The following is a 72,089-nucleotide window of genomic DNA, read 5'->3' as shown; positions in this document are numbered from 1 at the left end:
GGTGCCCAACAACTTAGCCTCACCCGGCTAAAACCAACTAACTGGAGAACGATATTGCCTCCCATATAGGGCCTCATAAGGATAAATAACAGAAGAATTTGGAGAGAGTATGATTTTGGTTCCATGCACCAACCAAAACGCCAATGGCAGAAGAGCACAAAAGTGGAAAACGTTTGGTGTCCAGGTTGGCGCCAGGTGCCAAGCGAGACGCCCAAGGACGAATTTCATTCCAATTCAGCTAAGACTTGGTAATTTTGAACCTACACGCCCCCAACATGTATAAAGGGGGTTCTAAACCTATTTCTTAGGGGGGATACATTAGTGGAGAGACAAAAGGCTACGAGAACACTTGGAAGCAACGAATCAGAAGAGTTTCTCTTCCATTCTTCCTTACTCTGTAATTTAATGCTTTCAATTATTATCATGATTGTTAGTATGGTTATGAGTAGCTAAACTTTATCATATAGGGTTTGATGGAACCTCTTGGAGGATGACTTTTAACTACATTTAATATAATTTATCCTTTGGATTTCTCTACTTGTTCAACTACGTGTTTATTGTTGTTGATTGAATGGCCATCAATTGAATGTGCCTATTTAGTGTGTATTTCTTGAGAGAGGGTACATATTTAGGTAGTTGTTGAACAACATCACTCCTAACGCATTTGAGAGATCAATATGGAGGGTTTAAAGGAAGGCTTAGAGATAACAAAACCTTGGTGCGATCGTAGTGAGCGGTAAATTAGTGTCAGCTAGTGTAGTTTGAGAGAATATGTCTAGTAAATTGTGGTAGTTGCTCGAGAGAGAGCTACAATACCCAAAGTACTCACGATCGGTAGAGAATACTTAGGATAAATTATAGAAGACGTAGAGGGAAGGAATCCGACAATTGGGGAAATCATAACTCTAGACCTCCTTAATCTTGTCTCCAACCCTTAGTATCTCTAGTTGTTTATTTACTTTTTTTAATTTGTTAGTTAATTAGTTAGACATAAGAATATTGATAGCTACGGCTTAGAAATTATTCAAAGATGTTTTCTAAGTGATAGTAAACAGTTGTAGCTAAACCTTAGTTCTCTGTAGAATTCGACTCCGGACTCTTAGACCGGATATTATATTTATAGCGGCCGCTTAGTCCTTTTTATAAGGCATAGTTGGGCGTGATCAAATTTTGGCACCATTGTCGGGGAAGGATTCCGACAATTGGGGAAATCATAACTCTAGACTTCCTTAATCTTGTCTCCAACCCTTAGTATCTCTAGTTGTTTATTTACTTTTTTTAATCTTTTAGTTAATTAGTTAGACATAAGAATATTGATATCTACAGCTGAGAAACTGTTCAAATTTGTTTTCTGAGTGATAGTAAACAGTTGTAGCTAAACCTTAGTTCTCTCTGGGATTCGACTCCAGAATCTTAGACCAGATATTATATTTGCAGCGACCGCTTAGTCCTTTTTATAAGGCATAGTTGGGCATGATCACTAACGCTCTCAGATGCACTCATATAAGGAAAACCAAGAAACCATGCAAGCAAGAACCCTACTGGATCCGTAACATCCAATCTCACAAATTGGTTAGCCAAGGCCTAAACATCCATGGCTAGCGGCCTTTCTGCTGCCAGTAGATATGCCAGACTTCCCATACTCTCCGCCTTTCTACTCAAGGCATTGGTCACCACATTTGCCTTCTCGGGGTGATACAGAATAGTGATATTGTATTCTTTAAGAAACTTTAGCCATCTCCACTATTGCAAATTAAGATCTTTCTACTCGAACAAATGTTACAGACTCCGGTGGTCGGTATAGACCTCACGTGGAACACCGTACAAATAGTGCCTCCAAATCTTCAATGCATGAACAATAGCTGCCAATTCCAAGTCGTGGACCAGATAGTTCTTCTCATGAACCTTCATCTGCCGAGACGCATATGCAATCAACCTACCATCTTGCATCAACACCGCGCCAGGCCTAATACGCGATGCGTTACAATACACAGTGTGAGACCCCGAAGATACAGTCAATGCTTGTGCTACAGGCTTCTAGCAAGGCTATACAGTCCGGTTCCATCGGCAACAGAGAGAAGAAGAAAGACGAAGTGACGGCAATTGTCCCCTATTATCAACCAAGTCCTCCTCGTTGAGCCAATCCCTACCCCGCAAACACTCACCCTCCAAACCAGCCCACTTATACCCTAGTTTACAATGCCCAACCATATTACAATACCCAATTACACTACAATTCACTCCGATCCAACATACATCCAAATCAACCACGGCCATATGCTTATGTTCAAACCACTACCCACCAAAATAGACCTGTCCGTGCTCCCAGACCACGTCCAAACTTCAAGCATGAAACCCCAGAAACTTCACCCCAATTGTTGAGCCTTTAGCCCAATTGTTCAAGAGGTTTAGAAGAGACGGATTATTATTCCTGGTTGAAGGAAGAATCTGGGACTAACCTAACAAGTATTTTGATGCAAGCAAGTGTTGCACCTATCAGTCAGATGTTGTTGGACATGACACCGAAGATTATTATGGTTTGAAGCACGAGATCGAAATGCTAATTAAAAGTAGAGCTATCCAATGCACCTCAGCCCTACCAAATATAAACCATAATCCACTACCAAACCACAGAAACCATGGAAAAACATGATTACCTCGGAGGATTATGATTTAAAGGGGACTATTGCCACTAATGGGAATGCTGAATCAGCAAAAACAATCCCTCGGGTAGCCCCGTTAATCACTGTACAACTAAAGCCGCCAATAATAGTTCAAACATATCAACCACGGCCCATCGTAGCCATCATAGGGGATTGGAGTCAAGAGTACAAAGCAGTTCCATGGACTTATTAGTCAAAAGGAAAAGGAAAAATGACAGAAATTGCGGCTGCTCATGGGATGACTCGATCCGGTAGATGCTATGCTCCTGAAGAATTGAACTGAGGAATTTTGAATAGAGAGCAAAACCAAAGAAGGAACATAACCGACGTAGAGGAAGCATAGTTTTGGAGAAAGATGTCGGTTAAGGAATACTCCATAGAAGAACAGTTGAGAAAGACCCCTCCCCACATATTGATCATTGATTTGTTGATGAGTCCTGATCGTCACAGAGACGCTCTGGTGAAGGTGTTGAGTGGAGTAATCGTGTCGGTAAATACCACTAGTGAGGCACTTGCAGCAACCATTGGGATGATGGTAGAGGCAAATAAAATTTCGTTTCGGAGGGATGAACTTCCTGTGGAGGGAGTAGATCACAATAGAGCTCTACACATCACTATCAAATATGGAGACAAGGTCATATCTCGAGTGTTGATTAACGAGGGATCCAGAGTAAATACTTGCCTATTCTCCACTCTGCGAGAATTAGGCATCCAGTAAGAGCTGTAAAAGAGAGCCACGGGAGGGTAAGAGCTTGTGACGGGTCGTAGAAAGATGTCATCGGAGAAATCTACCTAGCTTTGCAAATTGGACCCATTGAGTTCCCGGTATTGTTCCAGGTGATGGATACCTCATCTTGTTAGGCCATGGATATGCATGGCAAGGGCAATTCCATCTACTCTCCATCAGTGTATGAAATTTTAATGGGTTTGCCAATAAGAAATTATACATCAGGAATGGAGTCGGTCAGCTTATTTAGAACATGTGCTTCCTGTTATAGAGGGACTAGATGGAGTCGTTTTTCATGCGGTTTATATCATGCAAGAAATGGAAATGGGGGAGAATGAACGGGACCTTGGCATGCAATCGCTATATCGGTCAGGAATGACAATTCAAGAAATGATGAAGTATGGGTACAGTCCAGGATCTGGGCTGGGAGCCCGAAACTGCCGGCTTGGGATACAAACCTACAATTAGAGGAGTCCACAACAGTAACACTGGAGAGAAAGTCTTTATGCCAGAGTATGTTTGTCACGCCTCGAACTCGAGGAGTGCGACCGACGCTCAACCGAGTGAGCCCAGTCGAGCAAGCCTACGTTACATCAACCTCTCATCATAACTCATGCATGATTTATCAAAACATAATTAGATAATGACTTTCATATTGAATACATTTGGCTCAATGGCCCATAAAAAAATTTCTTTTCTTTTTCTCTCGTGATGTGTACATAGATTTATAAATATCTGTGAATATAAATACATGACGAAACTCAAAACTTAAGTATATGACTCATATTGTACATGGAGCTTCTATGACAATAGATACCTAAGTACATAAAACTTACTAGACTCGAATGCCCACTGGAATTGTAGCAGGCTCACCACAATCTGCTGCGCAAAAGGTCCCTACCAAAGATCCATATCATCCTGTAGAAGTATACCTACATCCATTAAAAGATGCAGCGCCCCCAGCAAAAGGGACGTGAGTACATGTGGAATAGAACTCGCATGTAAGGCAAACAGAACAACATATGAAATCATGGTAATTCAAATCAGAGTCATATGAAGTACATCAAAATCTATGAAATATCCCATAGATTCACATTTTAGGTCTCGTTATACTTATATCATTTTAAAATTCGTTTAGGATTAACTGAGCCATATGAACTATGCGTGGAATACATAATATAAAGTGATTGAAATAACATGTTCAAACAAGGCCAATGAAAATGGCACGTAATGTCTACGTTAACAATGCATCTCACTAGACCGTCCATATCCCTCCCTTATCTGACACTTATACATTTCATAGATTGCCCTTAGTGTTCACATGTCATATTAAACACTTATGTCTTTCATAGACCGTTCACATGATTCCATAGACAATACACCTATGCGTTTCATAGACCATTCATAGGATCCCATAGACAATACACCTATGCGTTTCATAGACCGTTCATAGGATCCCATAGACAATACACCTATGCGTTTCATAGACCGTTCACAGTGTTTACTTACACAATACACCTGTGCGTTTCATAGACTGTTCACAGTGTTCATTCATAATATATTATACATCTATGCATTTCATAGCCCATCCATAGGATTCACATATTATACACCTATGTGTTTCATAGCCCGTCCATAGGGTTCATACACATCATGTATTCCACGCATAGTTCATATGGCTCAATTAATCCTAAACGAATTTTAAAATGATATAAGTATAATGAAACTTGAAATGTGAATCTATGGGATATTTCATAGTTCTTGATGTACTCCATATGACTCTGATTTGAATTACCATGATTTCATATGTTGTTCTGTTTGCCTTACATGCGAGTACTATTCGGTTTATTCATATTCTGTCATTTTTCATGCAGTTTATATCATGCAAGCAATGGAAATGGGGGAGAATGAACGGGACCCTGGCATGCAATCGTTATATCGGTCAGGAATGACAATTCAAGAAATGATGAAGTATGGGTACAGTCCAGGATCCGGGCTGGGAGCCCGAAACTGCGGCTTGGGATACAAACCTACAATTAGAGGAGTCCACGACAGTAACACTGGAGAGAAAGTCTTTATGCCAGAGTATGTTTGTCATGCCTCGAACTCGAGGAGTGCGACCGACGCTCAACCGAGTGAGCCCAGTCGAGCAAGCCTACGTTACATCAACCTCTCATCATAACTCATGCATGATTTATCAAAACATAGTTAGATAATGACTTTCATATTGAATACATTTGGCTCAATGGCCCATAAAAAAATTTCTTTTCTTTTTCTCTCGTGATGTGTACATAGCTTTATAAATATGTGTGAACATAAATACATGACGAAACTCAAAACTTAAGTATATGACCCACATTATACATGGAGCTTCTATGACAATAAATACCTAAGTACATAAAACTTACTAAACTTGAATGCCCACTGGAATTGTAGCAGGCTCACCACAATCTGCTGCGCAAAAGGTCCCTACCAAAGATCCATATCATCCTATAGAAGTATACCTACATCCATTAAAAGATGCAGCTCCCCCGGCAAAAGGGACGTGAGTACATGTGGAATAGTACTCGCATGTAAGGCAAACAGAACAACATATGAAATCATGGTAATTCAAATCAGAGTCATATGAAGTACATCAAGATCTATGAAATATCCCATAGATTCACATTTCAGGTCTCGTTATACTTATATCATTTTAAAATTCGTTTAGGATTAACTGAGCCATATGAACTATGCGTGGAATACATAATATAAAGTAATTGAAATAACATGTTCAAACAAGGTCAATGAAAATGGCACGTAATGTCTGCGTTAACAATGCGTCTCACTAGACCGTCCATATCCCTCCCTTATCTTACACTTATATATTTCATAGATTGTCCTTAGTGTTCACATGTCATATTAAACACTTATGTCTTTCATAGACCGTTCACATGATTCCATAGACAATACACCTATGCGTTTCATAGACCGTTCATAGGATCCCATAGACAATACACCTATGCGTTTCATAGACCGTTCATAGGATCTCATAGACAATACACCTATGCATTTCATAGACCGTTCACAGTGTTTACTTACACAATACACCTGTGCGTTTCATAGACTGTTCACAGTGTTCATTCATAATATATTATACATCTATGCATTTCATAGCTCATCCATAGGATTCACATATTATACATCTATGTGTTTCATAGCCCGTCCATAGGGTTCATACACATCATGTATTCCACGCATAGTTCATATGGCTCAATTAATCCTAAACGAATTTTAAAATGATATAAGTATAACGAAACTTGAAATGTGAATCTATGGGATATTTCATAGTTCTTGATGTACTCCATATGACTCTGATTTGAATTACCATGATTTCATATGTTGTTCTGTTTGCCTTACATGCGAGTACTATTCGGTTTATTCATATTCTGTCATTTTTCATGCGGTTTATATCATGCAAGCAATGGAAATGGGGGAGAATGAACGGGACCCTGGCATGCAATCGCTATATCGGTCAGGAATGACAATTCAAGAAATGATGAAGTATGGGTACAGTCCATGATCCGGGCTGGGAGCTCGAAACTGCCGACTTGGGATACAAACCTACAATTAGAGGAGTCCACAACAGTAGCACTGGAGAGAAAGTCTTTGTGCCAGAGTATGTTAATCAAGCCTCGAACTCGAGGAGTGCGACCGACGCTCAACCGAGTGAGCCCAGTCGAGCAAGCCTACGTTACATCAACCTCTCATCATAACTCATGCATGATTTATCAAAACATAGTTAGATAATGACTTTCATATTGAATACATTTGGCTCAATGGCCCATAAAAAAATTTCTTTTCTTTTTCTCTCGTGATGTGTACATAGCTTTATAAATATGTGTGAACATAAATACATGACGAAACTCAAAACTTAAGTATATGACCCACATTATACATGGAGCTTCTATGACAATAGATACCTAAGTACATAAAACTTACTAAACTCGAATGCCCATTGGAATTGTAGCAGGCTCACCATAATCTGCTGCGCAAAAGGTCCCTACCAAAGATCCATATCATCCTATAGAAGTATACCTACATCCATTAAAAGATGCAGCTCCCCCGGCAAAAGGGACGTGAGTACATGTGGAATAGTACTCGCATGTAAGGCAAACAGAACAACATATGAAATCATGGTAATTCAAATCAGAGTCATATGAAGTACATCAAGAACTATGAAATATCCCATAGATTCACATTTCAGGTCTCGTTATACTTATATCATTTTAAAATTCGTTTAGGATTAACTGAGCCATATGAACTATGCGTGGAATACATAATATAAAGTAATTGAAATAACATGTTCAAACAAGGTCAATGAAAATGGCACGTAATGTCTGCGTTAACAATGCGTCTCACTAGACCGTCCATATCCCTCCCTTATCTTACACTTATACATTTCATAGATTGTCCTTAGTGTTCACATGTCATATTAAACACTTATGTCTTTCATAGACCGTTCATATGATTCCATAGACAATACACCTATGCATTTCATAGACCGTTCATAGGATCCCATAGACAATACACCTATGCGTTTCATAGACCGTTCATAGGATCCCATAGACAATACACCTATTCGTTTCATAGACCGTTCATAGGATTCACATATACCAAATAATACACATGTGCGTTTCATAGACCGTTCACAGTGTTTACTTACACAATACACATGTGCGTTTCATAGACCGTTCACAGTGTTCATTCATAATATATTATACATCTATGCATTTCATAGCCCATCCATAGGATTCATATATTATACACCTATGTGTTTCATAGCCCGTCCATAGGGTTCATACACATCATGTATTCCACGCATAGTTCATATGGCTCAATTAATCCTAAACGAATTTTAAAATGATATAAGTATAACGAAACTTGAAATGTGAATCTATGGGATATTTCATAGTTCTTGATGTACTCCATATGACTCTGATTTGAATTACCATGATTTCATATGTTGTTCTGTTTGCCTTACATGCGAGTACTATTCCACATGTACTCACGTCCCTTTTGTCGGGGGCGCTGCATCTTTTAATGGATGTAGGTATACTTCTACAGGATGATATGGATCTTTGGTAGGGACCTTTTGCTCAGCAGATTGTGGTGAGCCTGCTACAATTCCAGTAGGCATTCGAGTCTAGTAGGTTTTATGTACTTAGGTATCTATTGTCATAGAAGCTCCATGTACAATGTGGGTCATATACTTAAGTTTTGATTTTCGTCATGTATTTATGTTCACAGATATTTATAAAGCTATGTACACATCATTATGCACATAACCATATATAAACTCAAAGCGATATGATTAACATTACATTAAGGTCGTGAGTTCCCGGATCATTCGAACACTTCATGTTCATGCTCATCATGGAGAAACATAGCTCATTACATTAGCACATGCATGGTGAATCAATAAGTCATTTCAATGGCACATGAGCCCAATTTCTTTTCTTAAGGTTCATCATCATTTTAGCATAGGACATCTTCCTTTCATCTCGTTATTCACTCACTTGACATCTTGAGGTCATTAGCTAAGTTCATGATTCTTGAGGACTTAACATCGAAGTCATTTACATACATTATTTCGGAAGCATACAACTATAGTTGAAACCACTGGGACATACAAAACCTCATAATTCTCATTTAGGCAAACAACCACATTTCATGTTCATACTATCACTCCATTAGCACTTTCAATTACTTACAACATCATTATTTCATTGGCTCCTTTTTTGCCATACATATTATTCTTTATTCATGGCACGGTGGCCGTATCTCATATTCCATACTTTCATTTCATTACTTTCAAGGCTCATCATCATAAACATCAACATAGAGAATATTCTTAAAGTACCTTTCCCCAAAAGGGCAATACACAATTTCAACTCATAAATATGTAAAGGCTTAAAACACATTGGAATACTTACGAAGCGTAGCATTAGTTAGAACAACCACATTTGGACATGACTTGAGTACATAAGCTTTTGAATAATTCTATTTTCGAAGTCAATTTGGAATAATTGAATCAAGGCTCATTTCATAATATTTCACACATCATTTCATTTCATTGGCGCTATTGGCCACAATCATAACTTTCATTATTGGCACGGTGTCTGCACTTTATATCCCCAACTCACTACTTTCACTTTCAAGCATCTTTATAGATTATCGACAACAAAGAATCTCTAATCACGACTTTTAATACACCTATAAGCAATTAAGAGTCTTAGGCACATTGAGACTTCTTACTCAATTTGGCATAATAACCTTCACTTGAAACACTACTTGGAGTCATAACATTTTTATATCCAACTCATACTTTGAACAAATTTCCGAAGGATAATATCATATGATAAGAGCAAGCGGAATACATTTTGAACATATACCTTTCAACACAAAGCTTATTCAAAACAGTTAACTCGGGACTTACAAGAACATCATGGGATCCAATTCTAGGAATGAAGTTTAGCCAACATACCTCGCTTTGAGCTTTCCTTAAATTACTACAACGTTTCGGAAATTCTAGCAATCCCAATCTATTTTGAGACATAACAAAATTGAACACAAATTAGGAAGATATTCATGGTCTCAGCTCATTTGAGCATTTTATCAAATACTAGGTGTGCAAATTTAATTACAAGGTTCTTCTACAAGATTTCCTTCACTCCTCAACCCAATATTTACCCATTTGAGCTCAACAATCTTCCCACAAACCTTATTGGTACAAGCATGTATAAATAATACTCTCATACCCAAGAATCATACTCCTAATCAACCATCTTCTAAGAAAATTCGAAATTGAAGACTAGGGGTTTGAATCTTACCTCTTGAGTGAAGATCATGTGAGATTTCCTTGTTGGATTTCAAGGCTTGAACAAGATGTTGATGAACAAAACACTTCATCTACTTTATCTCTCTAGAATACTCTCACTTCTCTCTAAAAACATTCAGATAATTTCCCCAAAATAAGCCTCAAAGCCTATTTATTAAAATGGGGTCGGGTTATGAAAATAGAAAAATTAACCCTCCGAAATTAGGTTTGCGGTCACATAATGGACCACAGAATGGGTCTGCGGGTCGCACAATGCACCGCAAAATCGATGCCCAGAAATGGGCTACGCTGGCCAGGTCTGCGACCAGTTTTGCGATCGCATAACCACTTTGCGATCGCAGAATTGGCCGCAGAATCACCTTCTGCCAGCCTTTGGTACTTTGGTCATAACTTCTTGTAGGCATGTCCAAATGATAAACTGTTTGAATAATTATCAACTAGACACATAGACCTTTCTTTTTATAGGTAATACACCATATAACTCTTCATATCATGAGAGTTATGCGCGTTTGAAGTTAGGTCTTGTGCGAACTAACTTGAAACTTTATCCCATCATAAAATTTTCAACTTGACTTAGCCTTGGGTCTCTTCTTAGACCATAAACCATTCTTAATGCACCTCATACATATATTATCATGATCAATTGATATCATTCATATAATAGTTCTTGTATGCACACAAAATAATATAATTAGTACACATCAACTTTCTTAATAGCGCTTAAGTACTTCAAAGTTTTTCGGAGTGTTACAATGTTCTAAGCCTGAGTACCACAAAAAGAAGAGATCATCGACGAGATCAGAAGGTTGTTTGTGGAAATGATCAATGAATGATGTGCAAAAGTTGATATCAAGACACCGATCATTAGGGATGCCGAACCAGGAGGGACTTTATAGAACTGGACAACCAGTCCATCTCTGGTTCACCGACAGTCTTGGTAGTGTGGAATTATAGTAACTTTTGAAAACTGCATGGTCACTTGAGGCTTGAATTATGCCTATGTTTCTTTTTGTTAAATCGCCTCTTTGAACGCTAAGGTGTTCCTTTCAATGAAATAAAAATATTTTTTTCCAAAAATCATAGCAAACTTGTCTTTATTCTTATTTATACTCGAGTTTTCATTTTAGTGATCAAACTAATAAAAAATCGCGTTCCACGATTATGACATGTAACGAACCCTCGAGCAAACTGATCGGGACTACGAAGAATATGATGAGAGTATGATGCCCGAGAACCTACCGCAGGAGATTGAGTAGTTAGAAAGCCAAAAGGAGCCCAATTTCAAAGAAACAGAGGTGATCAATCTGGGAAATGAAGAAGACATAAAAGAGACTTAAATTAGCATTCATTTGGAGGCATAACAGAAGGAGGAGTTGATACAGCTCCTCCAATAATACATTGATGTATTCGCTTGGTCGTATGATGATATGCCTAGACTAAGTATTGACAGCGTCTCGCACTGATTGCCCACCGATCCCGCCAAGCCACCAGTCAAGCAGAAACTCAGGAAGTTCAAGCTTGATTTGAGTTTGAGAATCAAAGAAGAAGTTACCAAGCAAATAGAGGCGAATGTGGTAAGGGTCACAAACTACCCTACCTGGTTGGCCAACATAGTGCCAGTTTCTAAGAAGGACAGAAAAATTAGGATATATGTGGATTACCGAGATCTCAACAAAGCAAGTCCCAAGGATGACTTTCCTCTGCCTAATATCCATATCCTTATTAACAACTGCGCAAAGCATAATTTACAATCATTCGTGGATTGTTTCACTGGATTTCACTAGATTTTGATGCATGAAGAAGATGCAAAAAAGACAACATTTACCACGCCGTGGGGAGTTTACTACTATAGGGTCATTCCATTTGGCCTCAGGAATGCCGGTGCCACCTATATGAGGGCCATTACAACCCTTTTTCATGATATTATCCATAAGGAGATTGAAGTATATGTGGATAACGTCATCATCAAATTACGGAAGAGTGTGGATCATTTAAGTGACTTAAGGAAGTTATTGATCAATTGTGAAGGTACAATTTAAAGCTAAATCAGTTGAAGTGTGCATTTGGAGTTCCCGCGGGAAAATTATTAGGTTTCATCATTAGCAGGACAGGGATAGAGTTGGATCCCTCGAAGATCAAAGCTATTCAGGACTTGCCTCCTCCCAAGAGCAAGAAGGACGTAAGGAGCTTCCTCGGGAGATTGAATTACATCAGCCAATTCATAGCACAGTCGACGGTAATTTGTGAACCAATTTTAAGCTATAAAGAAAGATGCCACCACAAAATGGACAGAAGAATGTCAAAAGGCTTTCGATAGAATCAAGGAGTACTTGTCTAGTCCGCCAATGCTAGTTCCTCCTGAACCTAGGAAGTCATTGCTACTATATTTGTCCATCTTGGATAATGCATTTGGATGCGTGTTGGGGCAACATGACAAGACCAGAAAGAAGGAACATGTTATTTACTACTTGAGCAAGAAATTCACGTCGTACAAAGCTAGATACACCTTGTTGGAATGGATATGGTTGGCACTGCTGAATATTAGCTATGTGCAGAAATGTCACAAGTGCCAGATTCGCGAGGATTTCATCAGGGTTCCACCGAATGAGTTAAATGTAATGGGTTCTCCTTGGTCGTTCGCTGCTTGGGGCAGGGATGTAATTGGACCCATAAAGTTGGCCGCATCAAATGGACATCGTTTCATTATGGTAGCCATCAATTACCTTACTAAATGGGTCAAAGCTTCCACATACAAGGCTGTTACAAAGAAGGTGTTGGCAGATTTCATCCGTAGCAACATAGTCTGCTATTTGGAATCCCAGAGTTAATCATAACTTACAATGCAGCCAATCTCAATAGAGATCTCAAGAGGGAAATTTGCGAGAAGTTCAAAATCGTCCATCGTAATTCTACAACATACAGGCCATAGATGAATGGAGCAATTGAAGCAACCAACAAAAACATCAAGAGGATCTTGAGAAAGATAGTGGACAATCACAGGAAATGGAATGAGAAATTATCATTTGCCCTACTTGGTTACCGCACAACGATGAGGACATCTACCGGGACAATTCCATACATGCTGCTATATGGTACTGAAGTCATAATACCAGTATAAGCTGAGATACCATCTTTAAGAATCATCCAGGAAGCCAAGTTGGATGACGCAGAATGGGTACGTGTCAGGCAAGAACAACTCATGCTCATGGATGAAAAAAGGATGGATGTTGTTTTCCATAGTCAGTTGTATCAAAATAGGATGGTCAACGCATTTAGCAGGAAAGTGAAACCTCGGCAGTTCACACCAGGGCAATTGGTATTGAAGAAGATATTTCCCCATCAAGAAGAAGCAAAGGGGAAGTTCGCACAAAATTGAAAAAGTCCTTATGTGGTCCATTGGGTATTGGCAGGAGGAGCATTAATCTTAGCAGAAATGGATGGCAAAGTGAGCACAAAGCCTATCAATTCAGACGCAATCAAGAGATACTACATTTGAAAACAATAGAGTTAGGTTTTTGTGTAATAGAACTATACTCGACATGACTTCCCACAGTGGGATACGTAGGCAACCCACGTAGGGTCTGGTCCCCCTCTTGTAATAGAAAAATCCAAATATCATTTTAAAGTATTCGGAACTACGCCATGACATGATTTCCTTTTGTAGGAATACATAGGCAGTCCTTGTCGGATTCAGTCATATATTGTAATCAAACTATGTTTTGACCTGATTCTGTTTGGATACGTAGGCAGTCTGAGTCAGACTTAGTCATATCATGTCAAATTCTATTTCCATTCATTGTAATCGAACTATGTTTTGACCTGATTCTATTTGGATACCTAGGCTACCTGAGTTAGGCTCGGTCATTTCAATGTTTTCACTTACTCACACCCTCAAACTATGCACATACATGATTCCTTTGGATACATAGGCAAGCTGAAAAGGTTCGGTCATCACCCTAGGAAAGCCTTTGTAATGCATTGCCTAGATTAGGAAATGATAGCATTAGCAAGGAAGTCACGTCGTTAGGGGAATATCCAGAAAAGCATCATCAGCAAAGCAGAGGCATCCAGAAATAATACTCGCATCGAGGGAAGCGTCAAACATGTCATAATTCATAACGACGACGTTTACCATAAACATAAATGACTTTTCAAAAATAATTTTTTTCTGAAAAAAAAACTATTTTCCCACCTGCCAAACCTCATGGAATGATTCACTAGAGTAGAGGCGAGGCCAAGTTTACGATCAACACGAATCAACATCCTTCCCCTACTCAGAATTTTTCTTTGAGCGCGGGATCGACATGAATCAAAGGGCGCCAAATAACAGCAAAATCGATGCCAGACCTGCTACAACCTCATGATCTCTCAATCCTTCTTTAATGATTCAATTCATTTCAGTCTCATATAGCTAAAACTAATTTTGAATTCTTTGTAAACCTCCAACGTAACCAGATCACGCCATCAGCTCTGCCAACTGGAGCACCTTTTACATATTACACTATCTGCTCTACCAATTGAAGTGCCTTGTACAGATTGCACCGATCGCTCTGTCAATCAGAGCTCATTATATAGTCGTAAAGTCCGGCCCGGACGCATCATCGAATTGTATAGCTACCATGCCGCTCAGCCAAAGTTGAGATTTATGATAGATCGTTGCAAACCTTGTCGCCAACTTCGCTAGTCGAAGGATGGACCATTCAATTTAATCACACGTTTCGCCGATCGACAGCCACAAATTAGTTCTGCAGTCAAGAGTATCTCTTGGGCATGCTCATTCATTTTCTTATTTTATCTTGAATGTTTTGATGCTTACTTGTGCAGCTTAGATGCGTTTTTACATTCTTGCTTGGTTCAAATTCAAATACCCCCATCACGCGGAGGTTCAAGTTCAAAGTCGAATATTCCCATCACGAGGAAATTCAAATTCAAAGTCAAATACTCACATCCCGTGGAGGTTCAAATTCAAAGTCTAATACTCCCATCGCACAGAGATTCAAATTCAAAGTCGAATATTCCGATCGCGAGGAAATTCAAATTCAAAGTCAAATTCAAAGTCGAATACTCCCATCGCGTGGAGATTCAAATTCAAAGTCAAAGTCAAACGCTCTGACAACTTTGGAACGGTACACATCCCGGCTAACCTTCGAAGTAAAAGTTCAAACATCCCGTCCCCGGCATCCCCAAATAATGCTCCACAGTTCGGAGGCTTCAAAGTTCAAACATCCCATCCCTGATATCCCAAATAATGCTCTACAGCTCGGAGGCTTCATATTCAAACATCCCTTCGCCCAGAGATCCCAAATAAAGGCTAGCCAGCCAGCCAAAACTCACAAAATTCAAAAATCCATTCCGATACGAGTCCAACCATATCAAAACTATCCCATTTTTATATCAAATCGGCCTTCAAATCCTCATTTAATAATTTAGGAAATTTTTACAAAAATTCTCAATTTTCTCCAACTCAAATCACTAATTTAATGATAAAACAAAGATGGAATCATGAAGAATCCAAATCATGAAAACCCCCTCCAAAATTGCCCAAAACCGAGCTCTACAACTCAAAATGTGATAAAAATGGACAAACCCTCGAAACATAAACAATCTGCCAGAAATTCCACTTTTACGGTCCAAAGGTCGTTTCTACGATGGTCGCTTCTGCGGAAATACCAAACCTCAGTCAAATGCCACTTTTGCGACCATGAATACGCTTATGCGCTCACTGTTCTTCTTATGTGGATGCGCAGATGCGCCCAAGCTTCCACTTCTGAGGTCTTCCTCATCCAGCCTTGCTTTCACTCATGCGCCCCTTCTCATTCACACATGTGGTCACCGCACATGCGCCCAGTGATCTGTAGGCGCAACCATACTAGATTCCTGCCCAAACCAGCTTCACCCAACATGATGCAAATGATCTGAAACCCGTCTGAAACACACCCGAGGTCCCAAGGGACCCCGTCGGAACATACAAACAAGCTCCATAACATAACACGGACCTGCTCGAGGCCTCAAATCACATATAACTACATCAAAACTATGAATCGCATTCCAAATCGAACTTAATGAACTTATGAACTTTCAACTTCTACAACTCGCGCCGAATAATACCAAATCAACTCGTAATGACGTTAAATTTTGCATGCAAGTTCCAAATGATACATCGGAGTTATTCCAACTCCCGAAATCGCAATCCAAACCCGATATCAACAAAGTCAACTCCCGGTCAAACCTCTCAACCTTCCAAACCTTCAACTTTCCAACTTTCGCCAAAATACATCAAATCAATCTACGGACCTCCAAATCCAAATTCGGACATATGCCTAAGTCCAAAATTACCATACGAAGCTGTTGGAATCATCAAAACACCATTCCAGAGTCGTCTACACAAAAGTCAAACTCCGGTCAACTCTTTCCACTTAAGCTTCTAAAATAAGAATCATTCTTCCAAATCAATCCCGAATTATCTGAAAACCGAACCCGGCCACACACGCAAGTCATGATACATAATAAGAAGCTGCTCAAGACCTTAAGCCACCGAACAGAATGCTGATTCTCAAAATGACCGGTCGGGTCCTTACATTTTCAAAGGTAGGATTGTTATGAGCATGTTATTCATATGTTGGATATTTTGACATTAGACATAAGTAAGAAAAGTATGTTTTGACCGCATATGCTAGAGCTTAATTATTGCTATAAACCATGGTCATGGGTGTAGTGTGTTGTCAAAGTGTGGCTTGTTGGGTACTTGAAGAGGATATGTTTAGTTGGTTGACTCCAGGGCGAGCAACATTTAAGTGTGGGGTATTGATGTCAAATTATAATTCCATATATTTTTACATAATTCACCTTACTTCTTTGTTGTTTGGATGCTAATTTATGTGATATTTTAGCTTAATTGAGTTTATTTTACGTGTAGGAGCACTTGGATATAAAGTGGAGAAAAGTTGTACGAAATGGTACCTCGAAGCTACAAAATAGAGCACAAAAAGATGACATTGCAAGGCCATGAAAAGTCACAGCCTTATTGCAAGGCCATGGAAACTCACAGCCTTAGACAATGCAAGGCTTTGTCCTGAGCATTAACTTTGGCGCCCCTAATGATGCAAGGCCGCATAGTTTTGGCGCCTCTGATGGCACCTAGCACTGTTATATTAGCGCCTCTGATGATGCCCTTGCGTTGACGATGTCTATCCGAGCCACTTTGATTTTATCCTTAATTTTGGATGTGTATTCTATAGCCCTACCATATAAATACTTCTTAAAGTTAGTTTTAGAGGGTTAGACATTATTGAAAGGCAAAAGGCTACGGGAATACTTGGAAGCAACGAATCACAAGAGTTTTCTCTTTGTTCTTCCTTAACCTGTAGTTTAATGCTTTCGAATATTATTATGATTGTTAATATGATTATGAGTAGCTAAACTCTTTCATCTAGGGTTTGATGGAACCTATTGGAGGATGATTTTGCATTGCGTTTAATATAAATTTGCCATTGACTTTTCTCTACTTGTTCAGCTATGTTATTATTGTTGTAGATTGAACGACTCTCAATTGACTGTGCATATTAGTGTGTATTGCTTAGAAAAGGGTACACATTTAGGTAGTTGTTAAACAACATCAATCCTAACGTATATGAGGAATCAATACAAAGGGTTTAAAGATGGGATTAGGAGTAACGAGACCTTGGTGCCATCGTAGTGAGTGATGAACTAATGCCAGCTAGCGTAGTTCGGAAGAATATGTCTAGTAAATTGTAATAATTATTCGGAAGAGGATTACGGCATCTGAAGTACTCACGATTGGTAGAGAACACTTAGGTGAATTTATAGGAGACGTAGCAGGGAGGATTCCGACGATTGGGAAAATCATAACACTGGACCATTCCAATCTTGTCTACAATGTTTGCTCTATTAGTAATAAAATTACATCATTTTAATTACTTTGCTCTTAGTTAGTAAACACTCAGCTCATTGTTTCAATTCTTATTTCTAAAAGTTGATTACTCGAATCCTTGCGAAACTAGTGATTGTGATTAGTAGGTTAATTTCTTGTGGGATTCGACTGCAGACTTGTAAACCGAATAATATTTGCAACGATCACTAGACCTTTTAGAAAGTATAGTTGGCCATGATCAATACCTTCCTGGTACCAACTCTAAGGTCAATGTATTGCTCATATATCAGTCAACTTTTGACATTCTTTTTTAGTAATACATACAATTTGGTTTATACATATAGCCAACTCTAAGGTCTTTTTATAAGCGCTTAAAAAGTTTCTAAGCGGTACCAAGATGAATTACCATTAAGAATTGAGCTTTTTATCTATATGTACTACATTAGAAACTTATTTACCTTCACTGTTTAGGTTTTAACTTAATTACAAGTTGATATATAATTTTTTAACTATATAAAATCATCGGGCCTTTCTTTATTTTGAGGGATACATATGTACATAGATCTTTATTTTAATGCCTATATTGCTGGAATATAAAAGCAGTTTACGAATAGTTTCTTCAATATCCTTGCAGAAGCAAATGTTGATTAGTTTCTTCATGTGCAGAATCACATGTGCTTTGTCATACGGAAGAAAGCGGATGCTTACGGAGATACTCCTTCATGTGCGGAATGTGTAAAATCAAATTTGGTAGGATTGAAATTTTGTACTGTGTCATAGGGAGGCCGCAACTAAATTATATGTTAGGTAATAAAAATATTTCTTCTTAATTCTGCACATGAAGGAGTATTCGTAAACTGCAGTTTAAAATATTTCTTGTTGCAAAAATAATGAAACAAAAATAAAATCAATCAATAAATTTTGAAGGTATTTGGCTATTCACTATTGACAGCCATTAAAAAGTTTTGAAGCTTTGAATTCAAATTTGTGTTTACAAAAAATATTATTTGTTTGGATTGAGTATTATTGCAAACGATTGAGAATATTCTTTGGATTTTATATCTCAATTTTGATGGTATTTGGTGAATATTTGAGATAGTTTTGGTTAGAATTTCAAATTGAAACTCGAAAAAGAAGACATAGGCAAATTGTATATACTTTGTATGTCGAGTGTCGAAACGGCATACAAAATATATACAACTAATAAAATTGTATATATTGTATGTAAATTACAGTTTTTAACATGATTTCTATACAAAAAAATTATATTTAAGTTTTAGATAAATTGTATCCAAGTCATAGATAATTTGTAGTTTTTGTCGGATTTTTGTACAAAATATTGTATTCAAGTTATAGATAGATTTTTTCGCATTTATTTATATTTTATAAAAAACTTTAATTACTTTCTGTAAATACGAAAACTTAGACAAAATCGATAAATAAGTTTAAAATTAAAAAGCCCTTTAAGAATTTGGTAAAAATTGCATGGGGCGCCCTATTTGGTTGCCCCTTTTTAACTTATACCTGTTTTATTTTTTCGTTTGCATCCGTACCCTTTTTTTTTTTTGTTAAAAGTATTTTAAAAAAAATAATTTTACCCTTCTTTAATAAAAGACTATCGACAAACTGCAAGACAAAAACTTAAGCATGTTTAGGCTGAAATTTTAGCAAATAAACTAAAAAACTTCAGTTTGTTTAGACTAAAGTTTCGGATAAAACTCAGGACAAAACTGTAGACTGCGTTACAAAACTTCAACATGTTTTGGTATGAAGTTTTAGCAAATGAACTAAATAACTTCAGCATGCATTGGCAAAAACTCTTTAGAAAATTACATACTGCAAGACAAAAAGTTAAGCATGTTTAGTCTGAAGTTTTAGCAAATGAACTAAAAAACTTCAGCTTGATTAGTTTGAATTTTTAGCAAATGAACTAAATAACTTCAACATGTTTTGTCTGAAATTTTAGCAAATGAACTAAATAATTTCAGGATACATTAGCAAAAACTCATTAGAAAATTACATACTACAAGACAAAAACTTAAGCATATTTAGTCTGAAGTTTTAGCAAATGAACTAAAAAACTTAAGCATGTTTAGTCTGAAATTTTAGCAAATGAACTAAATAACTTAAGCATGTTTAGTCTGAAATTTTAGCAAAATGAACTAAATAACTTAAGCATGTTTAGTCTAAAGTTTTAGCAAATGAACTAAATAACTTAAGCATGTTTAGTCTGAAGTTTTAGCAAATGAACTAAATAACTTCAGCATGCATTAGCAAAAACTCATTAGAAAATTACATATTGCAAGACAAAAACTTAAGTATGTTTAGTCTGAAGTTTTAGCAAATGAATTAAAAAGGTTAAGCATGTTTAGTCTGAAATTTTTGCAAATGAACTAAATAATTTCAGTATGTTTAAACTGAAGTTTTAGCAAATGAACTAAATAACTTTAGCATGTTTAGACTGAAGTTTCGGATAAAACTCGTGACAAAATTATAGACTGCAGGATAAATAACTTCAGCATGCATTAGCATAAAGTTTTAGCTTCAATGTAAAACAACTTCATGCTATATTAGCATGAAGTTTTAACAGCCAATAAATGATAATAAATCCATATACATGAAAAATAATTTTAGAATCTGAATCGTTTATATGTTGACACAAAAGCATGTGTTGTGAGTAGCTGCTCATTCAGATACCCATTGACATTCTGCCATGTAATCAAGTATGTCCCAAAAAATTCTTCTAACATATGAGATCCCAAAAAAAAAAAGAAAAACCAACTCATAAGTAATACTATATAAATAAGTAAAATTTGACAAAGTAGAAAAAAAAGAGAGTAAAACAATGGCTGAAGCGAATGCCTGTATATTTTGATAGTCCTGTAACTTTATCTGAATTTAATGAGCGTGTTACGTTATGCTGATGAATAAGGCAAATTTGTCAGGGGTGTAATTGTCATATTATTACGAATTTTTTGTCAGCTGGCTACCAAATCAATAAATTTTAAAAATAGGGTACATATTAAAAGGTGACACAAATACAAAGTACTACTGCAAATTCGAAGAATTTGTCAAAAAATAATTAAACCATGTTAACAACAATACTACATAATTGTTGGGCCCGGGCTATCCTCACCCGTACTGGAAATAAAGCAAATAAAAAAGGAATGGTATTAACAAACTCTAAGGGGAATTAATTTACTTTTAAAAAAGATGAATGTCGGTGGAGGAACCGGCGCCGGCGACGGTGTATCCTCACCTTCGACCACCGTGTCGCAGTGGTTCTTCACCGTATCTCAGCTGTACCAGCACCTTCTGGATAAGTCAACGCAGCATGTCCGCCACCGTTGGATCGCCTTCTCGGTGATAGCTTTGATCTATGCCGTACGCGTGTACTTCGTTCAAGGATTCTACATCATCACGTACGGACTAGGAATCTACATCCTTCAGCTGCTGATCGCCTTCCTTTCCCCTCAAGTGGATCCGGAACTCGCCGATGGTCCTGGTCCTTCCCTCCCCACCCGCGGTTCCGATGAGTTTCGCCCTTTCGTTCGTCGCCTCCCTGAGTTTAAATTCTGGTGCGTAATTCCTGAATACTATTTGTTTTGGTCCGTTTGGATCTGTTTCGTAATTTGATCGAATCAGTTTCTGCATTTTTCAATTCGTTTCCTAGAAATTTAATTGGATGAATAGAGCGGAATTTCATATGATCGAGTATTACTGATTTAGGATTGACTCTTCCTTTATTGATTTATGGATCACAGAAATTGAGTTCTGACGGTTCTGTTCTTTTCACACTGGCACGGTGAACATTGGTTTCTATATCCTTCTTTAGTTAATTTGACTATTTTCGTAAAAATAAATGTGTTGAATTGCGAATAAAACTAAGAAATAACTTTCAAATGCACTAAAGCTTGGTCTTTTAATATGTTCTAGAAGCATTCGCTTGGTGAACTTGTACTTTAACTCTTGCAAAGAAGCATTTTGGATGTATACTTCGTTTGTGTGAAATATTTTGGCAAAATTGTCTGGACAAATGCTTTTTGGGAAGTTTACAAAGTTGATTATACTTGGCTCAGTCTTAGACGCTGTGTGCCTGTGTCTCAAGTATTCAATTTATTTCATGTAGATCAATGTAGTGTCTTAGTAAAAGTAATGTTGTTGCTCCTACATTATTTTGCCATCATAGCTAAGATATGCTCAGCCAGGACTTTTCCCTGGTCTATTATAAGTGTGTGAATATTCAGACCTGCGTAGTTGTTATTGATTGACTATTATAATCATTTTGTTGTCCTTACTGATCATTGCAATTGTCGTGCAATTCAAGATATCATCTTTAGATTATTTTGGTTTTTTTTAAATCTTTTGCGTGACAGCCTATGAATGTGGCAATAAAGTAGGAGAGCTTAAAATGGGGAAAGCTAATGGTCTTAACTTGAGCCTTGGACAAAAACGTTTACTGCCACCAGGTCAAACCAGAGAGATGCAGGGGGGCATCACCTACCCTATGTCTAAAGGAGAGCCCCTTATAAAGTGAAAATGCCATCTTATCAGTGCCCTCGCTGATGAGCGCCCCTTCTAGATGTGGTTATGTAGTTTTTGCCCTTGAAAACAATGACTTTTTTTGTTTTTACTTCTAATGTGCAACGAAATTGTGTAAAAATTAACCATTAATACACTTTAAATTTTCCTATGTATGGGATGATTTTAAAGGGAGTAACATGGTCAGTGAGGATTCATATAGCGACTCTAACTTGTTTGGAAGTCAGTCATAATTGTTGATGTTGTTGTTGAAAAAGCAAAAGGTTGGCTTAATTGCTTGTTCTATTTATCGAAAAAAGAAAAGAAGTTCAATGGAGTTGGTTGAGAACTTGAGGTCTCATGACAAAAAACCTGGTGATTTCTTCCCATCTATTCAAGTCTTGGTGGATATAGTTACCTGGTACTTGATGCTAGTGATTTTTTCCCATCCGTTCAAGTCTTGGTGGATATAGTTATCTGGTACCCGATGCTGGTGGTAGGTAGTAGGTATCCCCTAGAATTAGTCGAGGTGCGCAAACTTGCCCGGACACCATGATTATCAAAAGAAAAAAAAAAAGTTCAAAACTTTCTCCGTTTTCCCTTCCTACAAAGAAATAAATCTCCTCTTTTACTACCTTAATTTGCTATAGTTATCTAGAGGTATGAACAATGAAGATAATATTTGGTGCTAGGGATTTTAATTCTTAATTTTTTAGGAAGAAATGTTGTCTAAGCAATTTGTAGGATACACGTGTTTTAAGTTTGACTGTTGATATTAAAGTACTGCCTCTAATTCAATTTATGTGATATTCTTTTCTTTATAGTCTATCCGAAAAAAAATGACACCTTTCTATGTATAGAAATAATTTAACTCTTAATTGCTCATTCTACCCTGAATAGGATGATTATAGCCACAAAATATTGTGACATGTTTTAATTCACAAGTTTCGAAAGTCTTTCTTTATTTCTTAGATTCTATGACAGTCAAACGCCCTTACGTAACATGGGACAGAGGAGTAAGTTATAGGCAATCTTGTAAAATCTACTCAAATTAGTTAACATTTCTTATTGTTGTTAATACCAGTTAAACATTGATAATTCACTATGGAAAGTATTGGCTTACATAAAGAATATACTTTAGTAAAGGCACGACACTACATAACTTTTGAAACTGATTGCTAAATTTTAATTGCTAGAATACAACTTTCTTCACTTGCCATGCGTTTTTTGACTACAACTAGAACTCAAGGTTTGAGATTACGGGAAGTGCTTTCATGCAAGAACCTTTTGTGATCAGTAAAACAATTGTTTTAAAATAAGTGGGCATCAAGTTGATGTTAAAGTGTGGGGTTACAACAAATACGAAAAATAGAGAAAGAAAGCATTGAGAAAAACTAAACTTGTGCAATTTTAAAGGCACTACATTAAGGGGAAAAAAGCTTATGTACTGCGAGCGAGATACTTCCTCACTTCCCCCCTTGCGCAAGAAACAAAGATATCCAATGCATTTAAATTTTCATCGGTAAAGGGTCAGAATTATCCTTGTACTATCGAATATTGTTTTTGTTAGTTTACAGCATGTATATAGTGTAGTATTGTCCCGCATTGGTAGAGTAGTGGTATGTCCTTGTATAATATAGCTATAAATAAGGACCTCCTGTATTGTATTGTTCATCTAATATCAATAACATATTTTCTCCCGTGCCTTCTCACATGGTATCAGAGCAATTGTGAGAGACTTATCGCTGTGCATAAATTCCAGCGATTCCGGGAAAGAGAAATCAGTACTTTTTTAAGGCTGTTTTCTATCTGCTTCATTTCTGTCAGTGTTGTGCAAAATCCAACACTACCACAAGAGTCGTCACTGTCCGGCGACCAAACTCCAGTGAAAAACTCCGGCAACAGCCGCCTCACGCGCCTGCACGCGCCACCAGAAGCTCACGCGCCGGCGCGTACGACCACTTCCGGCCATTTTTTGAAAATCTTCCTTCAGAACAGTTGGGTCGCCTGGTAATTCCGATCCTACCCCTACTGTTTTCATTTCATTCTGACAACTTTGAGTTTTTTCCGGCAGCTACAGTACTATTCCAACAGCTACAGTATATTCCGGCAGCTACAGTATTTCAGTATTCTGTTTCTGTGTTTCCGTACACTGTTTCAGTGGATTACAGTTGATTCTTTCTCTTATTTGGTAATAATTTGCAACAATGTCTTTGGGATTTGATGTTTTTGGGTCTAGAAACATGAGTTCTGGAAGCTCTAGTGCTATTATTACCTCGGAACCTTTAATGGGAGGTTCAAACTACTTAGCTTGGGCTTCATCTGTCGAGTTATGGTGTACAGGTCAAGGTGTTCAAGATCATCTAATCAAACAGTCTAGCGATGGAGATGAAAAGGCAATAGCACTTTGGGCAAAAATCGATGCTCAGTTATGTAGCATCTTGTGGCGATCTATTGATTCCAAGTTGATGCCCTTGTTTCGTCCATTCCAGACATGTTATTTGGTTTGGGCAAAGGCACGCACCTTATACACTAATGACATATCTCGCTTCTATGATGTGATATCACGGATGACAAACTTAAAGAAGCAAGAATTGGATATGTCTACTTACTTGGGTCGAGTACAGGCAGTCATGGAGGAATTTGAGAAGTTGATGCCAGTTTCTGCTAGTGTGGAAAAACAACAAGAGCAGCGACAGAAGATGTTTCTCGTTCTTACCCTTGCTGGACTTCCTAATGATCTTGATTCAGTACGCGACCAGATTTTGGCTAGTCCGTCTGTCCCGACAGTTGATGAATTATTCTCTCGATTACTCCGCCTTGCTGCAGCACCAAGTCCACCAGTGATCTCATCACAGATACTTGATTCCTCTGTTCTTGCATCCCAGACAATGGATGTTCGGGCATCTCAAACTATGGAGCATAGACGAGGAGGAGGTCGTTTTGGAAGATCTAGACCCAAGTGTTCTTATTGTCACAAACTTGGACACACTCGTGAAATGTGCTATTCCTTACATGGTCGTCCACCCAAAAATGCTTACATTGCTCAGACCGAGACTCCAGGTAACCAAGGATTTTCTTTATCTAAAGAAGAATATAATGAGCTCCTTCAGTATCGAGCAAGTAAGCAGACATCTCCACAAGTAGCCTCAGTTGCTCAGACTGATACTTCTGTTACTGGTAATTCTTTTGCTTGTGTTTCCCAGTCTAGCACTCTTGGCCCATGGGTCATGGACTCAGGCAGCTTCTGATCACATCTCTGGTAATATATCACTTTTGTCAAATATTGTATATTCACAGTCTCCTCCCACTGTTACTTTAGCCAATGGATGTCAAATTAAGGCAAAAGGAGTTGGACAAGCTAATCCCTTGTCTTCTATCACCCTAGATTCCGTTCTTTATGTCCTTGGCTGTCCTTTTAGTCTTGCATCTGTTAGTCGTTTGACTCGTGCCCTCCATTGTGGTATATATTTTATTGACAATTCTTTTATTATGCAGGACCGCAGTACGGGACAGATAATTGGTACAGGACGTGAATCAGAAGGCCTTTACTACCTTAACTCACTCACTCTTTCCACAACATGTCTAGTTACAGATCCTCCAGATCTGATCCACAGACGTTTAGGACATCCAAGTTTATCCAAACTTCAGAAGATGGTGCCTAGTTTATCTAGTTTGTCTACATTAGATTGTGAGTCGTATCAACTTGGGAAACATACCCGAGCCTCCTTTTCGCGTAGTGTTGAGAGTCATGCAGAGTCTGTCTTCTCCTTAGTTCATTCTGATATATGGGGTCCTAGTAGAGTCAGTTCATCCTTGGGATTTCGTTATTTTGTCAGTTTCATTGATGATTATTCAAGATGTACTTGGCTTTTCTTAATGAAAGATCGTTCTGAGTTATTTTCTATATTCCAGAGTTTCTGTGCTGAAATCAAAAACCAATTTGGTGTTTCTATTCGCATTTTTTGCAGTGATAATGCCTTAGAATATTTATCTTCTCAATTTCAGCAGTTTATGATTTCTCAAGGAATTATTCATCAGACATCTTGTCCTTATACCCCTCAGCAAAATAGGGTTGCTAAGAGAAAGAATAGGCACCTTATTGAGACTGCTCGCACACTTCTAATTGAATCTCGTATTCCGTTGCGTTTTTGGGGCGATGCAGTTCTCACAGCTTGTTATTTGATTAATCAGATGCCTTCATCTCCCATCAAGAATCAGATTCCGCATTCAATATTGTTTCCCCAGTCACCCTTATACTCTCTTCCACCTCGTATTTTTGGGAGCACGTGTTTTGTTCATAACTTAGCTCCTGGGAAAGATAAGTTAGCTTCTCGTGCTCTCAAGTGTGTCTTCCTTGGTTATTCTCGTGTTCAGAAGGAATATCGTTGTTATTCTCCAGATCTTCGTAGGTACCTTATGTCAGCTGACGTCACATTTTTTGAGTCTAAACCTTTCTTTACCTTTGCTGACCTCCATGATATATCTGAGGTCTTACCTATACCGACCTTTGAGGAGTTTACTATAGCTCCTCCTCTACCTTCGACCACAGAGGTTTCATCTATACCAACCGTTGAGGAGTCTAGTGTTGTTCCTCCTAGTTCCCCAGCCACAAGAACACCACTCTTGACTTATCATCGTCGTTTGCGTCCTCCATTAGGCCCAACTGGTTCTCGTCCTGCACCTGACCCTGCTCCTGCTGTGGACCCTGCTCCTAGTACACCGATTGCACTTCGGAAAGGTATACGGACCACACTTAACCCTAATCCTCATTATGTCGGTTTGAGCTATCATCGTCTGTCATCTCCCCATTATGCTTTTATATCTTCTTTGTCCTCGGTTTCCATCCCTAAGTCTACAGGTGAAGCGTTGTCTCATCCAGGATGGCGATAGGTTATGAGTGACGAGATGTCTGCTTTACATACAAGTGGTACTTGGGAGCTTGTTCCTCTTCCCTCAGGTAAATCTACTGTTGGTTGTCGTTGGGTTTATGCAATCAAAGTTGGTCCCGATGGACAGATTGATCGACTTAAGGCCCGTCTTGTTGCCAAAGGATATACTCAGATATTTGGGCTCGATTACAGTGATACCTTCTCTCCCGTGGCTAAAGTGGCTTCAGTCCGCCTTTTTCTATCCATGGCTGCGGTTCGTCATTGGCCCCTCTATCAGCTGGACATTAAAAATGCCTTTCTTCACGGTGATCTTGAGGATGAGGTTTATATGGAGCAACCACCTGGTTTTGTTGCTCAGGGGGAGTCTCGTGGCCTTGTATGTCGCTTGCGTCGGTCACTTTATGGTCTAAAGCAGTCTCCTCGAGCCTGGTTTGGTAAGTTCAGCACGGTTATCCAGGAGTTTGGCATGACTCATAGTGAAGCTGATCACTCTGTGTTTTATCGGCACTCTGCTTCAAGTCTCTGTATTTATCTGATAGTCTATGTTGATGATATTGTTATTACTGCCAATGATCAGGATGGTATTACCAATCTGAAGCAGCATCTCTTCCACCACTTCCAAACTAAGGATCTAGGCAGATTGAAGTACTTTCTAGGTATTGAGGTTGCCCAGTCTAGCTCAGGTATTGTTATTTCTCAAAGAAAATATGCTTTAGATATTCTTGAAGAGACGGGGATGATAGGTTGCAGACCTGTTGACACTCCGATGGATCCGAATTCTAAACTTATGCCAGGACAGGGGGAGCCGCTTAGCGATCCTGCAAGCTATAGGCGGCTGGTTGGAAAATTAAATTATCTCACAGTGACTAGACCCGACATTTCTTATCCTGTGAGTGTTGTAAGTCAGTTTATGAATTCTCCCTGTGATAGTCATTGGGATGCAGTTGTCCGCATTATTCGATATATAAAATCGGCTCCAGGCAAAGGGTTACTCTTTGAGGATCGAGGTCATGAGCAGATCATTGGATATTCAGATGCTGATTGGGCATGATCACCTTCTGATAGACGTTCTACGTCTGGATATTGTGTTTTAGTAGGAGAAAATTTGGTGTCCTGGAAGAGCAAGAAATAGAATGTAGTTGCTCGGTCTAGTGCAGAAACAGAATATCGAGCAATGGCTATGGCAACATGTAAGCTAGTCTGGACCAAACAATTGCTCAAGGAGTTAAAATTTGGTGAAATCAGTCGGATGGAACTTGTGTGCGATAATCAAGCTGCCCTTCATATTGCATCAAATCCGGTGTTCCATGAGAGAACTAAATACATTGAGATTGATTGTCACTTCGTCAGAGAAAAGATACTTTCAGGAGAGATTGCTACAAAGTTTGTGAGGTCGAATGATCAACTTGCAGATATTTTCACCAAGTCTCTCACTGATCCTCGTATTGGTTATATATGTAACAAGCTCGGTACATATGATTTGTATGCACCGGCTTGAGGGGGAGTGTTAGTTTACAGCATGTATATAGTGTAGTATTGTCCCACATTGGTAGATGAGTGGTATGTCCTTGTATAATATAGCTATAAATAAGGACCTCCTGTATTGTATTGTTCATCTAATATCAATAACATATTTTCTCCCGTGCCTTCTCACAGTTTAAAATTGCCTTCCGTTATACTATTTGGTCAATCATGCCCCTGCCGTTATACTATTGTTCGAATCTACCCCTAATTTAGACGGCTGGCCACGTGTCACTCTCAAATTCAATTGACCCATTCCCAATTTAAAATACCCTATTCATCTCTTATCCGCCCAGTCACCCGACCCTAAACCCCCCAACTAACATAACTCCACCAAATACGAGCAGGTTTCCGATGTTCCAAGCAATCATTAAAAGAAATTTTTGGCGCTGTTCCTAGCAATTATTATTTGAACAAATGAATGAAAATGAGATTAAGTTGAGAGGACAATTGAACAACTACATCACGTGATTGTGCTTCATTATTAGCTGAAGTCTGAAGCAAACTTTTGCACAGTGGCCGAAAGGATTTCTATTAACACGAGCAGATTTCTAAATGTCACCGGAATTTTTTTTTTATTAACATGAGCAGATATCTAAAGGTCACCGGAAATCCAAAAATAACGAGCAGATTCAAGGATTTTCAGTGGAATCTGGCGAGGATCCATTTTCCGGCTAAGTTCAAAAAGTTCCGGAACCTCCTAAATTTTTAGATCTAACAAATTACAAAGAAGAAAGAGAAAATGACTAGAAAAAAATGGAGGAGAGGGGTGAGGCACTGGTATTTTGGCCATTTTTGGGTCAAGATCTATAATGGATCTTGCCGGTTTCATGGTGATTGAAAAAATAAAGAGGGAAAACAGTGAGAGAGAGCAGAGGTAGATGGTGGTGCTGGCCTTCTGATTTTTCTGGCGAGTTTCACCGGTTCCGTTTGCTGGTTTGGTGGAACGGGGTTGCTGTTTGGATGACGAAACAAGAAAAAAAAGAAGAAGAAGAAGAAGAAGAAGAAGAAGAGGGAGACAAATAAGGGGGCCGGTACAGTGGAGGTTAGTGCTGCCTGGAGGAATTTTCAGGTGAGCTGCCATTTCCGGCGGTTTTGGTGTGATGTGAGGGAAGAGAAGAGAAGAGGGAAAGAGAGTGGGGCGGGGTTATGTCTGGTGGGTTATTTTGGAGGTGGAGGACTGGAGGGGTTTAGGGTCGGGTAATGGGGCAGATAAGAGATGAATCGGGTATTTTAAATTAGGGATGGGTCAATTGAATTTGCGAGTGACACGTGGCCAACGGATAGTATAACGGAGGGCAAATTTAAACAATATTCGATAGTACAGGGACAATTTTGACCCTTTACCGAATTTTCATTCTATGAAATTCCTGAACTTCGTTCAAATGCTAATATAGGCATGATTGAAGTATAAAAATGAAATATTAATTTGGTTTCCCCTTAATGACATGCTCTTATAGGCATAAAAATATCATTGCATGTTTAAGAGCACTAGTTCTAGGAGTACTTTTGTTATGTTATAGTCTTTTTTTTACACTGTGTTCAGTTCAGTTAAATACCGCCTTATAAAATAAAACAGATGGGGTATAAACATAAGGTTAGTAACAAACATTGAGGATATTCACAAAGCCAACACTTATCCCAAAATTTCACATGCCAGCTCACTCAATCTAAACTGCGCATATCTTTTGAATTCCTTATGGATTTCAAATCTGCTCCTTGATTACAACACAACTTTTACGGTTAGTTGAAGATCTTCAAAGTTGTTTCCAAGGGGATGGCTGAGTTGAGTGGTTGAGGCACCCATTTGTTCCTATTTTGGTACGAAGATTTACCTGACACATGTGCTTGTGGAATGTAATAGGCTGTTCGGTGGGTTGCAAGGTACGCCACAAGTTAGCTCGGACAATATCATCATCAAGTTTAAGAAAAAAAACTATTCAAGGCCAAAGATAAGCCAAAGTCGGGAAAAAGTCCCAACTAGTTATTACTCATTATCTAATTAATGATTTATGCGTTTTAACTTACTTTATTCCGTTGTGCCAAAGTAGCTTCCAGAAACCTTGGGGACCAGGGCCTTATAAAAGAAACCTTGCAGACTAAGGTTTAAGTTCCAATCAAGACAACACTAGGTGATTTCTTCTTATTTGCCTAAGCTTTGGTGGCTAGAGTTACCCGGTACCTGTGCTGGTGGGAGATAACAGGTACCTGGTGGAATAGTTGAGGTGTGCATAAGTTGCCTATGAGACCAATGTTATTATAAAGAATTAGCTTCTATGTTATATAGGATAAAAAATGCATCGTCAGAAAGTTGAAGGATTGGAGAAAGGAAAACAGAAAAAGAATTGGAAAGAGTAATCTAGATCATTTAGTAAGTAAAAGAGGAGGGATGTAGAAGTGGGAGAACTCCCAACTCTTTAATATCTTCCAAAGTTCAACGGTGAGCAGGAAGTTGATGTTTCTGCTGTCATCAATGATGGTCATAAACTTGATGAGAATTACAAGTACTTCTCGTAGGGAAAGACTGGCAAGATAAACTAACTCTTCTTGCCTTCTTTTTTTTGTTTGACTAATCATAGCATTTTTATTCTGGCATTTCATTGCTATTTTTAGGCCAGTAAGGATCTGCAGTGGTTTTTTTAAGCAAATATACCACTAGGCATGCTGCCTAGTGACATATATATATATATAAAAACAATCCCAAATAGGGTCCATGCCTTACAGCTTAATCAACTACTACCACATGAAATAAACTACTATAAGCTAGAAATATGTCAATAACAACTAAGCTAGCTATTACATTAGCAGCAGATGAGTACTTCAAGAGGACAATGGTGTATGTAACTTCACAAGCCAAGGGCAAACACCCCACAATAGCACCTATAATTCTCCCACCAGGCGCCAGGGTTTGCATTCCAAAGGACAAGGCAAATGTGAAACTCCACCAACTACACCAATCCGTAGAAGCCATCCAATAAACTCTGAATGTATGTGTGCAACATGTAGCCTTCATTCTTGATGTCGTCAAGTAAAAACCTCACCCTTCTCAAGAGATATGCAACTGTCTCGACCATCAATTCCAGCTTGTTACTCCTGTATCCATACAGTGCCATTCCCTCCCCATAATGAGCAAGATAACCTGCTAATACCACTGGAAAAAAGCATAACACCATACAGTTTTCAATTGCACCACAAGCCAGCATAATCAGCAGTCCAGGACTTCCCGAAATTGGCCTTGACATGTGACCAAAAATAACAACAACGAATGTCCAGTGATCATCAGTGTCTCTTGACTGATTCCAGAAGTGAACCAGTAGAGGTAGTAGTATGCGACTTTGTAGACTTACATATGAAGTAGTGAACCTCCTGCCTGCTGTGATTGTTTCATACATTATAGAGCCACCACCAGAATGAGCATGTAGCCATGCTAATACCACTGGCAAGCAACTCGACAACATACAAAAACTAGTGAATACAAAGAAAATAGCAAAGGCAGGGAGTGTGGAAGTATAGGGTACCATCAGTCTGGAGCTTTTCTTTTTGCTAACCTAACCCTAAGAGTAGGTATTTGAGCCTTTGTCAATGTTGAGTAGTCTCCTCCCTGCACTTGGCAGTTCAGAGAAAGAGTTAAATTGAATTGTACCTGCAAAAGAAAACACAAGGTTAGTTAATAAATCTGCGACAGTGTTGCCTTCCCTTACTGCTGAAATAACACATTGAACTGCTCCTTCAACTCCTGTATCCTCCTAACTTCAGCTATAATACACCATGGTGGGTCCCATTCTTCTTCAATAATTTTCTTCAAACCCAATGAATCAGTTTCCAATATGAGAGGGTGTAGCTCATGAGCCACACAATATGCTAAGCCTTCTTTAATTGCCTTAGCCTCAGCAACAATATTTGTTGTGTCCTCCAGTTGCTTTGCTCGTGCATACACCAGATCACCTTCACTATCCCTCACACAGAAGGCTATAGAACTAGGGCTTGGATTATCTCTTGAAGCTCCATCAGTATTACACTTACACCATTCACGATGAGGCAGCTGCCAAGTTACTCTTCTAGTCACTAACACTGGCTTGTATCCCTCAAAGAACTTAATCATGTCTGGCCAAAGATATGGAATTCCAGGTAGCCAATTGTATCTAGTTTTTGCTAAGAAATATAGCGTCTTGTTGATCTCATGAATCACTCTATTGACTGATACTGATCCACCATTCCTATTTGTGTTTCTCATCTTACACAGCTCCCAAGTCCTCATTGATATGAAAATCAGGTGGCACTACATGATATAAAGCTCCTAATCCAGTCCAGTTTTCATGCCAAACATTTGTAGTACCACTCTTCATCTCCCACTAAATCTATGCTCCACATCTTGCCTAGCATTCAACATTTGCCTCCAAACATGAGAACCTTGCCTAAATTGTACCACCGTTGGTATCTCCTTCTTGCAATATTTGTTCCACATAAAATTTGACCACAATGACTTTGTAGTCCTAAATCTCCACCACAACTTTGCAAACAGTGCCCTAGATACATCAAACAAGGATCTGAAGCCTAACCCTCCTTCCTCCTTTAGGAGACAAAGCTTCTGCCATGAGGACCAATGTCTACTCCTCCCTTCTTCCTTTTTGCTCCAAAAGAACCTTGCAAATAACTTATGCAAGTGTTCCAATATGTTTTTGGGAGGATCCAGAAGTGAGAGTAAGTGCACTGACATGCTTTGAAGCACACTACTGATCAGTGTAGCCTTACCTCCATAAGATAACAACTTTTCTTTCCATGAGTGCAGTTTGGCCTTTACCTTCTTTATAAGATCATCATAGTAGTCTTTCCTTCTCATAGTATAGAATATTTGACACCCTAAGTAGATGAAAGGGAATGAACCCTTAGTAAGGCCAGTGATATCACCAACTGTTTGAACCAAAGAAGTTGCCACATTACAGTGCATATAATAGGAACTATTTGCCTTGTTGATGAGCTGGCCTGAGATCTTCTCATATCCACACAACATTGCCATGATCTTCTTCAATGAATCTGGATGAGTTGAGGCAAAGATAATTGTATCATAAGCCTATGCAAGATGGTTCAATGGATCAATCCACTTTGGCATTCCAAAACCCCTAAACGAATTGTCATCAAACAATTTGTTCAATGATCTAGACAACACTTCTGCTGACAGTATGAATAATGCAAGAGATAATGGATCTCCTTGCTTCACCCCTCTAGTAGAGTGAAAGAAGCCATTCACCAAGATTGAGTAAAAGTTATTTGACAACAAATTCCATATCATGATGATAAAATGTTCAGCAAATCCCATCTTCCTTAACACACGAAGCAGGTACTTCCAAGACACCTTATCATATGCTTTAGCCATGTCCAATTTAATAACTACATTGGCAGGCTTGCTCCTTAACCTGATGTCAGTAACAATCTCCCGAGTGAGAAGTATGTTTTCAAAAATACTTCTTCCTTTCACAAAGCCAGACTGGTTGGAGGATATCAAAGAAGGCAAGAACTTCTCAAGTCTATCACGTAGGACTCTAGACATCACCTTGTTGATGAAATTGCTCAAGCCTATGGGCCTCAAATCTGAGAAAGTCTGAACCATTGGCTTTTTTGGAAGTAACACAAGATTAGTATGTGTAATGGATTTAGGCAGTGGTGCTCCCCCAAAGAAGTGCAATACCATGTTATGAATATCAATACCAATGATGTCCCAACATACTTGATAGAAAGTACCAGCGAATCCATCAGGAACACTAGCACTCTCCCCACTAAGTTCAAACACAACAGCCTTGACTTCTTCAAGAATAGGATACCTACACATTTCCAGATTCTGCTCCATAGTCACCATAGCAGGCACATTGTCTAGTAGAGTGAAGTCAGTAAGATCAACTTATTTGGTGAATTGCCTCTGGTAAAATTCCACAGCAGCAACAACCAGTGTTATAAATAGCGCTCGCTACAGCGCTAAAAGCGTGTAGCGATGCGAGGCGAGCGTGTGTCGCTACAGAGGGCCTGTTGCGTTGCGATTCAAAATAGCGGTCGCCTCTGCTTGTGTAGCGAGAGGCGACAGTGTGGCGAGAAGCGAGCGTAGCGTCGCTATTTTAAAAAAAGAAAAGAAAAAGGCACTTAAGTCGCAATTAGGGCTTGGGTGAAATCACTTCTTACGAGCAGCGACCCTTCTTCTCCGGTTCTTCTTCAGCGACAAAATTAGGGCTTGAGTTCACATCTTCTTCTTCTTCTTCTTCCATCGTCAGCCATCAACGACCCCTTTTTCACCAGGTATGTTTCTTTCTTTTCTTTTCTTCTTCTTCTCCTTTCTTCTTCTACTTTCTTCTTCTTCTGGTCGACCACCATTGCTGGTCTTCTTTTTTCTTTTTCTTCTTCTTTCTTCAGTGATCGTTGTTTTTCTTATTCTTTCGGCTCTGTTTTTCTTCTCTTTCAGCCCAGCTCTGTTTTTCTTTCTTCCATCATCTCTTTCAGCTCTGTTTTTCTTCTTCTTCTTCTTTCTTTGCTCTGTTTTTCTTCTTCTTTCTTTCTTTGCTCAGTTTTTGGGTTTTTTGCTCTGTTTCTTCCATCATCTCTTTCAGCTCTTATTTTTCAATTTGTTGCTCTGTTTTTCAAAATCGAGCAAAGGCAGTAGCTGTATTTTTTTTTGTTGCTCTGCTTTTCAAAATCGAGCAGAGGCAGTCAGGTAGTAGCTTCATTTTTTTTTGTTGCTCTGTTTTTCAAAATCGAGTAGAGGCAGTAGCTTTATTAATTTGTTGCTCTGTTTTTTTCAATTATAGATTTATAGTCTTATTGAGTAGAATTAATTGCATATTGACTTGATAATTTTTTTCCCATAAAACAACGCGATAGTAATAAACGAAATGATATAGCTTGGAATTATGCTATACAAGGCTTATCAAGATCCGCAATTAATTTTTGAATGATATTTATTAATATATTATTGTTATTGAGTTTTTAGTTATATGTATATAATATTTTATGTTTTTGTATAAATTGTCGCTTCACAGCAAAAAGGCGAGCGCTTCGCTGCGTGCCTCTCGCCTCAGTGAAGCGGGCCCTCGTCGCTATTTGTCGCCGCACGCTATCCAAAACACTGGCAACAACCATATCATCTTAGCTTTCCACCTAGACTCCATCCCCTTTTTGTATTCTTGGCTTCCATAATAGGATTGTGGAAGAATTTTGTATTCCTATCTCCAAAGCAAACCATGTCATCCCAGCCTTATGCTTCCGGTATTGCTCTTCTATGCTTAAGTATCTCTTCAATTCAGCTTGTGCTTTTTGAAGCACTATTCTATTCTTAATTGTAGGTTCTTCTTCAAAAAGCATCTCCTTCACATTCACAAAGTCTTCCCTAATAGCAAGTTGTTTGAACATGTCTCCATATGTCTCCTTGCTCCATTTAGATAGAGCAATCTTCACCCTCTTTAGCTTTTGCTTGACCATGAGATATGGATCTCCAATAAAGTCACCAATCCAGTTCTTCCTAACCACCTCCTTAAATGTTTCATGTTTGGTCCAGAAGTTCAGGAACTTAAAAGGCTTGATGAAGTTAGTAACTTGTTCACCACAGCTCATGAATAAAGGGGCATGATCTGTCCTATTAAGATGTTCAACATCAATGGTAGGGAATAGATTCTGGAATGGTAAGTTCACAAAAACTCTATCCAGTCTCTTAAAGATACAATCAACATTCGGTCTACAATTCCACCAAGTGAATGGACTTCCTTTGTAGCCTAAATCAAACAGCCCACAAGAGTTCACACAAAAAGCAAAGTCTTCATATTCAAGAGGGTGAACTGGCCGTCCCCCAATCTTCTCATCTTCATGTATTACAACATTGAAATCACCACCAACCACCCAAGGCACCTCCATATTACTTGCAAGATAATACAGATTATCCCACAATTCCAGCCTCTCAAGTGAAGAACATTTAGCATATACAAAAGTAAACATGATGTATTGGCCAATATCCTGATGATACAGTTTGATAGTCACCTGCTGTTCAGTATCCATCACTAATTCCCACACTACAAGAACATCAAAGAAAAGCCAGATCTTCCCATTAATGTTAGACATTGCAGCCTCTATATTAAGTCTTCTTCTATATCTTTGAATATGTCTTGAGTTTTGAAAAGGTTTTATCAAAGCAACCACAAAGAATCCATGTTCCCTATAAATATTGATTACTCTTTGAAAGGCCTGTTGAGTTTTAACCGACCTTATGTTCCATATCAAGGTCTTGATCATCATTTGGTAACTGAGACTGCTCTCTTGGGCATAATTCTTGTAGGTTGAGGTAATTCTTTAACTTGACCTTGCTTCTTGCCCTTCTTACCACTTCTGCCAGCAATTCTTGGAGATAAGTCTGCATCTCTAGCAATTGCCTTGAAATTGCCTGCAGTAGATTCATCTCCCTCTTCCTCAATCCCACCTTGTTCTACCTCTACATTCCGAAGATCCACAGGTGCCACATTATGAGTGATAATGTCATGTAGTATTTGGTTAGGTGATTTCAATGGGACATTGATTTGAAGCTGCATAGGCTGCCCAGTTCCTAAGGCACAGGCCACTGGCAATGCCTCAATTGCACCTGAAGCCTTAGGAACAATGGCCTGCTCATGTGACACCTTAGTCGCCTCCTTTAACCCTTGGTTATGTTTTTCCATTGCTCCTAAAGCCTCCTGCATCACCTTGAATTACAATTCATAAACTGAACCCAGATTAGGGTTTACTGTAGCAGTAGACACTGGAATTACTGTTCCATTAGATTCCTTAGGCTTGCCATCAGTTGTTTTGGTGTTTGACCTCACTGTATCATCCAAGGCCATTGTAGGAGCCTTGTTAACATGTCCTACACCATTACCATCCATCGCATGAGCTGCAGCCGTAGAGAAACCCATGGCAGTGTTGCTAGGGTTTACTGTTCCATTGCCTTTCTCCTTCCCTGTAGCTTCTTCACCTGCACCCTCATTGATTCTAGTTTCTACTCCAATTGATTTTGCTGTGTTCTGCATTATGGTTTGATCAAGAGCTTCAACCCTAGTTTCCTGCATCCTAAGGTTTACTGTAGCTTGTGAATTTACTGTGCCAGGCTGCTTTGCATGATCATTGATGTGAGCATTCTTATCAACAACATTGTTTAATTCCATCTCCTCAACTTCTTCACCCCATGATGTGCATCTATTGCTTGTTGCATCAGTTGTTCCAATTCCCTTTGAGCTACCATCGTTTGTTGTTCCTGTGGTATCAACTGCCCTTAAAGAGCCTCCCATCGTTTGTGAAGGAGCTTCTTGACAAGAATGGTTAGTTATCACATTAAGTACCTCTTTAGGAGTTCCAAACCTTCTTGAACCCAATCCACAGTTCTTTCCTTTTGCGGGTCCACTCCAATTCTAGTAGCATTAGGATTAGGGTTAGGGTTGATTTCTTTAGCCGCTACAGTAAAACTCCCATTTCCTTTAGGATTTGGACTGGAATGTGGTACATTCTCCTGTTGCTTTTTCTCCTTCTTGTTGTGGGATTCATTTACCAGTTGTTGCTTCTCCTTTTCTTTAACAGTGTCATCTCCTTTGCCGAAGATTGGTTGCTCAATCTCTTCAACCTCAAGGGCATCAAACTTGTTCTTTGTAGTAACTGTTTCAACATTGTTCTTCCCATTAGCATTGTCAGCTCCTTGTTATTTTGCAGCTTCAATTATATGGCCCCTATTATCCCTTTGATACTTATTCTTTCTTCTTTGCATCCACTCCTGCTTGGCATGATTTGAAATTGGTTTCCCCACTGCTTTTCCCCTTGTTAGGACCTTGGTTGATGCAGCTACAGTACCAACTATCTCCTCCCCTATACTTTGATCTTCAACAGCTTCTTCATACTTCTTATGCAACTCAAGATGAATCACCCAACAATCAACTTCATTGCGACCTTGTTTCTTACAAGTTTTACAATATTTTGGAAGATAATGATACTTGATTTTAATCCATTTAGATTCCTCCGGCCCAGTTTAATCCTCTTCTTCAACTATTTTAATTTTTTGAGGGACTTTAGCAAGCAAATTCACCTCCACTTTCACCTTTGCACAATTAGGTCTAGTATCATTTTGTGTTGCTAAAACATGTAAAGGATTACCTATTGCTCTTGCTATTGAAAACACAAATTCCTTACCAAAGAAGTTAGATGACAACTCTGGTAAGCTAATCCAAGCAATTGCAATAGGAGTCTCCTCTTCAAGTTTCCACCAAGGGTTCCACTTCGTACATCTCATCTGCCACATCTCTCCTTGGGCTTTTAGGTATAAATCAGGCTTTGAAAGTAGATGAACATAATCTTCCATCAATGATAGTCTGATCAACACATGATTATCTTCAATAAGGCCAATTGAGCGTGCTTCTTTAAGTTCACACTGAATAGGAATCACCTTACATAAATCACTGGCTTCCCATACGAAATTTTCCCAAGACTACCGGTTGCAAGCCTTGTTTCACGATTGATTACTTCACTTCTGACTTCTTCCATTTAATTATAGGCTCCCCATGAAGATATTCTACTGGTTTTATGGGCACGAGGGGTAGGGTTTGCATAGGGGAATTTAATGAACTTGGTTGTAGTAATTTTGCGTTGTTTGTGGGTGGATTAGGGGTTGTAGAGGTTGTATGTTGCTGTGGGGATGGTAGGGACGACTGACCAGCCTCAAGAGGAGGCTGGCCAGTGGCCGGAGCAGCCATTAAAAGCTTCGCGAGGGCTTCGAGATTAGTGGTCTCCTAGTCGTCTCTTAATCACCAGAGCTTGATCTGCGGTGGTTTTGGGGCACAATGTTGCATGTTTAATCTCCAAGTTGAAATGCTTATCCTGCCAATTAGACTAGCAAGAAGTTCCCCATCATCTCTCTCTTTCTTTTTAGGTTTATATTGATATATATTTGACAAATTTGAGTGATGAAGCATTTCACAATTAGGAGACTTTATATATTGGGATAACCACATTTCCAAAAAAATCAACCTATTTTTTTTTAACGAGCAAGAAGTGATTATAACCCTACGAGTCCAAATATGTGATTAGTTTTCAAAACCGAGTCCAAATCTACTCTCAAATCCTCAATTTATATTTTTAAAAAAATAGTTAAACCCCCCAAAAAATTCCTTGATTTTGGTGTAAAAAATGCATGAGAAATCAAGATATAATATCAAAATCAAGTGAAAATCACTTACGCAACAGCTTTGTGTGAAAATCTTCTTCAAAAATCGCCCCTCACTAAGTCTATGGCTCAAAGTATTATAAAATGGGTCTAAGTCCCGAAATGGCATAAGTTATAAAAGTTGCGGATGTCGCATTTGCGACCAGGGGTTCACGAATGCGACTCTCGCAATTACGAAGAAGGGCTCGCATCACGGACCAAGTCTGTGCCCAATAGCCTAGCCTCGCCAAGCTCAAATCAACCAACCGGAGAACGACATCGCTTCCCATACAATGCCTCATACGGAGCCATCTAGATACTTGACCGGTAGCTGTTGTTGTAGGCAAACTTCGCAAGGGGTAGTAACTGGTCCCACTGACCTCCAAAATCAATAGTGCATGCTCTCAACATATCCTCCAAGATATGAATGGTCCGCTAGGGCTGCCCGTCAGTCTGAGGGTGAAATGCGGTACTCCACTCAACCTACGTGCCCAACTCGCGCTGAACCGCTCTCCAAAAATGCAAAGTAAACTGAGTGCCGCAATTCGAGATGATAGAAACAGGTACACCTTGCAAGTGAACAGTCTCCCGGATGTAGATCTTAGCCAACTGCTCCAATGTGTGGGAAGTCATGATTGGAATGAAATGTGTAGATTTGGTCAGTCTGTCCACAATGATCCAAACTGCGTCAAATCTCCTTAATGTCCGTGGCAAGCCTACCACGAAGTCCATAGTGATACGCTTTCACTGCCACTCCGGTATCTCAATCTTTTGAACCAAACCACCAGGTCTCTAATGCTCATACTTGACCTACTGACAATTCAAACATCGAGCGACATACCCAACGATGTCTTTCTTCATCCTCCGCCACTAGTAATGGTGCTTCTAATCGCGGTACATCTTCGTAGCACCCGAATGAATGGAATACCGCGAACTATGAGCCTACTCAAGAATCAACGCTCTCAACCCATCCACATTAGGAACACAAATCCGGCTCTGAAGCCGCAATACACCATCATCACCAATAGTTACCTCCTTAGCACCACCTCGCATCACTGTCCTTAAGGACAAGCAAGTGGGGATCATCATAATGGCGAGCCTTAATGCATTCAAACATGGATGACTGAGATACAACACAAGCAAGGACTCTGCTAGGCTCCACAATGTCTAATCTCACGGACCTATTGGCCAAAGCCTGAACATCCATATTCAAAGGCCTCTCCCCAGCTGGAATAAATGCTAAACTCCCCATGCTCTCCGCCTTTCTACTCAAGTCGTCTGCTACCACATTGGCCTTCCCCAGATGATAAAGAATGGTGATATCATAATCCTTCAACAACTCCAACCACCTCCGCTACCTCAAATTCAAATCTTTCTGTTTAAATAGATGCTGGAGACTCCGATGATCCGTATACACCTCACAAGCCATGCCATATAAATAATGCCTCCAAATCTTGAGTGCATGTACAATAGCAACTAACTCCAAATCATGCACCAGATATTTATCCTCATGGGGGCTTCAACTGACGTGAAGCATAGGCAATCACCCTACCATCCTGCATCAACACACACCTAATGCCAACCCGTGAAGTATCACAGTAGACTGTATATATGAATCCGATCTCGAAGGCAAAATCAAAACTGGGGTTGTAGTCAAGGCAGTCTTGAGCTTCTGAAAGCTCTCCGTACACTCGTCCGACCACCTGAATGGGGCACCCTTTTAAGTCAACTTAGTCAATGGGGTTGCGATAGATGAAAACCACTCCACAAAGCCGCGATAATACGCAGCCAACCCTAGGAAACTCCAGATCTTTGCAGCGGTAGAAGGTCTGAGCCAACTCTGAACTGCCTCAATCTTCTTTGGATCCATTTTATTCCCCTCGTTGGACACCACATGACCCAATAATGCTATCGAGTCCAACCAGATCTCACACTTAGAGAACTTGGCGTATAACTTCTTCTGGAGCATGATCCTCAAATGCTGCTCGTGCTCCTCCCTACTACGGGAATACACCAAAATATCATCAATGAACACAATGACAAACGAATCTAAATAAGGCTGGAACACACTGTTTATCAAGTGCATGAAAGTTGTAGGTGCATTAGTCAAGCCAAAATACGTCATCATAAACTCATAATGCCCCTAACGAGTCTGGAAAACAGTCTTAGGGATGTCCGAAGCGCTTATCTTCAACTATTGATACCCCGACCTCAAATCGATCTTCGAGAACATCATGACACCCTGAAGTTGATCAAACAAATCATCAATGCGTGACAGTAGGTACTTGTTCTTGATGGTCACCTTGTTCAACTGCCGATAGTCAACGCACAATCTTATAGAACCGCCCTTCTTCTTAGCAAACAACACTGTCGCACCCCATGATGAAACACTAGGCCTGATGAAACCTTTATCTTATATTTCTTGTAACCGTTCCTTCAATTCTGCTGGAGCCATGCGATACAGAAATAGGCAGAGTGCCCGATGCCAAATCAATGGCAAAATCAATATCCCTATCGGGTGGCATGCCCGGTAAGTCTGCAAGGAACACATTTGGAAACTCCCTCACCACGGGGATTGAGTCAACCGTGGGAATATCAGCACTAACATCTCCCACAAAGGCTAAGTACGCTAAACACCCCTTCTCAACCATCCGTTGACCCTTCAAAAAGGAAATCACTCTACTAGGAATTTGCCCCAAAGAACCTCTCTGTTCCAAACCTTGGCAACCCCAGCATAGCCAACGTCACGGTCTTAGCGTGACAATCAAGAATAACATGGTACATAGATAACCAATCCATACCCAAAATCACATCAAAATCAAACATATTAAGCAACAAAAGGTCAACTCTTGTCTCGTAGTCACCAATAGTGTCCAAACAAGAACGATAGACACGATCCACCACAATAGAATCTCTAACGGGTGTACATACATAAACACGAGTATCTAGAGAATCATGAGACATATCCAAATATGAAGCAGAGTAGGATGACACATTAGAATAAGTAGAACCCGAATCAAATAAAATTGAAGCATCTCTATGACAGACCAGAACAATACTTATGATGACTGCAACTGGGGAAAGCATAACAACGGGCCTGGCCTCCCCTTCTAGGACACCTCTACTCGTCTGTCCTCCACCTCTAGCTGGCTGTGTTGGTTGGCGGGAATTGTAGCCTGAGTACCCTGCTGAGGTCCACCCATCCAAAGTATGGGACAATCTCTCACAATGTGCCAGTATCACCACACTCGAAACAACCTCTCTACTGGTACTGAGTCTATCCCGGACTATTGGAATAATCGCTGTAGGAACCCCGCACAGAAGGTGCACTGAAAGATGGCTCTCCGGTACGAGTGTTCTGAGATCCACATCTAGCGGGAGCACTACGTGAAACCTGAAGTGCGGATTGAACTGGTCGACTGAAATGACCTCTGCTGTGGCATACCTTGCCCCCATAGTAGGATCCACCAAAACCTCCGAAACCACGAGGCTTCTTAGTCTCCTTATCTTCCCTCTCATGTCCGCGGACACGCTCTAACCTCCTAGCAATCTCCACAACCTGATGAAATGCAGTTTCAGTCTCTGTCTCCCGTGCCATCCCAAATCTGGGGCTGTAGGTGAGTCCCTCAATAAACTTACAGACTATCTCTCTATCAGTGGAAACAAAGAGAGTTGTATGGTGGGATAACTTTGTAAACCTCAAAGCATACTCGGTCACAGTCATACCCCCGGCACAAATGCTCAAACTCACTGTGCAACACATCCCTGCGGGTCTGTGGAATAAACTCCCTCAAGAGAAGACCCGAAAGCTGGGACTAGGTAAGTGGTGCTGCGCTAGCTGGCCTACTCGCCTCATAAGTCTGCCACCACCTGTATGCCGGCCCCATCAACTGAAAAACAGTAAAGTCAATTCCGTTCGACTTCACCAAACTTAGAGTACGCAGAATGCGGTGGCACTTATCCAAGAAACCTTATGCATCCTCAGAAGCCCCTCCACTGAACCGGGGAGGATGAAGTTTCTGAAACTTCTCCAACCTCTTCTGCCCCTCAGCAGACGCAACTGGCCCTACCTCGGGCTGAATTGCAACTAGTGGCTGTACTGGCATAACACCCGATGTCTGAGAAGCATGAGCCGGTTGCTCCGGTGTACGGGCGATAGCTGGTGCGACCGAGATCAACCCTGCCTGGGCCAAACTCCCAAACATGCTCATGAAGTGTGCCAAGGTCTCCTTGAGCTCCGTTGTAGCAATAGGTCCCTCAGGGTTCCTGATCTCAACTAGAGCTACCGGAGGCTGCCTAGTTGCTGCTCTAGCAGGTGCTCTAGTTGCGGCACGTGCCCCTCCTCGGTCTTTACCTCGGCCCCGGCCCCTCGCGACTCTAACGATGGGTGTTGGTGCCTACCCAGCTGATCCGACGGAGCGTGTCCTCACTATATGTGAGAGAATAGAAGAGTAAAGATTCAAACTTGGGAATAACAAATCGGCACGATAAAGAATGAACGGTGATGTTTCCTAACAGTCAGGCAGCCTCTCGAAAATAAACACAGACGTCTCCGTACCGATCCGCAAGGCTCTACTAAACTCACTTATGACCCTAGAACCTATGAACCTAGGAATCTGATACCAACTTGTCACGACCCAAATTCAGCCATAGGGGTCGTGATGACACCTAATCTCCGCGACTAGGTAACCCACCACTTATACAACATTAAATCAACAAGACATAGAGATATTAAGACATAATCTAATATAGAAGCGGTGCTTATGCTTTCTTGAGCTGAGGGTCTATTGGAAGCAACCTCTTTATCCTCACAAGGTAGGGATAAGGTCTGCGTACGCTCTACCCTTCCAGACCTCACGGTGTGGGATAATACTGGGTATGTTGTTGTAATCTAATATAGAAGCGGAAATGGAATTAACACAAGCCAAAATGGCAATACACAATACAACTTCCCTGAATTAAGTAGTACAGAGTCGTGAGCTTTAACTGAATACATAAGGATGTCTCAAATACAATACTATTCGGATATGAAATCTAACAGTATCAATGTAAGGAGGGGATTGCAAGGGACTGCGACAATCATGCAGCTCTATCTTGAATCCTGGTGACCAGTGTAGCACTCACTCTCTAAGTCCGCTGCCTCCAACACCTGGATCTGCACAAAAATATGCAGAAGTGTAGTATGAGTACACCACATCCAGTACCCAATAAGTATCTAAGACTAACCTCGGTGAAGTAGTGATGAGGTTCAAGTCATATGATACTCACTAGTCAAGAAAACCTGTGCAATATATTAATAACTGACAGTAAATATGTAACAGAAAACAATATCATCAATCTCGTTAGAACATGTGATAACAACTCAACATAGGAGAATCCATCTTTGACATCAAATCATCAAATAGAAGTGGAGGCACTTAATAGCATGTCAAATTCAACTTGGAACTCATAAAAATACATGACTGAGTTTAAAGAAAATATGTATATGAGCAAAATATCATCCCCGCTTCGTCACAAGAACATCATCAAGAGAATCACTACCTAATCATATCACATAACGTCATCAATAATGTCACCCTTATTTTGCCGCATGTGTAATAACAATAAATGCCACCCTTATTTCACCATATGCGCACATCATCACCTTTATTTCGCCACATGGGCAACCTGAGCAAACGCTACCCTTATTTCTCCCCATGTGCATCACAATAATCACAATCGCACGACAAAGACCTTGTGCCAACACCCAATCAATCCGTTCAATATGTCCACATGTGCCATAATTATCACAAATCAATATGCCAAATTTTCATCAAATATATAAGCTCTGAATTTATCAATAAGGTGCACAAGAACATGCCAATAATAAAAATGCGGATGGGTGTTCAACATATAAAGCATGACTACAGCTAAGTCAATTGCAGCGATCATGTTCATGTATTCACAAAGTGATTAGGCATGTTTCATATAAAGCACATCATTAAATTAAGCATATTAATAGCCTAAGGTCCTAATCCTGTCATAAGCCACACATAGCACCCGTGTATATGCTTGTCACCTCGCGTACACGTCGCTTCTCACATAGCACGTATAAGCAAAGAAGACCAAATCCTTAGGGGTTATTCCCTCACACAAGGTTAGGCAAGATACTTACCTCAAACAAGCCAAATTAATACTCCAAAAATACCTTTCCTTTAAAAATCACCCTCGTACGGCTCAAAGTCTAGGGCTTAAAGTATGATGAAATGGGTCCAAGTCCAGAAATGACATATGTTATAACAGCTGCGGATATTGCATTTGCGACCGAAGGGTTCGCAAATGCGACCCTCGCAATTGCGAAGAAGGGCTCGGAAAAGCGAACTTGGCCCCTAAGCAGCAGACATCACAATTACGACCAGGAACCTCGTAATTGCGGCTAACCGTCGCAAATGCGAAGCACCCTTCGCAATTGCGATACCAGCTTCGCTAATGCGAAGCTAGCAACCTGAGCCATACATCGCAAATGCGATCAATTATCCGCAAATGCGAGGCCTGCAACACCAACAATCTGAAGCTTTTCCAAAAATCAGCCCGAAAACAATCCGAACCTCACCCGAGCCCCTTGGAGGCCCCACACCAAACATTCACACAAACACATAAACCTCATATGAACTCGCTCGCAAGTTCGGAACATCAAAATAACATACAAAACCACGAATCGAATACCAAAATGTATCATGCAAGCTTTGAAACTCAAGAACTTCAATATCATAACCGAGCGTCCGATTCCTACCAAATCAATTCATAATGAGACCAACCTTTGCACACAAGTTCTAAATGTTAAAACAGACCTATTACAAGTCCCGGAACAACAGTCCGACCCCGATGGCCACAAAGTCAACCCATGGTCATATTTGTGAAATTTCTAAACCTTCAAATTGCCAACTTTCTGTAAAAAGAGTCAAATCATCCGAGGAACCTCCGAATTCAATTCCGGGCATACGCCTAAGTCCAAAATCACCATACGAACCTATTGGAATCATCAAAACACGAATCCGAGTTCGTTAACACAAAAGTCAAACCTTGATCAACTCTTATAACTAAAACTTCCAACCACGGAGCTAAGTATTCCAATTCACCCCAAAACCTTCACAAAGCAAAACCAACCATCCCTGCAAGTTACAAAACAATAATTAAGCACAAGAGAAACATCAAATGGGGAAACTGGGCTCATATACACAAAACGACCGGCCAGGTCGTTGCAAGGAAGTTTTATAATCGGCCTATTTAAACCATGACCATGAACAAGTAACATAATTATACTCTTGAAAGATAGAAGTTGTGTTGTTTCAATCTATTTGGCTGTGAATATCTTTTGAATTTTTCTGTGACTTCATTTTGAACCAACAACAGAACTTTTAAGGATATCAATGCTATATGGGATACAGTTAAAGCCAAGGTCTCATAGTAAGAACACATATATTCGACAAAGCAGTGATGTCAATGGCGCGCTTAAGCCCTGAAGCGAGGCTCCTGTGGGCGCTTCAGTGTCACATCAAGGCTTTAAGGCATACTTTTCCTTGCCAATGAGTGTAATCCTGAAAAGGCGACAGTAAACAATTGATATTTCACTTTATCGTAATTGTTTTCAATTTCTTTGTCCATATATTTGTTATTCATGCTTATAATTATTGGTCTTGGATTATATATACATATTTTTACTTTTTCTCCAGTTGCGCCTTTTTTCATTAAAACTCACGCTTTAATTGCGCGTTGCACTTAAAGCCCCAACAGACCTTAGAGCTTTTTTGCGCTTTTCACCTTTGATAACACTGCGATAAAGTTAAACTTTTCATTCTCTACCTTTTGTATACTAATACTTGTATACGGGGAGCTTTTCGTACATTAATAAATTATAACTTTATCATAAAAGTTGGGAAGGGGTTTAAACTTCCCTAAGGATTCTCGATCATGTCTTTTTTCATTTAGTTCTCGATGTTATAGTGCTACAGGTTTGTGTGTATGTTAAAAGAATCAATATCTGCTGTCGTATGGCTTTTTGACGGTCTTGGCAACTCTGGAGAACTCATCATTTGCCATCACCTTCACTTGGAATGTACTTGAAAGGGGAGCAAATAATTTGTATTAAAGCTGGATATTGGTTTTACATCGATTTTTATTGCTATAGACAGAAGTAGTGCCTGCCATATATGTCAAATATAAATAGGCTGCTTCCATGAGGTTCTTTGTATTTTTATGATTGTCCTATTATTCTTGTAATGCACAAGAGAGATCTTTGGGTATTAGCTTTTATATCACTGATATTTCTTCTAATGTAATCTTTTAAATAGTATTACTGTGTTGTTGTTTTAAATAGTATTACTGTGTTCCACTTCATCCATGCGCCTAACTTTTATATTAGTGGGTTTCCCATCCAAATTCTGTTGTTCCATGTAGTCCTAGGAATGATGACACACTAGTTCTTGCCTGGAAACTGATTTTTTTCTTTGCTTCTATGACAGGTATTCGCTAACAAAAGCCTTCTGCATCGCTTTTGTGCTGACATTCTTCAGTGCATTTGATGTACCTGTATTTTGGCCAATTTTGTTGTTCTATTGGGTTGTACTATTCATTTCGACAATGAAGAGGCAGATAATGCACATGATCAAATATAGATATGTCCCCTTCACATTTGGCAAACAGGTATCTATGAAAGTTATTTGTGGTTTAATTTTTTTTGTAACCTTTCTAGATGGCCAAGCCTGAATTTGTCAGTCCGTACGTTGCACCTTAGTATTTTGAAGACAACTGAGACTTGCTTCCTTTCTACAGCGTTACAGCGGGAAGAAAGAAACAGTCATCGATGAAGCAGATGTTTAAGGTTCAAAGTAGATCAAGGCATTTTATGATAAGAACATGGATCTGTTTTGGGTAACTGATTTGGCTAGACAGAACTATCTTCTCCATAAAAAGGTTTCTAGATTGGAACGAGCCACGCCACCGACATATAATCATCAATCAACTGTTAGATTTTAAAACTCTAGCTTTTCTCTTAGTAGCAATATGTACTTATTTTTGTCTTGATGGGTAAGTAGCTCCTGAATGTTTATATTCATTTTTGAGCTGCTCCAACCTTGCGTGGACAACTGTTATTCAAGTTCTGGTAGATGCCGAGTCTGCAGTGTACTCGGGATAAATGTTTAGTGAAATATTGGGGATATCTTATTGTTCGCTTTTACTGCTTCCTGTCACCCCCCAACGTAGGTGAGGTGGACAGGCACGCAGTACCTCATTTACATGCCGACTCATTCTGTACGGTCATTGATATACTTAAACTCGAGCTCTTGCACGCAAAAAAGTCACAAATTATATATATATATATATATATATATATATATATATATATATATATCACCATAGGCCTACGAGGCCTCGCTCTATACATCATGCTGTTAACAGCGACATAACTGACCACAGGTGTCCATGCGTCTACAAAAGCTTCTAAGAATATCTGATTGACATAACATCATCGGGATAGGGCTCCGACCTACCTGTAAGTATATATATATACATAGGACGGTTTGATTACCTCTAGACTCGGTTGTACTCCTGATGAAATGGAGCTTTGCCAATCCTCAATTGGATATTAACTCTGTCAATGATAAGAGCCTGTCAAACTGGATACCTGAACCTGTAGGCATGAATGCAGTGCCCCAATGATGGGGCATTAGTACAAAGAAATGTATCAAGTATGTAAGGCAGATAACATATGAATAACTGAATTGAAACTGAGCTGATAATATAATAACTGAAAGCAACTAGGAGTCAAAGATGATCTGAAGATATGTTTACCTGCTGATACTGACTCAACTCTTTCAATATAGTAAGTAAAATAGCTATTTGGCTCAATAAGGCTTGGTACGGGTAAATGCTTGGTCGCAGTAGGCTTGCTCATAGGCGTTCGGCCATACTAGGCTCGGTATCTAAATCACTACTTTGCCATTCTGGACTCACTCATAGGCGCTCGGCCATACTAGGATCGGTCATACTAGGCTCGGTATCTAAATCACTATTTGCCGATTTTGGGCTTGCACATAAGTGCTCGACCACAGTAGGCTCGGTATATAATTTACCATGTGATCAGAGGATGCCCAATAGGGACCTGCCCACCGATTATAGCTCGGTGATGGTGAAAATACCGTAATACTGTATATATATAAACTCTCTGCTCTCTTGACTGAAAAAAATAATACTTAATTGAATATAAAATCTCGATAAGGGAGGATACTATAACCTTAGTGCTATTTGCACATCACGCCTCATTACAATTTTAAAATTAAGAGAATGACCTTTTTAGATCACTTATCTGTAAAAGACAGGTTTCTTACGTGTAAAAGTAAATCTCCCATTTGGAAAAAAAGAGATAGGGTTATAAAACTAAAAACAAGTTTGTAAAGGACCACAACCAATTGACCCCTATAACTTATGAGACTAGGTTAATGTACATAAATTCAGGAATACAAACTTCTCTTTATGTCTTGCTATCAAATGCGTTTAGTTACGAGATCATGCCAAAATGAAGGAAATGTTTAGCCTTAATATACCTTATATCTGAATACTTACATTACAAAGATCAAACATCTCTAAGGCTACACTGAAACATAAAAGTGGCACTTACGTGTTTCATAAGAGACCGTCCGTAAGGCTCACTCATAAACATGAATAACTAGTGGCTCGTACGCGTAACACAGTAGACTGTCCGTACGGCTCACAATATCGAGGTCTGGCTATGCGTATGATGTACTTTCAAGGTTTTGCACCTCTCAAGCACAAAGAAGAGAGAAAAACAAAAGTACCCCGCTAAAGTTTTTCACAAAACTAGCGAAAGCGTTCTTCAAACTCATGTTAGAAGAATGTAAGATGAAAAGAAACCTTACCCACACATTCTTCAATCCTGCAAGATTTCAAGAAGCGTTGAATAACGGAAGAACAATGAAATAAAAAGTAAATCACGTTTTTGAAGCAAGAGCTTAGACAAACTAATCACCAATGTTTATTTTCAGCATATTGAGCCCTTTAAATAGGCCTTACAATGAGTAAAATTGATAAGGCTAAGGAAAATTAATCCTAATTAAACTAGAATAAGAATAAGGCTAAGAAAACCTACCTAACTAAAATAGGAAAAAGAATTCTATAGGAATGGACTACCAACTACCAATCCTAGTTTGACTAGAACTATAAATATAATCCTACTAAAACAAGAATTAAGAAATCCTAAACTTTAAGGAAAAGAAATCCTAATCTTGAATGGACTTGGACTTCTTCAATTTCTTGAAATTCTTGGGCCTCAATTGGACTAAGGCTAATTAGTGTAAGCATTTTAAATTCGTGGCCCAATTCTCCAAACCCATTGACACCTTCATAAGCCCAATAAGCCTCCATTATTGTAGAAAATATAAACTCCACTTGTGCTTGTCTAGCATCAAGATTTGAGCTTATATGTTCATCATTCTCCCCTAGTTGAAAAGGACTCTCCCTCGAGTCATTGGAATAGTAGGGATCAAGCTTTGCTACATTGAAGATAGGTGATATTTCAAAGTCATTGGGAAGCTCCAAGCAATAAGCATTATCACCAATCTTTTGCAGTACCTTAAAAGATCCATCAGCTCGCTTCTGTAATTTTGAAAACTTGTGGTTTGGAAATCTCTCCTTACTCAAATGAACCCAAACTAGGTCGCTTTCCTTGAACACCACATGTTTTCTACGTGTATCCGTTTTTTCTTTATATTTAGCATTTTGCTTCTCGATATGTGCATGAACTTTCTCATTTAGTTTTTTTGAGTTGCTTCACTCGATCAGCAACATCTCCACTAAAGGAATGAGTAACTAGAAGAGGGGAAAAATCAAGTGGTCCAATAGGATTCTTACCATAAACGACTTCGGATGGACTCTTTTCTGTATTGCGGTTGGTTGACTTATTGAAGGCAAACTCAGCAGTAGGAAGTAACGATTCCCACTCTTTGAGATTCTTCTTTATTAACCCACGAAGCAAAGCACCTAAACTTCGGTTGATAACTTCGGTTTGCCCATCACTTTGGGGATGATGAAAAGTGCTAGGTGTTAGCTTAGTAGCATGTTTAGCCCATAAAGTCCTCCAAAAATGACCTAGGAACCTGGAATCCCTATCTGAAACAATAGGTCTGGGAATTCCATGCAATTTTACAATATGATCAAAGAAGAGATCAGCAATATTTGTTGCATCTGAAGTCTTATTGCAAGGAATAAAGTGAGCCATCTTTGAAAATCGATGAACAACCACGAAGATGGAATCCTTACTTCTTTGAGTCCTTGGAAGGCCCAACACAGTACATGCTAATGTCTTCCCAAGGTTGAGTAGGAATTGGCAGAGGAGTGTAAAGACCCGAATTGCTTTTGTGCATTTTTGCTTTTATACAAGTTTCATATCTTTCAACCAACTTATTGACATTCTGAACCATCTTAGGCCAATGGAAGTTTTCTTGAACTAAGCGTAGAGTCTTTGTTTGCCCAAAGTGGCTAGCGAACCTCCCTCATGAGACTCACGGATTATAAATTCACGCAAACTTCCTTGTGTAATATAAAGTTGTTTACCATAATAAAGATAACTATCCTTAAGCAAAAAGATACACTGAGGACCCTCCCATCATTGACCCCAAATAGCTCCAAAGTCCGGATCTGTTGCGTATAATTTCTTTATGTGCTCAAAACCCGCAATAGTATTTTGCATGGCAGAAATAAAACAAGGCGTGCGACTTAATGCATCAGCTACTTGATTGACATTTCCATCCTTGTATTTAATAATAAAGTGAAAGGCTTGCAAAAGTTCTACCTACTTGGCATGCCTAATTTTGAGTTTATGTTGGCTATTCACATACTTCAAGGCCTCACGATCAGAATAAAGTACAAATTCTCGAGGTAAAAGATAGTGACTCCAATGAGAAAGAGCACTAACAATGGCATATAACTCCTTGTTATAAGTAGAATACTTGAACTTTGCATCATTCAGCTTCTCACTAAAATAAGCAATAGGTCTACCTTCTTGACCAAGAACAACTCTAATCCCAATTTCGGAAGCATCACATTCAACTTCAAAGATTACATCAAAGTTGGGAAAAGCAAGCACAAGTGCTTGCGTCATCTGCCTTAATTAATTCAAAACTCTTTTGGGCAATATCCGTCCATTTAAATGAGTTTTCCTTCAAATACTCGGTAATATGAGCAACAAGAGAGCTAAAATTCTTTATAAAACGCCGATATAAAGAAACCATACCATGAAAACTGTGAATCTCTGTTAAGCTTTTTGGTATAGGCCAGCTAGCAATAGCTTCAATCTTTCCTGAGTCGGCATGAATTACCTCACTAGAGACAATATTAACCGAGAATAGAGACTTGCTCGGAAAAGAACTTGCACTTCTTCAAGTTGGCATAAAGGGTTTGCTCTCTTAAAAATTCAAAAATCTCTCTCAAGTGCTTCAAATGTTGTTGATCATCCTTGCTATTAATAAGTATATCATCAAAATAAACAACGACAAATTTTCCCATGTATGGCTGAAAAATTTGTGTCATGAGTCTCATACATGTGCTAGGAGCGTTAGAGAGCCAAATAGCATGACAAGCCATTCGTACAATCCCTTGCCAATCTTGAATGTAGTCTTCCATTCATCACTCTCCTTCATTTGAATTTTGTGATAGCCACTCTTCAAATCTATTTTAGAAAATATCTTGGTCCCATGTAATTGATTAAAAAGATCATCAAGCCTAGGAATAGGAAACATGTACTTGAAGGTGATCTTGTTAATAACACGACTATCAACACACATGCACCAAGATCCATCTTTCTTAGGAACAAGCAAGGCAGGTACATCATAAGGACTTAAACTTTCCCTTATTAGTCCACGATCTAGCAGTTCCTCAATCTGTCGTTGAAGTTCCTCTTGCTGTGTTTGATTCAATCGATGTGCTACTTTATTAGGAAGTGGTGCACTTGGAATAAAATCAATTTGATGTTAAATTGACCTCATTAGTGGTAAGGAAGAAGGTGTAGTATCAGACACAATATCATGAAACTCATCTAATATTGCTTGAAGTCGTGGGTCAATGACTTCTAATGACTCTTTCTTCGTGATAGATTCCACTTCCTTAGGTACCACAACAAGCACTTCCTCTCTCTCCTTCAAGTATATTTTTACAATAGCTCTTGTGATGTATGTCTCCTTCACTTTAGGATTTGACTTCTTTAAATCTTCAGGGTTCATTGGGAGCCGTTTGATCTTCTTTCCATATTTAAAGAAAGAGTAAGTGTTCTTGAAGCCATCATGAATTGTCTTTCTGTCATATTCACATGGTCTCCCAAGCAGTAAGTGGCAAGCAACCATAGGCATTACATCACACCAAACCTTATCTTGATAATTTTTTCCAATAGAGAAAGGAATAAGGCATCGTTTATTAACATGTACATTCCTTCCTTCATCCAGCCACCTCATGTGGTATGGCTTCTGCAATGGATCTACCCCAAATTCCAATTTGGTAACCATTTCTTCAGAAACTACATTGGTACAACTTCTCGTATCAATGATGAGTGTACAAACTTTTCCCTTAGATGTACAACGTGTATGGAAAATATTGTGTCACAACCATGATTCTTCCTTGCTAAAATCTGAATGAAGAACTCGTTGGATCATAAGGTATTCTCTATCATCTCAATATTCAACTACTTATTCCAAGTTGTCATCATGTTGCTCTTCACGATAATCTTCTTCATCAGTTGCTCCTTCAAGGATAGTGAATGCCTTTTTGTTACTACAATCAGCTTGTATATGTCCAAGTCCTCAACATTTATGGCATCTCTTTTGAAAAATAGCTTCTGAATTCACGGGCTTCCCTTCAACTTTCTAGACACTTGGTTTTGTTGTATATGATTGTGGCTTTGTAGAGCTGTAACTAGCACTCCTATGGTTGAAAGTGTTCGGCTTTTTGATGGTAGTTGATGAAAACGTGGATTTGGCTTTCCTATGTTGTGTCTCTATGACCTTGGCTAGTTTGACAACATCTACAAAGGTCCAATGGGGATGCAATCGTATCATATTCGCAATAGGCTTATTTAATCCAATCAAATATCGAGGAATTAGGCGGGTTGATTTTTCTTTAATGTCACTCTTGAGCCTAAGATATTCAAATTCTCTTGTGTACTCATCCACAGATAAAGTTCCTTGTCTAAAAGAATGAAACTTCAAGTAAGAATCTTCTTCATATGTCTCTTGCAAGAACTGTTTGTGCAATTCTCGTTTCATTCTCTCGCAAGTGCGAATTCGTATTTTCCTATAAGCTCTCACTTCTGCACCTTGCGTGCATATCCTTGTGTTGATGCTGTTGTGTATGGCAAGGGCTGGTATTGAAGATGTACCTGCGTTCCAGTTATGGCTATCACTTGTCCTTGGTAGCTTTAGATTCGAATTCTGTTCATATACATTTGAAACATATGTTGTACTTATTTTATTTCAGTTTTGTAAATCTAAGTCTTAGTAGCTCATGACTTGTACTACCAGTCCTTGGGGAGTTGTATAAAAATTTAATTATTTCATTTTTGACTCTTATCATTATCACTATATCATGTTTTATTGTTATTTGGCTTATCTAGCGGGTTGGGTTAGGTGCCATCACGACGGGTTAGATTTTGGGTCGTGATATTAATACTATTATACTTATCCTTACCACATCATTTTTAGCCCAAAACATCATAAGATTGAGGAATCCTGGGGGGGGGGGGGTTTCCTTGGAGCCTACATGTTCGCGACAAGGGGGCTCACGTTCTCAATAGTCCAGCTTGGAAGCCTTCACATTCACGAGGGTTCCTTTCGTATTCGCGAAGGAGAAATGAGGGCGGAGGCGAGGCTGTGATTCGCGATCACGAGGCTTTATCCACGATCACGAAGGGTAACACCTCGGCAGAATACATTTTTGTTTCGGGATTTAGGCTCATTTCTTTCGATTTTCACTTTGGATTGGACAATTTTGGAGGTCTTTTATAGGGGATGTTCTCAAACATCACAAGGTAAGTGATTTCTATCAATTATGAGTGAAATACATGGATTATGGGTAGATTTTATCATATACATTTGTGAAAATTTGGAAATTTATGGAAGAACCTAGGCTTTAGTAAAGATGGTATTTGACCACGAAAATGATTATGGAATTGGGTATAAGTTATATATTTGAGTTTGTAAGGTCATGGGTAACATTGATATTCGAATTTTTGAAATCCGGGCACGTGGGCCCGGGGTTGACCTTTATGGACTTTCTGAGTTGGGCTGGAAAATTAGTATAATAGTTAAATTATAAATTTTGAGCATATATTGATTGATTTATGTGTCATTTGATTATTTTGGGTTGCTCAGCGTTGTTTTAAGGCGACTAGTGAGGTTTGAGAGTCGAGTAGAGGGCTTGAAAGCGAGGTAAGTCTCTTGCCTAATCTTCTAAGAGAAAAATTATCTAATTGTTGTGTTCTACTTGTTATGGGGGCTATGTACATACAAGGTGACGAGAGTTCATGCATAGCTAAAATCATGTTTATGTCCGGGTAGATTTATAACTTTACCATGCCTTATTTGTACTACTTGAACTAAACTTGTTAGTTTAATTACTTAAATTTATAATTGAGATTTGATTAGGATTTATGTTGGACCAAGCCTATTTACCTTGGGTTTTGGCAGGATACTTGATTGTCGGTAAAAATCATGCTCTCTTTATGTTCCTATCCTTGTGTTGTATTTATATGACCAGTAGTTCGGAAAGTTCCTCTATTCCTGTGGATCGGGCCGTACGCTTTGACAGTGCTATGAAATAGCGTTATGGATCGGGCCGTACAACCTTGGAAGTATATTTGAGATGCATAAAGGGATATGGCCGTACGACCTTGGCAATGTACACTATTATTATGGATCGGGCCGTACGACCTCACCAAAATTCGTGTGTAATATCGCTAGGATTCAGAATATACATGAGATTTCATTCTTGACACGAGACTTGACATTTACTTGATGTTCCTTATCTTTTTGAGATAGCACATGGTATTTGATGTTTTCATATTTTTATTATGTAGAAGACTCATGTTAGTTACAGTTACTTATTTGATTGCTACTTAGTGTGTTTCATGCCTGTCTACTGAGGCATGTACTTCAAGCGGTCATTTGGGCGCGCATACATACTATCCGGTGACTTAGTGGTGAGCTGCTCTGCATACTCAGATCTGCATCACATAGAGTCTCCTTCTTGTTATATTTATCATTTTTGTCTATTTTGTTCAGACAATAGCTATAGTGGTTTGTATATTCTATTAGATTGCTCGTACACTCGTGACACCGGGTTTTGGGAGTTTCTACTAGATGATTATGGCTCTATCTAATAAAATCATCATTTCATTTTATGTTTCATTCATACTTTATGACTTATTAAGAATGTAAGTATGTCTCATGGCTTCTACATTTAATTTCATTTACTTAATAAAATCCATGATTTCAAAGGTCTAAGAACAAATAATCAAGTTGATGGTTCACCGTTGGTTTGCCTAACAGCGGTGTTGGGCACCATCACGGCCTATGATAGGAATTGGGTCGTGACAGCTTGGTATCAGAGCACTAGGTTCAAATAGGTCTCATGAGTCATGAGCAGACCTAGTATAGTCATGCAGATCAGTGCGAGAACGTCCAAACTTATCTTTGAGAGGCTATAGGGTATTAGGAAACTTCTCTTTCTTTATCTTTTGTTGTGTAGTTTATGTTGTTCTAAGTATATTTATCTTATTCTCTCATAGATGGTGAGATCATGCACGATGGTATTACCTGGCAGTAGAAGGGCTGCTCCTCCAGTTGTCAGAGGTAGAGGTATAGGTCGATGGAGGGCCATAACTCCTGCTAGAGGAAGATGGTGTCCTAGAGTTGCTCCTATAGAACCATTAATGGATCCGGTGGCGTATCCTATTATTTAGGAGCAGGATGAGGCACTTATAGATGAGCCAGTCCCAATAAATTTTATGACCGCACCGGGATTTCAGGAGGTCATGGGCCGTACGGTGTGGTTCATGGATTCCATGACTCAGACTGGACTATTTCCAGTAGATCTTGCTACATCCCAGGCGGGAAGGGGAACACATACTCCCAACCACTCATGCGCTCGGGCACACTGATATTGTGTATCAGACCCCAGGTGCACTGCCTGCGGGTGAGGTTCAGCCGGTTGCAGTGGTTAGAGCAGAGACTAGACTGTCCGTGACCGTGAAGGAGCAGAAGCTATTGGGCATATGGACTAGGATTCATCCTCCTGTCTTTCGGGGTGAGCGGTTAGAGGACCCACATAATTTCATTGATCGTTGTACGGAGAGGTTGCATAATATGGGGGTAGTGGAGTCCAATGGGGTGGACTTCAACACATTTTAGCTAATGGGGAAGGCTCGCAGATAGTGGCAATCTTATCTCCATAACAGGCCAGCAGGTTCACCTCCCATGATTTAGGATCAGTTAACACACCTTTTCTAGGAGAGATATATTCTACCCTCACAGTGGGAAGGTTACGGGGTCAGTTTGAGCGGCTCCAGCAGGGTTATATGTCCATGACCGACTATGAGGAAAGATTCTCTGAGTTGCCTCGTCATGTAGCTATCATACTCTCCACATATGCAAAGAGAATGCGGAGGTTTATTGCGGGCTTGCACTATGGGAATTAGGTTTCTATGGCCTAAGAGGCAGAGATGGGTACTCCTTACAATCAGGTTGTGGATATAGCTTGGAGGATAGGGTGTATCCGCATCCAGGGCAGAGAGTTAACATCAATGGATAAGCGGCCTCGACATTGTGGTGGATTCAGCAATGCCCCGTCTGGGGGCATAGACCAGTTCATGAGGGGCTAGCTTATCAGGTCCATGTATTCAACACCACCATCTGTTTGGGGTGCTCCAGAGCGTACTTACTTCACCGCCATTCTAGAGAGCACCTACCGTCCACCAACTATTCAAGGTTCCTCTAGTGGGTATTCAGGTCATCAGGGTCAGACCTAGAGTCAGTAGTTTTCAGCACCGAGAGGCTTCTTCGAGTGCAGGGAGCTTGGTCATGTGAGGAGGGTTTGCCCGAGGCTACGGGAAAAGGTAGTACAACAGGGCCATCAACCCATGATTTCCACACCTACTATCGCATCGCACGTCCGGCCAGCCTGAGGTGGAGCGCAGGTGGGTAGGTTTCACCCCTAGAGGTGGAGGCCAGTCAAGTGGTGCTCCAGCTAGATTCCGTGCCTTCCCAGCTAGCCCAAATGTAGTAGCCTACGATGCCATGATCATAAGTATTATTTTTGTCTGCCGTAGGGATGCTTCCATACTATTTGATCCAGGGTCTACCTATTCCTATGTCTCTTCTATATTTGCTCCTTATCTGGATGTATATCGTGAGTCCTTGGGTGTTCCTATATATATATATATATATATATATATATATGTCTCAACGCCAGTGGGTGATTCTATTATTGTGGATCGGGTTTATTGGTCATGTGTAGTCACTTTCCGTGGTTATGAGACCAGCGCATGTCTTCTATTACTCGATATGACTAACTTTGAGGTTATCCTAGGCATGGATTGGTTGTCTCTGTACCATGCCTTTCTTGATTGCCATGCCAAGACTATTACCTTGGCAATGCTAGAGTTGCCTAGGTTGGAGTGAGGGGTTCATTTATTAGTACATCCAGTCTGGTTATCTATTTCTTAAAGGATCGACATATGGTCGAGAAGGGTTGTTTGGCCTATCTAGCCTTTGTTTGAGATAGTGTTGTGGAGACTCTCACGATAGATTCAGTGCATGTGGTGCATGAGTTCTCCAATGTATTTTCTGCCGATCTACCAGGCATGCCACCAGATCATCATGATATCAATTTCGGCATTGATTTGGCACCAGGCACCCAGCCTATCTCTATTACTCCTTATTGTATGGCTCCAGTGGAGTTGAGATATTTGAAAGAGCAACTTCAGGAGTTTCTCAAGAAGGGATTCATCAGGCCGAGTGTGTCTCCTTGGGGTGCACCAGTATTATTTTTGAAGAAGAAGGATGGGAATATGTGGATGTGCATTAATTGCCGCCAGCTAAACAAAGTCACCATCTAGAATAAGTATCCATTGCCGTGCATCGATGATTTGTTTGATCACATTCAGGGTTCTAGAGTGTTCTCGAAGATCGACTTGAGATCTAGGCATCATGAGCTGAGGATTCGTGCTCTGGATAATCCGTAGACGGCCTTCCGGAATAGATATGGGCACCTTGAGTTTCTAGTAATGTCCTTTGGCCTGACTAACGCCCTAGCAGCGTTTATAGATTTGATGAACCGGGTGTTCATGCCATACCTTGACTCATTTGTCATTGTCTTCTTTGATGACTTATTGATCTACTCGCGTACCATGGAGGAGCATGAGCAACATTTGAGGATAGTGCTTCAGACTCTGAGGGAGCAAAAGCTTTATGCTAAGTTCTCCAAGTGCGAGTTCTGGTTATATTCTGTGGATTTCTTGGGTCATGATATATCAGGTGAGGGTATTAAGGTGGATCCCAGGAAGATCGAGGCAGTTCAGATTTGGCCTCGTCCTACCACGTCGACCAAGATCAAAGGTTTCTTGGGGTTAGCAGATTATTATCATCGGTTTGTGGAGGGCTTCTCATCTATTGAAGCTCCTTTGACTAGATTGACCTAGACGCGTGCTTAGTTCAGATGGTCCGATGATCGCAAGGCGATCTTTCAGAAACTCAAGACTGCATTGACTACAACACTAGTGTTGGTTTTGCCCTTCGGTTCAAGAGTGTGTATTGTTTATTGTGATGCTTCACGCATCGGTTTGGGTTGTGTATTGATATAGGAGGGGCGAGTTATTGCATATGCTTCACGCCAGTTGAATCCCCATGAGAAGAATTACCCTGTGCATGATTTGGAGTTGACTGCGATATTTCATTCTCTTAAGATCTAGAGGAATTATCTTTATGGAGTGTCGTGCAAGGTTTATACCGATCACTGCAGTTTTCAGCATCTGTTTAAGTAGAGGGATCTTAATATGAGGCAGCGCAAGTGGCTTGAGTTACTAAAGGATTATGATATTACCATCCTTTGTCATCTGGGTAAGGTGAATGTGGGCACGGATGCTTTGAGCAGAAAGGCCGAGGTATGGGTAGTTTAGCGTTCATTTGAGCAGAGGAGAGGCCATTGTCTTTGCACATTCTGTCTTTAGCTAACTGACTTGTGAGATTGGATATTCCATAGCCTAGTCGAGTTCTTGCATGTGTCATGGCTTAGTCTTCTTTATTTGAGCGGATCAAGACTTGTTAGTACGATGATACGCACTTGCTGGTTCTTAGAGAGACGGTGATATGAGGTGATGCCAAGGAGGTTACAATCCGAGACGATGGTGTTCTTCCCCAGGGTCGCTTATGTAATCCTAATGTTGATGGCCTGAGGGAGACGATTGTAGAGGAGGCACACAGTTCGCGTTATTCCATTCACCCAGGAGGCAACATTAGTGGTGGCAGTGGATAAAGAAGGACATAGTTTAATATGTGGAGAGATGTTTAAATTGCTAGCATGTTAAGTACGAGCTAGTATGTGGAGAGATGTTTAAATTGCTAGCATGTTAAGTACGAGCACAATAGGCTAGGTGGCTTACTTTAACAGATGGTTATACCAGAGTGGAAGTGGGAGCGCATCACTATTGTCACGCCCCAATCCTAGAGAGGCGGGACCGGCACCCGATCCCTCGCTTGACCGAGAGTACCAATCTGAAACTGAGGGACTTTGAACATACAATGTGATACTTTGGCCGCAGGGCCACATTGCAGGATAATTTGTGAAACAAAATTTAAAAATGAATGGAGACTAGCTCTAACTGAACATCAGTATAAACCTGGGCCGGTAAGGCCGTCATACCTACTATAGCTGACAAACCCAAAAAAATATACATACAAGGCCTACGAGGCCAACATACTACACTGATTGACATGATATGTCTACAAGCCTCTACTGATAGTTGTGTTGTGGTCGGAACTGGGCCCCGACCTACCCATGTAATATATATACACACATAATATGTACTCAAAACCCTATACCCGACAAGTCCGAATGACGTGGAGCTTATCGATTGAGCTGAACTAGGACAACACCTATTGAGGAGGTCTACCCTTTTGTCTATCTGAACCCGCATGCATGAAATGTAGCGTCCCTAGAAAAGGGACGTTAGTACGAAATAATGTACAGAGCATGTAAGGAAATAGAATAATTGAAAACTGAAACTGAACTGATAATATAATAACTGAAAGTAACTAGGAGTCAAAGAAGATCTGAAGATATACTTACCTACTGATACTAACTCAACTCTCTCAATATTAAGTAAAATAGCTGTCTGACCTTATAAGGCTCAGTACGTGTAACTTCTCGACTGTAGTAGGCTTGCGCATAGGAGGTCGACCATACTAGGCTCGGTAACTCGGCCATTCTGTACTCTCCAATAGGCGCTCCGCCACAATAGGCTCGATATATAACTTACCATCTAATCAGAGGTTGCCCAATAGGGCCTGCCCACCGATTATATCTCGGTGGTGGTAAAAATACTGTAATACTATATATATATATATATATATATATATATATATATATATATATATATATATATATATTATATAACGAGAAGTTCGAACTTCTCGTTATGTCTCGTTATCAAATGCATGTAGTTACGGGATCATGCCAAAATGAAGGAAAGGTTTAGATTTAACATACCTTATCACAATTTGTCCAATAAACCACGTTGAAATCGTCTCGTCGCACCTTAATCTAAAACAACGATAATAATAGTATCATCAAGTTGCGAATGGTACAACTATCTCACAACGAACGGCAAGCTTATTTTATATAAAAACAGGCAGCACCTCCTCTATAATATTTACTTGCTCCCAATTCGCGACAACACCAACAACACAAGAGCACAAAAATAAAAACATATAATACAACATTTTCCAACCTTATATCCATCACGAAATACCACAAAACAGCCCAACACACCCCAATCACTCCATACACAAAACGACAACCATAGTAGTGTCAAATAACCCGAAAATGTTACGACGAATGACCAGCGCACCATCCTGCCATTATGTGGTGTTTCTCCATACCCTTTATCCTTCCAAACTCCATGAAACAATAGCAAAATAGACAACCCAATAACAACACGAAATAGCCCAAAAAACAGTCCATTACAAGTTAAATAACCCGAACTCATAGCTTCTGATCACCGTCCAGTGAGTTCTTACAGTTATAGAATGAATTTCTCTGCCTTTCCAGTAGAAAAAAAAAGGATGAAAGATGTCACACACTTACCTTATTTGGTGAAGATCTCAGCTCCTAACTTGGTTCTTCAACTCTTAGGTTTTCCTCCAACTACAACTTGAAAAGAAGAGAAAATCATTTAGGGTTTTGTGTTGAATTTTTGGGAGAGGTTTACAGGGTTTTATCTTTGATTTCTTTCTTTACAATGAGTGAAAAATATGAAGGAAATCAGCCCTTAAAAGGGCTCTTTGGCTGACACCAACTAGCCCCTTTTTGTGGACATATTTGGTCTTTTTATTTAAGCAAGTAGGTGACACACCTACTTGTCACCTATTCAGTCGGCGCAGTCTCGCAAAATCGCAAATAGCTCTCTACTCCGATGTTGTATTGACAAACGGTTTAATGTGTTGGAAATTAGACTCGTAGATATTCAATTTTGTGGATGAATCTCCCCGTAACTCTAAGTATATTGGGACAAAATTGCAGTGACATTAGACCTGAATTTCAGCAAAACTTATGAACGTAACTTGTGACGACCTTCATCGAATTTTGTTCCACCCCTCGCTTGACTTCAAAACTTAAAATACGACCATCATACGACTAAAATAACTCATAAAATAAAATTATTTTCATTTTTAAGTACCCAAGTATCCCCTCAAAGGTACGGGTTATAACATTCCCAACTTGTCAAATTTCGACGAAATTTATTTTCTTCAATTCGTTTAGCTTCTAAACCTTCCAACCCTCCTGGTACTTGTTGTTAATGTACTTAAATATTTGTAATCTCAAAGGTAACGTGATTAACTTACTTTATATACTTTCAAAGATGGTCTTATTTTTTTAATCTTACATCAGTTTCCTTACGACGTACTTTTACATACGAAAATATGGGGTGTAACATCATTCCCCCCTTTGGAAAATTTGTCCTCGAATGTTGATTGATGCGCTTATCATTACCCAACCTTCAAAATACTTCCTTAACACATGTTTTAACTCATCATTATCTTGTTAAAGGTCCTTAAACTATCAGACTTGTATTGATCTACTTAAGATACATTCTAACATGAAAGTACCGGGTGTAACATCCTTCCCTCTTAGGGATATTCATCCTCGAATGTTTAGTCTTAGAGACTTGAAAACATTTTGCCAGAGTCTACTCTGTACACTAGACTAAAACCAACCTACACGTAGCCAGAAAATATACTATACATGCCACACATGGCCAATGCCTATAAGTAGTAACACTGGTGTCACGCCCCAACCTTGGGGAGCGCGACCAATGCTCGGCCGAGACATCCCAGTAAAGCAAGCCTACTTAGTGCCTACCATTCAACCATACCCATTAATAATTGAGTATAAGTATAAAAAGTTAAACCAATAAAGAGAATAGTATGTACAACACCAGTTTTTTTTAATTTTATAAGGGCTTCATTTTTCGATTACCAGAATATTACATGTTCATATTTTGGAAGTGGAACGTCCAACAAATACAACAACATCATTGGTTTGTGATCCCAAGTCAAAATACAACCCACAATATGTCTATGGAGTCTCTATGTAAACAAGAGTACACTATGAAAGTGATGGCGACAAGGATCCGGCTATATCTCAAAACACAATGTGCAAAATCAAATGACATAAGGCCTTGAAGTAGAATAGGGCTCACCGAATTAGCTGAGAACAGATACACCTATTAAGAACTCGAGCCTCCTATTGCAGAGCCACATGCATCCATTAAAGATGCATCTTCCATGGAAAAAGAGACGTTAGTACATATGGAATAGTAGTATGTAAAGATAAATACCCTCTCATGGAATAGAATTCCAACATAAGAAGGAGAGAATCATGAAAGCAGCAAGAAAAACCAATAATATCCAAATGCCAAGTTAAAACATAAATAATTTTCAAATAAGAATTAACATATTTGATTGGGAGATCCTTAGTACCGACACACTACCATGCCAATAGAATGGAGTCCGATCTCTACCCAATCAGCTAAGTCGTCTCACCCTAGAGTATGAGGATTGACATAGAAACACAACACCACCATGTGCACGACATGGCGTCCGATCTCTGCCCAATCGGCTAAGCTGTATCACCACAATGTCGTGTGGATCGACATGGTCCTTGATATATATATGAACTCATCCCAATCAAGGGGAATAATCTCATTATAACAACAACACGGGAACCTGTCCCTCAATCAGCCCCTACACCGGCACGGGTAGTTTCATGCTTGGGCATTTATAACCCAGCCTTCCTCGATGACCTAACGATACTCCCAAAACATTTTCTATATAAAATAAATATACTCATATCATAACCTTTCATAAGATTTTTCATTTCACTTGCACTTTTAGCCACACATCACAAACCTTCATTCTTGGCACGATGGCCGCATTTCACGTTCCATACCTTCATTCCTTTGCATTGCCATGGTTAATCATAAAGAATTTAAAGTCATTTAAACACTGAGAAATTCATAGCTTTAAATCACAAGTACGTAAGAACCCAAAACACATTGGAAATAATTACAAATAGAGTTCATAGTGATTTCAATGGAATCATGGATTTAGGTCATAAGCGGTTGATAAATCAATCGTACTTGAAATATTTTAAACGAGAGAACATGGAATAATGAGAGCAGTTAAAATATGACTTGGGTAGATAAACATTTGGTAAACCAATCATTTGTGGCATTCGATACGATAGGAATAGGAATCCGATTTTACGGAAGGAGTTTAGCCAACCTACCTCAAATTCATCCCTTAATGATACAACAATGATCCACTACACTAGGCAACATCAATCTACAATAAAAACATCCAATGGGACCAATGTTAGTAGCAATTCCCACAATTTAGTTCATTTAAGAATTTTATCAAACACCCAGTACGCTTAAATGTCTACATGTCTTAACCATAGAACTAGTTCATCCAACTATAACTATTTAACAACAATTTATCCCACCATCATTCTTAAGCAATTTATAACTTCAAATATCACATGCGTGTCTAACCATCCACATCCAACCAACAAAATTCTATCAAATAATAACCCTTCAATCTCTAGAATGGCTATGAATTTAAATTGGGAACTTTTGGCTTCCAATCACAATCCCATAAGTTCCGTTACTTAATTTGTACTCATATACTCATAATAGACCCATGCATGTAAGTCTAAGGGTGTAGGATTACCTTTTGGAAGAAATTTTGCAAAACCCTCCTTTGAGTTCTTGAAGAAGTTTTCTTGAACATTTAATGATTTCATGTTGTATTGAGTTAGTTCTAGTGTGTAAATGATAGGATTCACACTAAGACAATGGGGATTTCTTACCTTGAAGATGGGAGGAGTTGGGGGTCTTGAGAGGGGAGGAAAGCTCCAAAATTTGTCCAAGTGAAATGGGAAAAATGAACCCCCGAAATGACTTAAAAGAAACCTCAAGCTGGGGCACACCCAGTCTGGCAAAGTGAGCTTCACTTCGCTTTCTACTGCATGCAAGGGAAGACAGGATCCTCACCCGGTCTGGCAAAGCGAGCCTTGCTTCGCTGTCCACAAAAATAATTGGGTGGTTTGACTTTAGTAATTTGACCATAACTTTTAGTAGGAATGTCCAACTTATGAACAACTTGATGCATTTCAATCTAGACTCGAAGGGTTACGCTTTAGGGGCAAAATTCATGGAAAGTATCTTTATATTTTAAGAGTTATACCCTTTCAAATTCAGGTGTAGTGCAAATTTTGACATCTTTTCCATATGTATTTTCATTTCAAAATAATGTGGTTCTATCCCATAGGTCACCTTTAGTACTCAAAAACATTATTTCTACTTATCGTTGGTGCATTATAAGGTCTTAACTATTTAGAAAATTCTACCAAACCTTACATCCTCCCCCACTTAGGATCATTCATCCTAGAATGAGGGTCAAAGTTCGCTATAGACACTCAATGTGACTCAACTCTTTATTCACACCAAAAGTTCCAAATTTGACTAACTCCCCAAATATCCAAATATTTCGGTAGAGTCACCCCTGTATTTGGGCCTATCCACCTATCAGAGAGCTGTTGAAACCAATCCTAATAACATATTCATAAGCCAATGATGTAACACAACATGAAAACAACACCAACCATAACCTCATAGGCACTATATTATCTAAAGGGGCTTTTAGCATAACTATACAAGTGGAACATAATTCATAGAAAGTAAACTTCTAACATTCATTTAGAACAAAACTACTTAGTTACAAAACAAATGAGGGTATATCCTTTTCAGCTCTTCCTCGGCTTTCCAGGTGGCCTTCTCAGTTTGCTGGTTTTGCCATAGTACCTTCACGGAGGGAATCTCTTTATTCTACAATTTTCGGGCTTGCCTATCAAGGATGGAAATCAGAATCTGCTCATAGGTCAATTATTCATTAACTTCAATAGTCTCTACCAGAACAATGAGTGACGGGTCTCCAACTACCTTCTTCAATATGGACACATGAAACACCTGGTGTATTAAGGACATCTTTGGAGGTAACTCCAGCTTATAGGCCACTTGGCCAACCCTCTGCAAGATTCTGTTCGGCCCGATATACCTTGGACACAATTTCCCTTTCTTCCAAAATCGCATTATACCCTTCATGGGGGGAATCTTCAATAATACCCAGTCATCCTCTTTGAACTTCTAATCTCTGCGACGCACATCTGAATAGGACTCTTTGCGACTCTAAGAAGTTTTCAACCATTCATTAATGATCTTAACCTTCTTCATAGCCTGATGCACAAGGTCTAGCCCTATCAATTCTGCATCCCCAACTTCGAACCAACAAATGGGAGATCTACATCTCCTAACATATAAAGTTGTACTAAGATTTACCTGTGGGAGATCTACATCCCCATCCAATGACAGATATACATCCTAACCGAACGGCGCCTTCCGTCTGTGGATGAAAAGTTGTACTAAGATTTACCTATGTACCCAAACCTTGCTGGAATTTCTGCCAAAGGTTAACAGTGAATTATGCTCCTCGATCCGAGATGATAGAAAGAGGAGTGCCATGCAACCTAACGATCTCTTTGATGTACAACTGAGCATAGTGTTCTGATGTGTCGGTAGTTTTAGAAGGCAAGAAGTTTTCTGATTTCGTGAATCGATCCACAGTCACCCAAATTGAGTCGAACTTGTGAGACGTGCGAGGTAGACCTACCACAAAGTCCATATTGATAATCTACCACTTTCACATTGGAATTTCTACATTTGCGCCAACCCATCGGGCCTTTGGTGCTCAGCCTTCACTTGCTGACAGTTTGGATATCTTGCCATAAAGTTCGCTGCATCCCTCTTCATGTCATTCCACCAGCAGACCTCCTTGAGGTCATGATACATCTTTGTAGATCTTGGATGTAGGTATACCTGGAACTATGAGCATTGATCATGATTCTCTCCCGGAGACCATCAACATTCGAAACACACAATTGCCCTTGGTACCTTAGCGTGCTATCATTCGTGCCAATAGAAAAAGTCATGTTTTTTTGTTTATGAATTCCATCCTTCAACTGCACCAATAACGAATCATCATATTGTTTCTCTTTGTCTACTACAAGTGATAGTTCAGCCCTATTTTTCATAATCACCACACCTTCACTAGAGTTCGCAAGCCAAACTCCCAAACTAGCCAACCTGTGAACCTCCTTGGCTAACGGCCTTTGGTATGCTTCCAAGTGGGCCAAACTACCCATAGATTTCCGGTTAAGAGCATCCTCCACAACATTAGCCTTCCCCGGATGATATAGAATATCGATGTCATAGTCCTTGAGTAATTCAAGCCATCTTCTCCACTCAGATTCAATTCCTTGTGCTTGAAAATATATTGAAGGATCTTATTATCAGTGAATATGTCAGCATGGACCCCATACAAATAATGAAGCCAAATCTTCAATGCAAATACAACTACCGCAAGCTCTAAGTCATGTGTTGGATAATTCTTCTCATGATTCTTGAGTTTCCTAGAAGCATAAGCGATCACTTTACCATGTTGTATCAATACACACCCAAGCCCGATCCTTGAAGCATCACAATATATCACAAACCCATCCGTACCCTCCGGGAAGATCAACACTGGTGCCGTAGTCAATCTTGACTTCAACTCTTGGAAGCTCTTTTCACAAGCATCTGACCTTTGGAACTTTAATGCCTTTTGCGTCAATTTAGTCAACGGAGAGGAAAAAGTAGAGAACCCCTCTACAAACCTCATGTAATACCCAGCTACGTTCAATAAATCTAGAATCTCCATTGGAGTTGTAGGTCTATGCCCATTCTTCGCAGCTGCAATCTTCTGAGGATCAACCTTGATTCCCTCACTAGAGACGAGATGACCCAAAAAGTGACAGATTCAAGCCTAAATTCACACTTTGAAAACTTTGCATACAACTTGTGCTGATTCAGAATTTGCAAAACTGCTCCAAGATGATCTCCATGGTCCTCCCGACTTCCCAAATACATAAGGATGTCGTCAATGAACACTATCACAAAAAGTAAAGGAATGGCTTGAAGACTCGATTCATAAGATCCATGAAAGTTGTTGGGGCATTTGTTAGCCCGAAATAAATTACCAAAAATTCAAAGTGTCCATACCGGGTCCTGAATGTTGTTTACGGAATATCCCACTCCCTAATCTTCAGTTGATGATACCCCGATCTTAGGTCAATCTTGGATAAGTACTTAGCATCTTGTAACTGATCAAACAAGTCATCTATCCTTGGCAGTGGGTACTTATTCTTGATTGTGACCTTGTTGTGCTACCGATAGTCAATCCACATCCTCAATGACCCATCCTTCTTCCTTACAAAGAGAACCGGTGTGCCCCAAGGAAACACACTCGGCCAGATGAAACCCTTTTCTAGAAAATATTTCAATTCCTCCTTCAGTCCTTCAATTCTGCCGTGCCATTCTGTATGGTAGAATTGATATTGGCTGCATGCCTGGCAGCACATCGATCCCAAAGTCAATCTCCCTTTCTGATGGGATCCCAGGTAGCTCATCAGGAAAGACCTCTGGGAATTCATTCACAATTGGCACAAACTCAAGTGTAGGTACCTCAACATCGAAGTCCGTGACTCAGAACAAATGGTACATACACCCCTTGTTGATCATCTTCGCGGCCTTGAGGTAAGAAATAAACCTACCCTTCGGCACCATATCATCCCCCTTCCACTCAATGACTGGCTCGTTCGAAAATTCAAACCTAACGGTTCTGGTTCAACAATCAAGCTTTGCAAAATATGGGTGAACCCAGTCCATCCCCATTGTCATATCAAAATCTACAATCACCAATTCAATAAGATCGGCGTGGTTTTTCAACCATGAACTGTGATAATACAGTCCCTATAAACCCGAGTGGCCACAATATACTCACCAACTGGGGTAGATACGGAGAACGACTTAGGAAGCTATTCTGGTTTATCTCGAATTTCATAGAAACATAAGGAATGACATATGACTAAGTGGAACCAAGATCTATAAGAGCATATACATCATGAGATTGGAAAGTCAATATACCCGTGACAACATCTGGAGAAGTCTCTGAACTTTGGCGACCCCTCAAAGCATAGAACCTGCTGGGTCCTCCCAAACTCTGTGCACCACCCCTAGCTGTGCCATGCCTTGCGGGTGTCGAAGCACCTCTAGCTAGAGGAGGTGCTGTAAAAGTGGTGGCTGCTGAACTGGCTTGGCTGCACTATACCCCTACCAGTGCTCTGATGTGACGAATGGCAATTTCTCTGAATATGACCTCTAAGGCTGCATCCGTAGCATACATGATTGTCCATATAGCACACTCTTGAGTGCATCTTTCCACACATATGGCATGTGGGCCTCTGTTGCGGCTGGAATCTCCTACTGGACTGACCCTGTTGATAAGATCCATTTTTACCCTGACTAGGCCTGAAGCGAGTCCACTGCTGTTGAGTTAGCCATGATGGCATGGGACTGGCTGAAGACTGAGCAAAAGATTGTGTCGGTGCAGACGACCCTCCCCTGAACATCACCTTCCCACCACCACCACTACTGAAAGAACCACCAAAGTTGCTCGTGGATCGAGCCTTCTTATTACCATCTCGCTCCATCCCGGCCTTCAATTTTCGAGTCTCTATGGCTTGATCAAATGCCTCCATATTCACGTAGTCCATGTCAGAATTCAAGGCGACAGTAAAGGCCTCATTGATAACCCAGGGCTAAGGCCTTTCACAAACCGGGGCGCAAATTTCATATGGTAATCCCACATGCTTATATTACCTTGCTTCAAGTTCTCAAACTCTACGGCACGGGCTACACTACTCTCAGCATGCAAGAAATGGTTAATGAAAGCATCCGCAAACTCCCCCACTTTGTCGGAGGGCTACCCTCTTCACGGGACTCCTCCCACAACTCAAACCATGAATAGGCCACCTCCTTAAGTCGATAAGAGGCTA

The 72,089-nt window shown here is 39.7% G+C and overlaps 1 protein-coding gene and 1 long non-coding RNA gene across 2 annotated transcripts; both read left to right on the top strand.

The window, feature by feature from the left end:
* Positions 1-21,304: 21,304 nt before the first annotated feature.
* Positions 21,305-49,482, top strand: LOC104098689 (protein RER1A-like). Its single transcript, XM_070188565.1, has 3 exons — positions 21,305-21,739; positions 48,785-48,965; positions 49,095-49,482. Exons 1-3 carry the CDS (start codon positions 21,375-21,377, stop codon positions 49,140-49,142), a joined length of 594 nt encoding a protein of 197 aa, XP_070044666.1. The 5' UTR covers positions 21,305-21,374; the 3' UTR covers positions 49,143-49,482.
* LOC138900901 (uncharacterized) lies at positions 35,330-47,930 on the top strand. Its single transcript, XR_011412245.1, has 2 exons — positions 35,330-35,493; positions 35,544-47,930. It is a non-coding gene; the product is annotated as an uncharacterized lncRNA (long non-coding RNA).
* Positions 49,483-72,089: the final 22,607 nt, after the last annotated feature.

Source organism: Nicotiana tomentosiformis, chromosome 11 (genome assembly GCF_000390325.3).
Source record: "Nicotiana tomentosiformis chromosome 11, ASM39032v3, whole genome shotgun sequence".
Taxonomy (NCBI): domain Eukaryota; kingdom Viridiplantae; phylum Streptophyta; class Magnoliopsida; order Solanales; family Solanaceae; genus Nicotiana; species Nicotiana tomentosiformis.
The sequence above is the reverse complement of the archived record's forward strand: the minus strand, read 5'-3'. Positions and strand labels throughout refer to the sequence as shown.

Excerpts from the sequence above, each read along its gene's own strand:
- LOC104098689 (XM_070188565.1), top strand. The coding sequence starts at position 21,375 with ATGAATGTCGGTGGAGGAACCGGCGCCGGCGACGGTGTATCCTCACCT. Across the intron at positions 21,740-48,784 it reads CTCCCTGAGTTTAAATTCTG|GTATTCGCTAACAAAAGCCT; the intron begins GTGCGTAATTCC and ends CTTCTATGACAG. Across the intron at positions 48,966-49,094 it reads CCTTCACATTTGGCAAACAG|CGTTACAGCGGGAAGAAAGA; the intron begins GTATCTATGAAA and ends TCCTTTCTACAG.